Below are 72,089 nucleotides of genomic sequence, written 5' to 3'. Positions count from 1 at the left end.
TGGGAACATATTGCAAATGGCTTTTGGCATAATGCATCTTATCAATATTATTTATGTTTTATGTCGGCGAATGTATTAAAAAATGTGTCACTGACCAGTTTACAAATTTCAACCATTTATGGAATGATATGGCGTTCTTTGTTAGGGTGAAAATGGTGAAAGGGCATGCACAAAGGAGACATTTGACAAAAATCTTGGGATCTTGGGAAGATAAAAGTTTATGATTTCTGAATGCGATTATGAGGCATTGCAAAATCGTGCCTCGACTTGTCAAATTTAGCCCGCAAAACCCGAAATCGCGAACACGGAAATGTCAACTTTCAGCGTTTTAGCCACTGGGCTACCCCACACTATATTCAGTGTGACTGGGACCATATGTTAGTGCTCGTCTGTGTTTCAGAAACACATCAACACTGCACAGTTTTCAACATGCCATCGGAGGGAGCGGTCTGTATGTCGTTAAGCACAACGACTTACACAAATGGGATCACAAGAACACCTGAACAAAATACTCTACCACCCACCAGCATCAACACCATCGTCAACAACATCGATAGCAACAAAAGCAGAAGCATCACCACTTCAAGCATCAGAAACAGCACCAGCAGCAGTAGCGACAGCAGAAGCGGCAGCAACAAGAGCAGCGTCGCCGCTACCAGGACCAGCAGATGGGGGAGATGCAGGAAGTGTTCACAGCAAGATGCAACACTGGCGTTCTTGCCCTGTGGTCACGTGGTGTGTTGTTCCGAGTGTGGCCTGACGGTGACCGCTTGTGTGGTGTGTGGGAAGGGCATTCGAGGCTCCATAAGGACCGACCTTCACGAACATGTATAGTACTGAACGGGAACAATAGATTGCCGTAACGTTCATGACGTTAATTGTCGTCCTTAGTCATATATACATGATTGTAATCACCTGTGTGTTTTTTTTAAAACATGAAACTAGACATACAAATTTTTAAAGAAATGTTCTTTTTTGTTTCTTTGTGCATCTGGGAACGCACACACCACACCATAGCACACACGCACATAAACCACACCACATAATTCCACATAATACCACAGAACCACACACACTCTCTCTATATATATATATCACACACCACACCATAGCACACACGCAAATAAACCACACCACATAATTCCACATAATACCACAGAACCACACACACTAACAAACACACCGACATAAACCACTCTCTCTATATATATATATCACACACACACACACACACGCACACGCACACACACACAAAATATCACAAACGCATATACACAAGGCAAAAACATTTTCAAAGGAACGTGGAAAGGTTTTCATAATACAATTTCTACAGACAGACTGACGAACGGAAAAGCATACTGATCGCTACTAACTTATTATATACCGGGGACAATGTATATTAATTTAGATTAAGATATAATTTGAAAAGACATTTCGGAGACTTTCCAGATTTCATTTTGTTGATATAAGCCAGGTCTACACGAATACCCGAATGGGTGTATCACGAGTTGTCTCCCCTACACCGCACCGCTGTGTAAGGTTCATGGTTTGGCATGTGCTTCTTCATGATTCCTGCCGACTCATCTCAATCTCACACGACGTACGGTCATATAATACCCCCATCCTACCCAGTTTTTAAAAAAAACTAATAGCATTACTGAGCATGTGACGTATCTGTTATACCGTAAAAGTGGTTTATCAGTTGTCATAAAATATTTTATTGAAGTATAATATCTGTGCGATGTATATTGACCTGTGGTGTTTCCCCGTAACATTAAACTTCTGATACGAGAGCTTGTCAAAAAGTTCTAAGCCTAACAATCAAACCCAAAAATGTGAAAGTGTTTTTCATTTTATTTTCAACATAACCTCCCTGCTTACCAGTATACATCTCATATCGATAGGTAAGTTTTTTCAATTCCAGTCAGGAGGATGTTTTCCACCCTGATGTCATCGTTGACGTCAAAGCGTTTTCAACCAAGGTGTTCTTTTAGTTTAGGAAACAGGTGGAAATCACTTGCTGCCAGTATGTAGGGTGCCCACATTGTCGCACAGCAGCCTGTCCAGGTCGGCATGTGTGAGAAGAGGCATTGTCATCAAGTAGTAGAACTGCAGCAATCAGCATTCTTCGCCGCTTTTCTTTGAAATAATCCTTCAGGCGATGAAGCGAATCAGCATTGTAGGCACCGGTTATCTTCTTTTGACTTTCTCAGTAATCAACAAGGATCACACCCTTTGCATCCCAGAATACAGTGGCCATAAACTTCTTCACTGATCTTGAAGACTTGAATTTCTTTGGTGCCGGAGAAGTGGAATGGTGCCAATCCATGGATTGACGTTTTGACTCGGGTTCATTGTGGTAGGCCTATGTTTCATCACGTGTCATTAATCTCGTTTTGAATTTGACGGAATCCTCCTCATTTAGCTCTAAATTGTCTCTGGCAATGTCAGTTCTTTTTTTCCTTAAGATCGGAATTTAGAAACATTGGCACCCAACGAGTAGATACTTTATCTGTCTGTAAATGTTCATGAATAGAAGTTTCAATGGATCCATGGCTTACACCTGTATGTTCCTCAAGTTCAGCAATGGTAATACGACTATCTGGCAGTATAAGTGTTTCTATCTCCTCGACTGAATCTTCATTGACGGAAGTTGAGGGACGTCCAGACCTAGGGTCATCATCAAGGCTTCTTCTCCCAGCCTTAAACATAGCTGCTCAACGTTTAACAGTGGAATAGCTAGGGCTCTAATCTCCATGCAATTGTGACATGCGGTCATGAATTTCTTAGGGAGTACAAAACCTTGATGACTGCTTCCATTTCGGTGTCCATTTGGACCCCTATCACGTTCAGATGGCTATCAGTATACACAAACGGCCTCAACAGACAAAATGCCCTAGCAATGAACTATTTAAAAAATGTACTACATTGACAAGTTCAAATTGTTACGGCTAATAGTTGAAGTTAGTCGTGCTTAGAACTTTTTGACCAACCTTCGTAAGCTGTTACAGCATCATCGTTTGTGACGTCATGACATATTATGTCAAAAATGGTGTCTACATTACGTCACCGTTTTTTTGGTAAGAGCTTGAAATCATACATTACACACGCAAGAAAAACTATGGCGAATGCAACTGTTCTGGCAGATATTCAAGACTGATTTCTTTCTGGCGTTGCAGTTTTGAATTTATATCACGGTAGAGAGGAGGCCAGTATATGTAGCATGTGTACCTCATTAGAGCTACAATGGTATATCAATTTCACGCCCCTTGAAATTGTTGCAATTCGTGAGACAGTGTTTGTTTCGGTTTATTGCTATTTTATATTAAAAGTTCCGTGTATTACAATGGTATTCATGCTGATGTAATAGATGCTGGTAACCTCAACTGCAACCGACACCACGTTTATTGCATCGGCAAAGAGAAGTAGCATTATGTGTACATATTATGCATGTAAAAGGATATCCTTTGAAAGACATACACAAAAAGTAACAAATTATTTAAAAAGAACGGGAATACAAATAAAAGGGTAACAGAACACATCATTGACGGACAGCACATACATGTATGCCCTCTATGTCACACTCGCTGCAGGTGCACTGCTTGCTCTGCCACGTGACGTGTCTCCAATCGCACAACACGTGACGTAAAGAAATTTAAGAAGCCATAGGCGACATTAATGTACCACCTTTTAATTCTGACGTACCTGTTTAGCAATGACTTCAGTTGCAGGATATTGCTTTATGCGATATATTCAAGCTTCAGTTTGACTAATTTCACCAAAGAGGTAATATTTGAGAAAAATGCACTGTATTTGTTTTTCAATGAATGATCCTGCTGCTTGTAGATTTTACGTTGCTAAATACAAGTTGGAAGCTTCACCAATCGAAATTTGGACTACACGTTATTTCCAGTTTTCATAGGAACTTCAAGGTTTGGCTTTGAATTTTGAAATACATGTAAGAAATGGATAACAATCAACATACACAAAAAGATTACATACAACTACAAAGCTGAACTGGTGGTATGGGGACGTTATTATAATGAAAAACAAGTTTTACAATTAACTTAACATTCTAATGAAGTATTTGGTTTCGTTGGCTTCTTCATTACATTGTTATCTTTGTACGTTGTACACTAATCCCATCTTATTGGCTTTGTTAATATATTGTTATCTTTGTACATTCACCACACCGTCTTCGGTGTAAACATATCATTATATATAATGATTTGTTTCTTACTCCTTCATCAGGTGTGTGTGTGTATATATACATACATACATACATACATACATACATACATACATACATACATACATACATACATACATACATACATACATACATACATACATACATACATATATATATATATACACACCTGATGAAGGAGTAAGAAGTAGCTCTGAAACATCGTCACAAAGAATAAAAGAAGTTGTTATCCATAAAATGTGTCAAGTATTCATTAACATTCTAGGTTTTATAAACATACCTGCGTCCGGACGCCATGTCGCTAGCCACTGGCATGGGATTTCTAACTCATCGTTCATAGATTATAGATTATGATAATCAAATCCTGTTCGAGATTTGAAGGAGAGAGAATGTCATACATTCAGCAGGTTACAATGTGTTGCCTCGGAAAGGCAGGTTCTTGTCACGTTTGCTTTGTACGACAGATTTAATCGTTCAATTTTAACAAGTTCATTTTGTTAAGGAAAATGCGTTGTTACTTGCAGTTTCTATACGTCTAAAAGAATTTGCATCAGATTTGGTGCAGCAATAATCTTTGGACAATCGCCCATACTTAAAAGACAAAGAAATTCGAGCTTTACTCAAAAACTCAAATCTTTATTAAATAATGGTTAATTTATCAAGTGACTAATAATAATAAATATAATTACTTCGTACTGTGAAACATGATTTATCAATCAGTATGATTGTTGTATTACCCAATTGATGATGACATTTTACTGAATGAAATATGCGGTCAAGGTCTTGGTTGCTCCGATGATAAATATGTTAAACGTTTATTTTTTAAAATGTGGTTTATAGTATATGTAAAAATGTAAAATGTAAAAAAACATAGTGCCTACCAAAGATAGATCTTGGCAATAAGGTTTAATACCATCAAAATGCACCACTGATTAAGAAAAATTATGATGCAGTTTTTGCTCTAACTTTTGTGGCGGCCATCTCTCATCCGCTACCTTTGATATTATGACACATATGCATAATGCACAACTAATTAAAACTCTTTCTATACCCTTCAATTGATGCATAATACTCTTTTACATCTAATTCAAAAAGAAACTTTTCAGTCAAAGTTTCTCATATACATGACTGTACTCAATTGCACTTTCTGCCAATACCATAGAATACATATCATGATAAATACACCTATTTTGGAACGATTTGCTGCTTATGACGAAATATTAATCATCACATATTTCTGTCGGTTGAATTGCATATATTAATTTCAAAAGCGACACATATGATCAATCTATTAATACGCAAATTAATACCGCAAGACAGAATCACTGGACATAACTGTTCCAAGTATCTGCGGTCATTGTATGGAATTATTCTGAGAAGATCAACTTTTCTTCATCACCAGTTTGTCATACATGGGTTGTAACATAACTGTTTTCCTACAGTCAGTTGTACCCACAGTTATTGCTGAATCTCTCCCACATTCTGTCACAAGTTGCTAAGATCCTTCCCATTTTTTCTTGAAGCTTTAATTTCTTGCATTAGCCCATTACTAAACAGTTGCACAAAATATTTTTCGACAAAAGTATTTTTCCTCGAAGCTTTAGTAATTAAATAAGGAAAGAGAGGTAACACATTTAATTGTTACTCAAAACCGCACATTTCGCTTTATCAAATAAAAATCACAATACCGGCAATATATTTTAAGGAGAACTGTTCTCTAAATTAATGATACTTTATTTGATTAAAGCCACATTAAACATGATATGAAATGCCTTAGAATGTGTGAAGATATTGTTCTGAAGACATTTCTAGGCAGGATAAAGCCTACGGATAAACACTGTATCCATTTGGGTCATTTACAGATATATTTCAGAAATACAAAAGGTCAGGTAGGTGCTACCTTCAGTTTTTACAAGCATACATGGCGATCGAGACAGAATTGACAAGAATTGCACGATGAGGCCGTGTATTATTGTTCATGAGGAGGACGTCCGGTCCGATTGCACCAGCATTTGGTATCACGAACACATCCAAAATGTTATCCCTGTAGCGCACCCCTGTCATCGTGCCTCGCTGAGGGACATGGAGATCTGAGCAGAAACGTTAACGCCACTGGCGTTGCGCAGGGCATTTCTGAGTGTGGTGGCAGTCAGTGTTGTGTGGTGGAACGCTGTCGACCAACTGCATGTCGCTGGGTAGCTGTTCCAAACGTCTGGTACTGATTCCCTGCCCTGTTGATCACACTTTGGCACCAAAGACCTTTGCAACGTGACGTTTAAAGCATGCGTATGCATCTAACTATTCTTCGGTGGTCAAACGATGTCTTTGCGCTGAAGGGGCATAACTGCATTCAATTGTTGCTATCATCAGAAGCAAATGCTGTTGCTCTCTGATGATGCGCAACGGTTCTGTAACGATACATCCAATCACAGGTTTTCAGGCACCTCGTGCACATTGTACGCATTACTGCATGTAATTTGAGGTACTATAGGGGTTGCCCAATCATTGTGTACCGAGATATTTCAATCTATATTTGTTGGATGATTTTTAATATCATCAAAACTTGATCACTAGCAAACTTTGAGTAGAATACGACAACATTTTGCTCTGTTTCATTTTGTTCCTATGTGTGACATCTGACAATATTGTATGTTGTCATGTCCGGTTGTCTCATCACTGACCTTGTGACGTATATAAATGCGCACGATGGTCGCTCAAAAGCATGACATGTGTCCTATGTATCTTATCCGTGAAATGTTAGCAGAAATCAATTGATACACAAAAGTCAAACATATCTCAGTTTGTATTCAATTGCAGTTGCATGGATATCGCGATGTTTAGACTGACAGTTTTATTCAACAAATCAAGGGCGTTGCGATGGGTGTGAATGGGAAATTGTATGTGGACATCTGACGTCTCTCAAACCTTTTGGACTACATTTGAATCTGTTTCGATTGGCAACAAAATCATTAGAATAGGCACAATTCTTGCATAATTAGGATGTTGCTAATTGGGACGTCTCTCAAACTTTTTGGACTACATTTGAATCTGTTTTCGATTTGGCATCAACATCATTAGAATAGTCACAATTCTTGCATAATTGGGATAATAATGCTTTGTTTCTGTCTCTACATAAGTACAATATACAAGGTAACGTGTTATGTACATGTACTTATATCTGACTAGTAAACTGATGGAACTGCCCGTGACGTGTTGCTTCTGACGAGAGGCTTGCATCTGCATTAACTGCTTATAACAAGGGGGTGCATCTGCATGAACTGCTTCTAACAAGGTGGAGCATCTGCATGAACTGCTTCTGACAAGGTGGAGCATCTGCAGGAACTGCTTATAAGAAGTTGGGGTATCTATATGAACTGCTTCTACCAAGGTGGTTCATCTGCAGGAACTGCTTATAACAAGTTGGGGTATCTATATGAACTGCTTCTAACAAGGTGGAGCATCTGCAGGAACTGCTTATAACAAGTTGGGGTATCTATATGGACTGCTTCTAACAAGGTGGGACATCTGCATGAACTGCTTCTAACAAGGTGGGGCATCTGCATGAACTGCTTCTAACAAGGTGGGGCGATTGCAGGAACTGCTTCTAACAAGGTGGTTCATCTGCATGAAGTGCCTCCTAACAAGGTGGTTCATCTGCATGAACTGCATCTAACAAGGTGGTTCATCTGAATGATCTGCCTCTTAACAAGGTCGGGCATCTGCATGAACTGCCTCTTAACAAGGTGGGGCATGTGCATGAACTGCATCTAACAAGGTGGTTCATCTGCATGATCTGCCTCTTAACAAGGTGGGGCGACTGCATGAACTGCTTCTAACAAGGTGGTTCATCTACATGAACTGCCTCTTAACAAGGTGGGGCATCTGCATGGAATTATTATGGAACTAAGGATACAAATATTTCCTTCTTAAAATCTACAGTTTCGCCATTCGGAGCAAATAAAGGCAAACAGATGTCCGACAGACAGCTTCATGTTCGGCTGTGGACCCGATGATAGACAAAAGAAGAAACATTTCGGCACTGGCTACGGTTCATTGAGCAGGAGCTGGCTCACTTTCCAGACGTTGGTCGCTTGAGCCAAAAAACATTATGAATGCAATTTCGTTTTGTCATAGCATCTGATTTCAGGCATTATCTATGTCTAATAAGTCTCCAGTTTCATCACCTCTGTTCTAAAGACTCATTAAAGTTGCAATGACACTTTATATCACTGAAAACACGAATGTGACCAAACTCCATAGTTCCTTGTAGTTATATTTAAAACAACAGTTTTCAATTTTGTGAGCATTTTATTTACAGTGTAATTTCGTACTCAATATTGAATACTTACAAAGTTCCCTGACTTTGCAATAAGGCACCAGGTACAATCAGACTGAGCAGAAACGTACTTGCACCGACTTATTATGCCTCGATAAGGGCGTGCGGATGATAGAGGGGTCTTAAATGATACGTACTTTTTCTGTAACTGAATTTTCGCAAAACCATTAACAATCATTATTACTCAGATGAATGAAGATGACGGAGCGAGAGATAAGAGACTTGAAACTTCATTAAATCTACATAAACATCTTGCGTGGTCGTTTGTTTCATATTTAGGACAAATAGCATGCTTAAAACTTTCTATTATATGATCAAACTCTGTTCAGCTTTGTGCGACAATTCCCATCACAATATAAACTATCTTGGCTTTATATTTCGCCGTTTTAATACTGCTTTGAATTTGAACAAACGTAATGAACAACTTCGATTCACATTATGGCCCTACATATCGTTATATAAAGTAAGCATTCTCTGGACATTGTGGTCAAAGTTTGGTTTTTCAAGCCAATGAATGTTTTTTTATATTTTTTTCCCATGAACAAATCTGAGTGCCAAATGCATTAATACACATAAATAATATGTTTAAACTTCCTATAACTTATTGTTAGCATCTATTACAGGTGTTCTAGATTTTCATTCATCATTAATTTTATAAATACAACATGTATCATCAATGTTACATTTTACAACAAATTCCTCCTTTGCTCGTAATCTGATCCGAGTTTGGTCGCTCGGTGTTTACGTTGGAAATATGATTGTAATAACTATATAAAGATGTCTAGGTTTCATTAGCATGCCGTAACATGGCAATCCATGTGAACTGCTTCATATAAAGAACCATGATCAGAAATAACACAAATATTTTCTTTTTTCTTCAATATTTGACAAACTGTGTGTACTGTACATGCTATCTAACTGGATAGCTTCCCCAAGTTCACAGCTTTGATTAAGAATTGGCGCAAGTGGTCCAGAGACAGTTCCGTATTGATTGTACGTGTGTCTACTTCTCTCAGTAGAAGTAGAATCTGAATCTCTGTGAATCATTGAAGTATTTACGGACGTCGGCTGCACTACATTCAGAGTATTAGCTGTTTCCTAGATAAATTAATGAAGTGTCCAATAGAAACAAAAAGGGTGTAATTGTGCATTTCATATATACTTGGCGTATTTATCACGTGCCTAACACACTTTTCTATCGATGTTTGTAGGGACATCACACACCGGTTTAACAGTCTTGCATAAAAGTCTAATCAATACAATTTAATTTGCCTAAATATATGAACAGCATATGGATCAATCAGTCTCAAGAAAACATCGTATCTCACATACGTGAGTATGCTAATGTCTCAGCAAATAAGTGAGGTAAAATTGGGTTTCGCTTTCAAGGTTGTGTCACTCGTGGCTGGGTGTATATCGTGGCTGGGTGGCTGCTCGTACTAGTCGAGGCTCATGCCGGATTTATAGTAATACTCCGAGCCCGTCAGTTCTAATTTTATCCCCCTAATGCCGAACTCCAGGTAGGGAAACAGTAAGAACCCTGAGTAATGTGGATGAAAACAGACGTTCCATTTATGACCCCATGCAGTGCTATGACGTCAAGAAGCGAAGTTACAATGGAATAATTAGATAGATTAAAGAATATTGTGGCTCTACTCAAATTTACCTCTGCAGTAAGCAATGCACGATCTATCGCTAAATGTGAATTAATCACTTTCTGTTCGATATATAACGCCGTATCTTTGACGATGTTACTGACAGTTACTGATTCCTCGGTTGTAGCGGTTCATATTGCCGTCGAGGACACGACAGTTCGAGCTGGGTAGTTAACACAAAGTCACACAAGCATCTTCAATTCTTTAACATATACACTTACTATTTATTGCGAAAATGTATCACTATTTATACCAACTGTGATCCCTTATAGATAAAAGTGATTTGCTTATATGATCGTAAATTACAATAACTTATATCATCCGAAACTAAATGTGAGACCAGATTATATTAAACCAATATTCAGAAAGACGAAATAACACTGGCAATCTATTTCAGAGCCTGAAACCTACTAAACATATGAGAAAGTGTACTTTGTGATACTGCTTAACATATATACATGATCAACACACATTGAGAATTATACCCTATTTCTAGCTTATATAACTTGCTTATCAATTAGATACACTTTATCAAAAAGTAGATATATTTTAATCTTGTTATTCAAAGGATGTCCAACGAGTAAATGATTAAACTGATAGTCTGATATTTGATTATATCGGTCAGCTGTTTTTTGCTCAGTCTAATGTTAAATGGTTAAGTGTCTATCTGGTCGCACCTGCTAAGCAGCGTAACACCATCAGATGCATTAGAGTCATCCTACGACTTGGGATGAATGGGAGCCATGGCGCCAACGGTCCAGATTGATGGACCATAACAGAGTTCAAATTATATTATACTTGTGTGGCAATGTAAAATGTAATCTATAAAAATATGGCTAGAAAGGATACGGAAGTACGAGGTATTAAATCATAAGTGTCTTTGAAACGATGTGGGTTTTGTGAAAAGGGATGTTATAAATTAAGTCCGTTATCACACTATGGAAATCATTTTGATCATAATATATACTAGCAGCGTGTCCACCTCTAATGTGTCCATCCCTACGACTTTACAACATAGCATCTAAGCACAAATATATTAATACATTAATGTATAAGAAACTTCATTGAATTTTGAAGATGTGTAAATTAGAAACGCTCAATGATCGCAAGTAAAATTACAACAGCAGATTATTTTCAAACTAATTTTAGTTAGTTGCAACTTTGTGTGGATGTTGGGCACCATACGAATCGCTTTTTGTACAAACTGAATCTTATTCATGACATTTATAGTTTGGTGATAGTTTTAAAAGATCGGAATCCTCATTTTCAAAAGCCCAAAGGAATAAATCTTTAGTTTGAAGTATCTTTTACAAAATCATTACAAATTTGACACCTTGAGAAAATGAAATTTCGCTGAGTGTTCCAAGCCCATGGAACCTAAGCATCATGTGTAGGTACACAGGACGAGACTTTGTCCGTGGCATCACTATAAAAAGATGGTAAGACTGAGCTAAACATGTTGTGACACAAATACCAGATAAGTCACCGGTATCCACCGTGGGTAGGGTCCGTGATGTCCCAGCACAAAGATGTAGTTGTTCAGTTGTTCCCTGTGCTCAAGACACCATGACATACATATAAGATTATTATTTTCTTCAAAGTTACCTCGTCAATGACGTTAATGATCTACTAGGGAGAAAATGCGTTCTGTTGACGTGATACTAGTCTGTATGAGTTAATTACACTTAATGCATTATATGCTAAAACAGTGCGACAAACAAAACCCGACGATGTCAACCATTTGCACACAGGTACCTGGAAATCTTGCTGGAGACAATGGCAAACACAAAGTTCAGATCCAAATTTATGACACATGACGGTTGTAGTGAATGGAAAAAAATGCAAGAGGATTTCAAATCTGAATTCGCCAGTTTAACTGAAAGGCAGAGACACATTAGCACATTCTGATAACCTCACAAAGTTCATTCGTTCTTTACATGAGCGTTAAGTACCCGCTCTTAATTCACCGTCAGTAATAAAAGGTATAATATACTGAAACATTATCTGGATATACGGGTTGTAAACCATATTCTTGTCCATGTCATGGTGATCTGCCGCCACCGTTACGTAAAAGGCATGGCTGTTGTAACTAACTCTACTTGTAACTAGCTCTACAGCAGCGTCATGATCTTGGCCCTTAACTACTGGGTACGTAGTTCCTTGTAGAGGTAAATGTACAGCTCCAGAGAAGGGCATTTACTTTCCCAACAGTCCCTCTTTAACGGAAACGTCGTAACGCCAGTTCGCTTGGTCAAACGTTATACTTGATAAAATTGTTTTATGACAAACAAATGTTTTGCACGTGAAGTAGGCACCTTTCTGTTAATTACCCCCACACCGTGGACACCTGACCAGTCTGTGACAAGTGATCATCACGAATTCTTATTGAAAATATGGTTTGTATGTCTCAACTCACAATGGTTGAAGATTTATGTATATGAACAGTGTATGAATCTATCATCCTAAGATAAATTCTTGGTCTTGTTTGTTTTTAACGCCGCAATATTCCAGCTACATGACTGCGGTCCGTAAATTATCGAGTCTGGACCAGACAATCCAGTGATTGACATCATGGGTATGGCAAGCATGGGTTGTATTAGATAAAGAGTATTATATAGATGTTACATCTATGAGACTCAATTTCCGAATTTCCTCGTGACATGCTAAGTATATCTCCAGTTGTTCTGCTAAAGTTTACAGTTTCTGTTCAGTTTCATGTTACATTACACACAATGTTCAAGGCATATGGTGAATTAAAGGGTTAAGAAAGCAATTATTGTCTATGTGATTAATTTACACTTACGATTCCATATAATTTTGCAAATAGTTGATACTGAAGATGATGGCACCATTCCGACTGTTTGTAAATAGGTGCGACCTTTTGCATAAACGTTAGTCCATGACCCATGCTTGCAGTGCTTTGATGTCTTCCCTGGGTATTAGACGAGCATCTACATATTTAGGGAAGAAATCGAAGCACTGCAGATGGCTTTAGAACAAACGTAATGCTATGAAATGTTCCATGGAAATTGATCTCAAAATGAGTGAATTTCCTTCCTTCTCGCCACAGACCTGACCTCTCTGCAGAGTATGTACCATGAATGTCTTTTAAACTTATAAAACTATTAAACAGAACTGTGATACTGTACTTTAGTAAAATGTTGTTCCATGTTTAAAGTCAGCACCATTCTAATCGATACGAGGCCGGACACTGAATCTGAAATAAGAACATCTGTTTACTAAGGGAAAAAAGCATATTAAGTCATAAAATATATGAGAAGGCGATTGACTAGAATATAGTTAAAACCCAGCCAGTTGGTTGGTTGGCTTGTTGTTTAACACCGCACTCAGCAATATTCCAGCTCATTATATCACTCGCATGTCCACGGCGGACAAATCTCTTCCTTGGAGTTCTGGGACCCAATCTTCGAAGCTTTTGGTTTCATATTTATTGCATAAACAACGTTATAATTTCAATCTACGTGTCACTTGTTAGAATCGATATGTGATAGAATCCAGTCGAATGTTGTTTTTTTAAAGAAACTGGTGAGTGGTGAGTGGTGTATGTTTCTGTGATTCTGTATTTCTGTTGGTTATGAGGAAAAAACAACCTTCCTTTATGGAGAAATGTATGTTTTGTTCTTTACATTTTAATGCCTGAAGCGTCACATGATGTAAAACAAATAACTGTTCATAGAGGGTAGTGATGTAATTGGTTGTGTATCTATACTGCGATCTTCCCTGTGGAATTGATTCTTTGTTTCATGGCTTTAAAGATCTTCCACTGTATTTAGGATTATTTTGAAATAAATTGACTGATAATTTCTCCTGAGTGAAAGAGCATGTAGATAACATGTCCTGTTGGCGTGTGTCAGAAATGTGGTATGTGAAAAGTGTCTGGGTGTCCAATTGTCAGATTTGATGTTAAGATATTAAGCAGTCAACATAAGATTTTCGCTCGAGTCCGTCTCGCTCACTTTCAACACTTCACAATGCCCATTGCTACGCCGTTAAATCTTAATTTTTAGCTAAGATAAATGAGAAAATTACAACAGTTGACAAAAAGGTTCTCTTCAGCACTATTAAATTGAAATGAAGACAGGACTGACACGTGGATTTCAACAATTTCTAATTTTAGATACACTTAATGACACATCTAAATGTCACTTAAAGATCTTAAAAAGAAAGATTAGTTCATATTTTTGTAGAATTATAATCCAATTGTTTGCGTAAATAACAACTGAATGCCAAATTTTCGGGGGTTGTCGAAAAACATTATTAAGTAATATATTCCTACAGAAAGTCGTTCAAAAACATTAATTTGTTAAAGGATTTTATTCTCGGAAACATCAAGATTGACAGACCAGATACCTTGGTAGGAAATGTATTACTAGAAATTGACTCAGGTGCATTCATCAAAATGGTTCACTACAGTTTAGATGTTTTCCTGACGTATAATTGTAATAATTTTAAACATTATAGATAAACATACATATTTATAAAGCGCATCTTTATTCAGATAGTCCCTGCCCCAAATCGCTCATTCATATGGTCTTGTTCGATGGTCTTGAGGGTTGAAGCTACTGACACACCCTGGATCAGCTGCTAAAGGTTCTTTTTCAATACGATGTTATCACGGCTCGTGGCACCATCGTACTGTCCGTTTGGGTTGGTTAATTCCTGCAGGTACACTGGAGCCAGGCCACTGAGTTAGTTGTAGACAAATATCAGCAGCTTGACAATGATTCTCCGTCTGATCTGTTTCTTTATGTAATTGAATCAGAATTTCTTCTCTGATTGGCAAAATCAAAACAAGGGAAGATGGGCAATGTTTGTTTGTTTGTTTGTGTATTTGTTGTTTAACGCCGCACCCAGCAGTATTCCAGCTATTTGACGGCGGTCTGTAAAAATTCGAGTCTGGACCAGACAATCCATTGATTGATATCCTGAGCATCGATCCACGCAATTTGGATCGATGACATGCATCAACCAGGTCTGCGAACCTGACCACCCGATCCAGTTAGTCGCCTCTTACGACAAGCATAGTCGCCTTTTACGGCAAGCATGGGTTGCCGAAGACTTATTCTACCCTAGATCTTCACGGGACAGATGGGCAATGAGATGGGCCTTATGTTTTTGGCAGATATTCAGGACTGATAATTCTCTGGCGTTGACGTTTTGAAAGTAATATTAACCTTTTTGAAAACTATTCATCAATTTTAAGAAAATAAACGTGGGACTAATGAGCAAGATTTATGTATTAATCAATAACTCTGATGAATCTTGCGTTACTGAGTTATCCCTGCCAGGAACATTCACGTATTCTTTTTGCTACACATGTCAGTAAACATGTTGATAAATAACATGTTTGTATAACGAGTGTGTGTTTAATGAATTAAATAATCGAAATCAGTTTTACCTTTAGATTTCGAACAAGTAAGTTCGTAATACTATTTGACATGGTTTTACCGTTTTAAACATAATTATTTCATTTATTCAAATGACGTAGTCATATGCATTCGGAATGATTGTATCTGCACACTTAATTTCTACTCCCGTGACATAGACATTATGAGTTGTGATTCTGTGTTCGCATACTTGGGATGCATGATAAAATAAATATTAATATTGCAAATGAAAATGGTATTTGTCTAAACTTGATACAGACATGCAAATTTGAGTTTCTTCCCACTTTACGTACACGAAACAAAAAGGGTTTTTGTAGATATATATAAACATATGACAGGTGTGTCAACACGCTTGAGATTCTTGACCTTTAATGATAGAATTGTGGACGTTTTGTTTCTACCGACTTGACATACTCAAGTATATATGCACCGTATACATATGCATAATCATTTATGCACCGTGAATGCTGCGCTATACACATAGCAACAATAAAACTTTCAAAACGTTTTATGGTAGACACGGGGAGGACATTTCCAAATTTGACGTATTAGTGACAAACATGATGTCCTATGCAATTCCCCATTTTGACTTGTACCATATGTTATTTTCTTCAAGTTAACAATGGATTTGACTTTGCATGTGTTTGTGATGTTAGCCACCGTTTGAGCAGGATACGCTCACCTTTTAGCGAGCACCTGGTGTCATCACCAAATGATACTGGTTCACAAAAACATGTAGTCAGAATAGTACAATCGACTCTGCTTTTAGCAAAGATTTATGAATATGAAAATAGTTACGTCGTTTTTATTTACAACCATCAATATCGTTCGTCACAATGGGATATAATTTCGATATAATAACATGTTTACATATCTTTTCGCTAGTTTCAGGTGATTCATCAACACGAAACTGTCAACATAAGTACCAGTTTTCCATGTTCTAGTTTTAAATGTCGTATTGTTTTTTTCTGTTTAAATACCATCCAACACTAGACCAAGCAAGTCTGAAAGTGACATTGTGTAGAAGCTGCACATACGAGCATCACTGTGACTTATGACATGACTTATGACTTATACCTGGCTGTAGTTATAGGGATATTCCTGTCTTCTACAACCAGTACACAATCCTGTAGACCCACGTTTAGTACCAGTAATTAGAATATCCATACATCCAGTGATAGAAAAGTTTAAAACATGTTCTATTGCCTTTTTTTGTGGCGAGAAATTAATCCTACAGCAATCCAAGTAAAAGAAGCTTTCTTTAACATTAGGTGAAAAACGAAAAAGTGATACTTTCATTCTTGAAACATTCAGACATATTGACTGCGCTGAGTTATAGATTACCTTATTTCTCTACCTATAATAATCTATATTAATGTGTATATGCATCTTTGATAATGAATGAAGGCATAGTTAAACATATTTAGGTTTTTTTTGCATGCTTTAGAAAATTCAATTAGATCGCTGAATTTATCCACGCAACATTTCTCTTCTAATCAAATTTGAATACTTGATGACCATCTAATCTTGTTAATGTAAGCATGGAAGGATACTATTATTTTGTATTTAAAGAAATGCGTCAGCCTGTGCATATATGTATGAGTGTTGAATACAGTCAAAGCCGCACTCGAAGACCAGGTGCAAGCGTATGTTAATTACTTGCACTTGTTACTAATCCGCCGGTAGGGCTGAGGTGTGCTGTATCTCCCGGACCAGGTGCGAGCACAGTGCTTCATCCCACCACCACCACCACCTGTGTCCCATCTATCTTACTTATATTGACTCATCAATACCACCTAGAAGATTACTTCCAGTGGAGAAAGACGAAAAAACGTCCAAATCCACGAAACAAGGGTTGATGTAGCTGGGAGGTATTTCGTCGACTGTACGCTAAGTCAGGATTACCCCTTGCTGTGATAGCTTTCATTTGGTGCTTGTGCGCAGGTAAGCGTTAGGGGAGGGACCATCGCTAGCTGATAGCTTTAACTGGTCGCCATAGAAATACTCTTCTCTTATCTAAACTCCTTGCTCCAACAGTTGAGCGCCAGTAAACACTGAAACAAAACAGTTATCTTTTACTGTGGGCCTCTAAGCTCCTCACACCATCTCCAGCTTTGGGCGGAGCCGTGGCTGTGCGAGTCCATCTCAGTGATCGTGACACGGAGCTGTCACTCTTTGCAGCGTGGTATGTAACAGCAGGCGATTCCTCATTCCACGAGCACCTCGTGCTGCACGGACTGGGTGATTGCTTCGCCTGCCGCTTCCCCCTCTGCTCAGCGTACGACACCTGGCCTGTCAGCTCGGCAGCCATGTTTACCCGACAGCTCCATACACCAACATGGCGATCAAGCCGGAATGCTTCTGCAAACGCGCAGCGCCCTCTTCACACCTCGCCCGGAAGTTACCATTGATTTAGATAACACGTTTTATCACTTTAAATCCGCACAGAGCTTTTCCCGCTATTGCTGTTTTATTGGGATATAACTAAGAAATGTTCTCCGAGGTATTTTTCCATCCAGCAACCTCATGACCACCTGCAGCTGTGGACATTGATCAACATAACGGCCCAGCTTATCTGCCGGCTGGGAACTGCAAGACTAGGCCACTGCACATCTGCACATCGTTGCGCTACACCTCTTGCCAATCATTGCCTCCCCCAAATTCTGGCACCGCATTTTTGCTGTTGTCAAGGTAACTGTGTCAATGCGGGGAAACAGAAATGCACCTCCTGATTCGGTTCAAAGTAGGTCAACTATAGGACCTCCACAGATTTTTCTTACATTAATACGAGTCAGCTACAGGACCTCCACAGATTATTCTTACATTAATACGAGTCAGCTACAGGACCTCCACTGATTATTCTTACATTAATACGAGTCAACTAAAGGACCTCCACTGATTATTCTTACATTAATACGAGTCAACTAAAGGACCTCCACAGATTTTTCTTACATTAATACGAGTCAGCTACAGGACCTCCACAGATTTTTCTTACATTAATACGAGTAAACTACAGGACCTCCACTGATTATTCTTACATTAATACGAGTCAACTAAAGGACCTCCACTGATTATTCTTACATTAATACGAGTCAACTATAGGACCTCCACAGATTTTTCTTACATTAATACGAGTCAACTACAGGACCTCCACTGATTATTCTTACATTAATACGAGTCAACTAAAAGACCTCCACTGATTATTCTTACATTAATACGAGTCAGCTACAGGACCTCCACAGATTATTCTTACAATAATACGAGTCAACTACACATGATTCTGCATATATATATATATATATATGCGTTAATACGACCCTGTAGGGTGATATAGATATGTACTGCTGCCAGCTGCAAAGGGTATATATATATATATATATATATATATATATATATATATATATATTATGTAAGCTACATTCCTCTCAAAGCCGGTTTGCAGTGCGGGACAAGTCTTCCAATTAATAGGGGTAATATATCAACAAATAGAATGTGTATGCTTTGTGCTTTAAATCTACAAGATAGCACGGAACGTAATAATAACACAATTAACATATTTATGAAACTTCTTGACGATGATGCCAAAGTGCGCATCTCTCAGGAACTTGTGAACAAAAATAGTCACTAATTTCAACCTTTCCCCGTTCACATAAATGTTTGAAATGCTTTGACGTCAAAACGTCAGTTTTCGCCTTTTCCCAAAGAATTCCTCATTTCCGTTACAAAGTGCGTCGAGCGATTCCACCCATGCTGTAATTGGCTGCAGTAGGTGGCCGGTCGTGTTTGTCTTGCCACATAGGGATCACAGCCGCGTTCTCACCATGCCTAGCGCGTCACCGGGACACTGTCCTTCTGTCCCAAACCCACGCAACAGTGGTCAACCAATGTCTGTCTCGCTGAACGTATGGTCACCATAGGAAAACAGGAACAGTCACAGCGGAACAGGAAAGTCTTTTGGATCAGCACGAATGAACAAATATACGAAAATGCTCTGTGTGTTAGGAAGCATGAATTAATTCATGAACTGATCAGAAATATAATTAGGCCGAGTCACACTGGGGTTATCAGTCATGAAATGCTTAATGTTGTCCCTCAATGTATTCGACAAAGGGGCATTTTAAACCAAAAGGGTTAACCGCCGTAACGGCTTTGCTTACATGTAGGTAACTAGCTCCTCACTCACCCACATAGGTGTAAATATTCAGTTAATCAAAATCACAATTAATGGTTGGGACAAATGTAAATGTTTTATGAACAACGATATGCATTAATTCTGTGCGCTCTGTTAAAATCGGCATTCCCAGATACACGTCTTGTAGTTGTCGAGCGTCTAACGTCGGCAGATGTCGGAGACAAAAGGGGTCATGCCGTTCGTACAGTAAAACATGAAACCTTGATAAAACAAATCAAAATACCAAACGCTACACCATTAAATACATACGGTTAGTAACACCAATGAGTCGCTGGGACAATGTCATTTCCAGCAGATGTGAATTTAACAGCAAATGAATGTTCGCGTTTTCGTAATTCACTTTAGATAACTTAACAGGAACGGCAAATTTGCACTATTCATTTTATACAATAGTTTTGTTAATTGTTTTTGTCGACAGACGAATGATCTTTTTGTCATATGTTATTCTTTAATATTCGTTTGAAACATGTTACGATAAATCCAGGCTTGTAATTTAATTCAACAGTTGTGAATGTACTTTCAAAAAACAGTAACATATTTTAATTTCATATATGTTGAAATGCCTTATTTGAATTCGGGAAGTATTATGGTCCATGCTTACCGCAGTAAATGTCCTTCCAGATGTTGTTTAATACAGGCTGGTATTTAAATTTGGTCATTGGACTCCAGTTTCCCATGAAGTTGCAATCCCATGTCAACTTAGTTTGTTGCTGACGTAAGATAATAAACATTAATTGAGAACTTATTGTGGTGAAACTTAATATTTCCCCAACATTGATCAAATGCTAGCATGCGACAGCTACACAACGGACAATACTAAATTATTCCATTCAAGCTTTTGGTACCATTGCGTGATATTGAGTACTATAGTTAATATGAACAAACAACAAAGAAAGAATCATTTTAATTCTTCTTTAGAATATGTGCAGTGGATAGTCTTTTTAATGCAAAATTATTAAATTATTGGAAATTACATGGGAGAAACAATAATTGTATAAAATATTATTAAATTTAGTACAGATAAGATTAAGTATGCAGAGTATGTATTAGTGTATAAACCAATATTTGATGACATGCAGTGCCTCTATTGTAAGTGTAATATATAGTCGGTTTATAATAAAACTTGCTGTGATGGTAATGGATTATCTGATTAATATTTATGTTATTTGGATTTACATGTCTTATCGAGATTTTCGTTCAGTGATGATTATCTTACACCGATGTTCCATAAACCTATTTCACGGTATTCCAGGAATAAAGTTGAATTTCATCTGAAATATGAATATATAGATAAATAAATAGTGATATCAGATGCCTACCTACCACGCATAAGCGTCATAGCGAAGGTTTTAGCAAAATGGAAATTGATGAAAAACTTGATAAATATAATGTTTTAGTTTTATGTAAAACATGATCCATCAACGGAATAGAAACCGTTCTACCAGGAGGACAATGTCGCACGTATAGAAACAGGTCTACAGAACAGTTTTGTACGTCGTTTAATAATTATCTGGTTAAATACAACTAATATCGCAACTATTGCGCTAAAGGAAAATAAACGTGAAACCGTTTTAAAAAGAAGACAGTTTTGACTCATTACATTAGAACGGTATATTTTTATTTGTTTCCTGTTGAAAGCAGGTTTATGTATGCCATGAATATTTTCTTGACATTCGTTTAATTTTGTCGATAATTTGGCCCAGCGTGTGGACGGGTACTTTAATGATCAACAAGAAACATTTTAAGAAACAAATAGAATTCATTTAACAATTTCACCTCAACCAATCGTACAACTTTAACTTGACACGCATCATGCAGAGGTGTAGGTTTTTCACGAATTGAGTTGATTTATCACATGTTAAAAGTTGTGACGCAAAGTGGGAAAATGTGGTACTGCGGGTTTCTCCTGATAATCAACTCCGGATAGAGTCTTAATGTCGCATTACATCACTACACTGTGGTGTGTCACAGGTCCACATGCACACCTATCAGAATATATGGTGTTCACGATTATCAAATAACAACATATATGTCACATTGTAAAAATCTATTTTACTGATGGAATTTTACAAATTCTTAAAGACGATTAATTTACCAATTGTTTTATTTTTTTATTGCTGCATCTTATATGTTCTACATATGCACACTGGGAGATGATGAACATTAAATCACCTCATGATTAATTTACTTCCATGGTTTATGTCATCACGTTACAACACTATAGAAAGCTGAAAATTCCAGGAGTGTTCGACAACGCGAAGGTATCGGGCTTATATGTCAGTTCGACTCAGGTTGTTAAATCCCAGTCGTGTCGTGAGAATCTTGGACCAAGATAACAAATGAGCCAGATGATGCTTCTTTATCGTACGACGATATAGTTTTAGACTTGAAACGCTAGAATTTTAAACACCAACGGAAAATATATGCCCCACTTTCCTATACCTAAAAACCTAAATATGTTTAAATTTAATTTCTTTTTAATTTTAAAACATAAGTGTTGTAATAAAACTCGGTACATCCTGTAATATCATTATGAAAACTGTAAAATCTTCCATGTAAACCATCCCGCCATTGTAATTAAGTATATACTGTTTGTAAATTTGTACTTAATGTGCCGCGTATCCTGGTCTGAGAGTACATAAAGTTCTATTCTGTTTTGTCGTTGAGACTGGCTAATTACATGGACATTGCGATAATTTGGGTGGTACATTTTAGAATAGTTATATCATTCTGAATTAGATACAAGGCCATAGCTTTTTAATTCAGCGTTAAACTGTGTCGATTGCACACACGCACGGCATGCCACTTTGTAAGATTTATTTAGATATACGATACAATACCCAAGTAACGAACCCTACCTTTAGAAAACTAATAACACGTCCCCGTTAGTTAACGCTATACACTAACGTAAGCTAGTGTTTACACGTATTAAACATATAAGCAGCCGTTGTACATAACGATGTAATGTTACAGCCAAGAGCGTTGTTCCACAAAGCGGTCTCCCTCCTCCCATGCTTTAACACAGCCATACGACTGCTTCGTGTAAGTGGTCTTCGTTCTTTAACGCTGTACATTATTATACAAGAATTGATGTTTCGAAGTACCACGGATCTGATGTGTTAACAATATGACTGTTGTAACTCAAGTTTCACTACTGTGGTTCAACCTGCCTGGTTTGATGAAGGATGGACATGTAAAATCCCTGCGTCAATGCAATGAACATGTATCAAACTTGCACAAACACCACCACGAAAGGTAAAGGTGTCGGTCCAAGTGTGTTGACAGAGATTGGACTGGATACAGAGTCAGACTCTGTCGTATGTCGTGCCGCGGTCAGGGAACATACTTGCGGGTACACAGATGTCGAGTGTTTGCTGCTATGGTCGGACACATGTTTACAAACAGTTATTTTGGAATTGAAAGTGTACACGGACATGTCGTTGCGTGTTTGACGTCGTAGGCGACGCCGTAGCGAGATGTTGTGTAGCAGTAGGGCGAGAAACAGTGACCAAAGTCCGGTGGCCGAAGTGGGTTTGCCCACTTCTCTGGACATGACGGGCTCAGATCGGGGGGAGTTAGGGGGAAGATGCGAAAAACAAAATTGACATTCCGAGTTAAACGATAAAGTTGAGTAAACACAAAAGTAATTTGCATCTGTCTGTGTGTCCTACTTCCGGTCAACTGTGGAATCCTGGGTACGTAACTGCGCATTGATGGCGTTTGCGTGAAAGGTCAGCGCGTGATAACATGGGTCATTTGACTGACCTTTGAAGAAACGGATTGCAGGCAAACATTGTAAAGGTTCCTTTCACACTGCCATCAATTACAGGAGTCAAGTCGTTTGAGGAACGGGAAATCAGGTCCTCGGATACCACTGACCTAGAAGCAAACAACCGCAGTTTACCTTCCATCTTACCTCTCAAGTCAAGCTTCAACACAAGCCTAGTATCAGCGATGGCGTGTGTACTCTCTGCCACTCGTCAGGCGCTTGTCGAATCATCCATTTGTACTGTTAAAGCACTGACCTTAATCTTAAATAACGCAGGGATTAGATCGTAAGGTTTGATAAGAGACAGGGGGAGTCAGAAGACTTATGAAATAGTGGCGGGTAGCGTACATGTGTTATGTAATTACGCCGAGGGCATTAAAATTGTCTCCGTCAAGAAGAGAGCAGGTTGTGTAGAGATCTTCGTCAAATATGGAAGATAGTGGATAGTGTACAGGCCTCCGTCATTTATGAAAGATGGCGGTTAATGTACAGGCTTCCTTCATTTATGCAAGATAGTAGGAAGTGTACAGGCATATGTCACATATAGCAGATAGTGCATAGTGTACAGGTCTCCGTCATATATAGAAGATAGTGTACAGACATCCGTTATATATAGCAGGTAGTGGATAGTGTACAGGCCTCCGTCATATATAGAAGGTAGTGGATAGTGTATAGGCCCCCGTCATATATAGCAGATAGTGGATAGTGTACAGGTTTCCGTCATATATAGAAGATAGTGTGCAGGCATCCGTCATATATAGCAGATAGTGGGTAGTGTGCAGGCATCCGTCATATATAGCAGATAGTGGGTAGTGTGCAGGCATCCGTCATATATAGCAGATAGTGGGTAGTGTACAGGTATCCGTCATATATAGCAGATAGTGGATAGTGTACACACCTCCGTCATATATAGCAGGTAGTAGATAGTGTACAGACATCCGTCATATATAGCAGATAGTGGATAGTGTACAGGCCTCCGTCATATATAGAAGGTAGTGGATAGTGTATAGGCCCCCGTCAAATATAGCAGATAGTGGATAGTGTACAGGTTTCCGTCATATATAGAAGATAGTGTGCAGGCATCCGTCATATATAGCAGATAGTGGGTAGTGTGCAGGCATCCGTCATATATAGCAAATAGTGGGTAGTGTACAGGCCTCCGTCATATATAGCAGATAGTGTACAGACCTCCGTCATATATACAAGGTAGTAGATAGTGTACCGGAATCCGTCATATGTAGAGGATAGCGGGGAGTGATCATGCATCTGGCCTCTATAGAATAAGGAAGGCACTGCACAGGCCACTGACCTATATAGAAGATAGCGAGTAGTGTTCATGCATCCGTCATTTATAAAAGATATCGGATAGTGTAGAGGCCTCCATAAATATAGAAGATAGGGGGCTGTGTACAGGCGTCTGACCTATATAAAAGATAGTGAGTTGTGTATAGGCCTCCATAAGTACAGAAGATAACGAGTAGTGTACAAAACTCTGACCTATATAGAAGATCGCGGATCGTGTTCTTGCCTCCGTCACATACAGAAGCTAACGGATAGTGTGCAGATCTCAGACATATATAGCAGATAGCGGGTAGTGTACAGGCCTCCGTCATATTTGTAGATAGCGGGTAGTGTACAGACCTCCGTCATATATAAAAGATAGCAGGTAGTGTACAGGCCTCCGTCATATTTGTAGATAGCGGGTAGTGTACAGGCCTCCGTCATATATAAAAGATAGCGGGTAGTGTACAGGCCTCCGTCATATATAAAAGATAGCGGGTAGTGTACAGGCCTCCGTCATATATAAAAGATAGCGGGTAGTGTACAGGCCTCCGTCATATTTGTAGATAGCGGGTAGTGTACAGGCCTCTGTCAGATATAAAAGATAGCGGGTAGTGTACAGACCTCCATATTAATCTAAAAATAACGGTTAATCTACGCACCTTCGTCATATAATTACAATAGTGGGCAGTGCAAACGTCAACGTCATATATCGAAGATGGAGGTAGTGCAATGACGTACATCCTGCACAGAATATGTGTCGGGTTGTTTTCTTGCGAACGTCATTAAAACAATGAATAGTGTAAAGGCCAACGTCATATTTTTTAGATAACGGGTGTAGGTGCTGAGTATATATACTCGTACCCCTTCAAAGCAGCCTTCCGGTGGAACCATATTACATGTTTAAATGACGACTTTATACAGGATTCAGTGACTTCTCTATATCTGTACACGGTTGGTCGATACGGACTTCCCCCATTGCCTTGCTGTATTTGTTGTGAGAAACATCCCCTGACCTGCCAGCAACAGTGTTGCGGAGGGCGGACATATAATTACCCAACAGAGCCTAACAAAGATGAGACCCAGAAGAATACAGCTTCAGTCGTAATCTTCCGACATTTGACCATCAAACAGAGCGTGTTTAATTATGCATGTTGACATCCGTACGCAATATGAACATACAGTGTCTCAGGACGGTCTGGCGCAGGCTGCACGCTTCAGTGAAATGTATCATAGTGCGGGGGATAGACTTGGAGCGTCCCCTGTAACGGGGGTCCTGGTAGGGGGGTGTTTACTGTTCATGCCTTCTGCCCGACCTGGACATCAGTATAGCTGGAGAACAAACCACGCTGAAAGGAACCTTTCCGTCACAGCCAAAAACAATTGTCTCAGGCTAGCTCACACTTCGGCTCCAAGTTGAGGCGGATCATAAAAAGAGTGCCGCTAAAAGCTGGAAATAACCCCTCGTTTTGTCTAGCCGTGCAAATTCTCCACGGCGTAGGAAAAGAAATTATATCACATCCGTGTGAAATTCATTGTAGAAAGACATAGAGGGAAGATTGCAGTTTAAGATTTAAACGTAGGCTTTATCACTGTACGTTATAAGTCTAGCGTAGAAGGGGTTGTTGATTCCAGCCTATGGATAACCCTTAAGACAGGTAATACTTTTACTCTGTTCTTCAATAATTCTATCTCTGTTTGTATTTTATTAGAGTTGTGTTTGGGGTAGATAAGGATGAAGTTCTCACCCTATTTGACTTACAAAGAAGTTACATCCTTCCTTTAATGCTAAAGAGATAGCTAGTGCTGGATACAGTCTCCATTTCAATCTGTGACTCTTCGGGTAGCTGGATAGGAAGGGTGTGAGCCACGAGGGTACAGGATGATTGCGTAAGGCGGATGTGTGTTTGGGGTTGTGTGCCGAGGGTGGGCGGCAGCCTGGGTGTGGCTGGGGAGAGAGGGGTGAGAACAAGACCCCTCTGTTTTGGGAGTCGGCTGACATGTGTTCGTGATCGGGTTCCATGCAGTCAATATCTCAGTGTAAACCATATTGCTGACATTTTACAACGATGTCATCAAAGTGCTCGCTTTCTGTATCTGACATGTGAAACATAATTTAACCACATCTTTCAAAATAAATCAAATTCAACAATTTGAAGTAAAATATGACCATTCCAAGTCTTTTCATCCACACATTAAATGCTAACTGCGTGCGTTATGTACAGCAGTAGTATGCCTTTAATCTTTAACACTCGGGTGGACGGATGTCAAAGAAACAGCGGCTAGGATGTGCTAGTCGTCGGTGTGAGTACCGATTTAGCCGTGATTCTAATCCTAGGTCCGTCAGCACCATACCATACCTGTAGGTTTAACTAAAGTGGTAAACGTCTATAACCTACCTAAACAAAAGCAATAAAAGTATTTCTACATCATAAGAAATCGTATCTCTTCCAAAAGCAGAGTACATTGTATGATTCCAGCATATGTTTATGAATCACTATCAAATAGTGATGACACCAGGTCTTCGCGAAAATGGCAGCGTATCCTGCCCCGTATCCTACGTAAAGCTGACAAGCCGTGAAATGAACAAAATATTTCTTAAAGTAGCCTTTATTCAAAACTCAACTCGTCCAATCGTAGTCCTCGCAAGTGCTTTCTTAAGCCTTATGAAATAGCTTAAATGGAGGCATATGATTATGATCTATCATTGTTCAAACATTTTAAACAAAGCGTCTGTTTTTCAGGAAGGACCTTGTCCAATATTTCGGTCTTAGCACTACGACTGTGAAACATTTGTAGCTCGTATTCTCAAACAGACTTACGACATTGGTAGCTCTACGATCGCCTTGGACACAGTGAGTTCATGACCACCATATGAGTTTCTTTGACATACCTTAAACGCGAATAGAGATCCAAATGCTATTGTGTGATATTCCCTTCCTGTTTGAGCAGTTTCACCATGCAAGGTACTACCATTGTACCTACAGTACCATACAAACCCCACGCCAACGTCAGGTAATCCAGTCATGTGGAAGTTGTGACGGGTGCCACCGTTGTGTCAGGAGACGCTCACATGGCCGCGAACACCTGGTATCAACACTAGCTGATAGTGAGTCACAAACACATGCTTACGATATAGTGGGAATCGTAGAATGGACTCTGCTTTCAGCAGCGATTTCATATGGTTATTGAAAGGGGTTTGTCGCTTTTATTCTTTTAGATACAGTACACATGTACATGAGTTCAATATCTACTCGAAACCTAGACCGACTTGACAAAATGTTTTCATAACGTAGATCAACGTTTTTTTTAAAAAACACTCCAGTTCCGTCATATGCACATTCGTATCACTTTAACAAACACAAATAGTTAGCCAAATCATAGAACATTAAAGACAAAAGGAACTGCGGAAAGAGAGCTCATGCACGCGTTAGAACGTTCTCTAAAATACTTATTGCCGCTACAACTAAATATTATCTTTCTTTTTTCTCCTTATTTCTTTCTTCGTATGTTTCTCTTGTATGCTTTGTCTATATATTGGGAGCACAAAGCAGTATTCTTCCCGTATACTCTGACTAAATTTAATTTACGATTGAAGTGCAAATGTAAATGTATTGGAAAAAAATGTTTGACATTACCTTTTCGCGATGGTTTGTGAAAATCTGTGCACAGAAAAAAATCCTCGTAAATGTTAGTGATAGCCAACATACAGTAAATGAACTAGTTGTATGTCAACATCGACTGAAAATTCAGTGAAGGACCTTGCAAAGTCTGGTGCCTATGTGGACTGTAAAGGAAGGACGAGTATAGATTATGGTGCTGTTCTTTAACTGAACATAAGTTTTAAATCCGTGCGTGTGTGTTTGCATGTGTATGTGTGGTTTCCTGTACTAGTCCGGGTTTACATGGGTTAATAGTGCTAGTCCACTGAGATGCCATGCCACAGTTTAACACGAATATCTCATTCAGACACGTTATACAGAATCTTAGCATGGTAACAAACTTGAAATAAATTTCCCTCAGACCGCAGGACAGGGTTTTTGAGAGTGTTACCAGTCAAAAGTTGCCAGTCTCAAATTTAATGGAATCAAAACGTGATGATGCATCTATTTTTGTGGAGTCCATTATTTCAAACTTAAATAAGTAGAAGTTATGAAAAGCAACAAATGATATACCTTCTAGTTCAGTGGTTTAATAATACTGATGTTGCCCAGCAATACAATGAATGAGTCAACTGCTTATCATTGATACCAGATCTCCACATAACTGGCCAGAAACAAGTTTCAATGAAAAGAAAACACAACATCACTGTCCTTGCAGCTAGATCATGTCACACTATCTGTTCAAATGGAGGCATGTATCACTAAGGCCCCCAAATATATATGCAGTGGTGCCGATTAAATGCATTCTAAACATTAGGGTAGATAGGTAGGGATTTATTTTATTTTTTTAATGTAAAAGTTTATTTTCCAATAAGACAGCAAACATTTAAAATTGAATGTTATGCTCTGTGTCACCCTAAAATCAAGCGATGTATCATGATATGTACTGTAACTTCTAGAGAATTAAAATTTATTTAAAAAACAAAAAATATCATTTAGAGAGTGACTGGTAGATGTCTTCATTTGTTTTGGGTCTTAAAACTTCCAGTGACAGATCAACCCTTTTAATGCAATAATATATCCTTTCTAAAAGTACCAGGTGATTTGAAAAACATTTAGAAGTGATACACATAAGGAAGAGAATATATGGATGTCAACTTCTTTATTGATTTAAACATATTTTATTACGGAAAACCAAATGGATTAGGCACAAGTGACACACTTACGAGGCCTTCTCCTATATACATATCATTACATTGTGGTATGTGAATTCTGTGCTGCAGAATAAATGTACGGTGCATAGCAATTACAAGTAATAGGAAAATATAATAACACACACATATTCATATATATACAGTATTACACACACAAAAATATACCTACATACACTCACACATGCATCTACATATATACATATGATGAATTTACATTTTTGGTATACAATGGTACATGATATATCTATAAAATAACACAGTAGTTAATAAACTACATGTTACAGACATTTTAAATTTAACTTCTATATTATGAGGAACACAACGTTTCGGAGTATATGCTTACTCCTTCATCAAGTGAATGCATGCCATGAGGCAGAGAACATATATATGTACATATAAGGACAACAATAATTAATAAGATAACAACAGGTGGAAAATAACAAATGGTAGAAACTAACAAGAGAAGCCAACAGATGATTGGCGCTGATAGGTGATTAGCAATAGACAAAGGAAGCCAACACTACAGTAGTTAGCGCTGATGGTATGGTATTCACCTGATGAAGGAGTAAGCATATACTCCGAAACGTTGTGTTCCTCATAATAAAGAAGTTGACATCCATATATGTTCTTCCTTTCTAAAAGTAGTTATAATGTTTGTTTCATTTTGTACATACAAAATTTCAAAATTCTCACCCTTTTCTTTGTAAATTGTCAGGCCTCAGAGATTATTTTGGGACCAAGTAGTTACACGGCTATTCATACTTTTTTCCGATTAGCCTTGGGGTCGGTGAAAAGAATTGTGTTCAGTGATCGGGGAAAACTGTGTCTGAAACTATTTTTTTACTATTTATAATTCTATGTAGTCACACCAATATGTTTGAATCCATATACACACATCACTATGTATAACCCTCCATACACACATACGCATCACTAGGTATGATTCGACCCTTGAAGATCCGGGTTAGGAATAGGTCTTCAGCAACCCATGCTTGCCGTGAGAGGCGACTGTGCTTGTCGTAAGAGGCGACTAACGGGACCGGGTGGTCCGGCTCGCAAACGTGGCTATCCCAATTATGTAGATCGATGCTCATGGTGTCAATCACTGGGTTTTCTGTCCAGACTCGATCACTTACAGACCGTCGTCATGTAGCTGGAAACTTGTTGGGTGCAACCTTAAACAACAAACAAACAAAAGATATCTCTCCATACGTATACACCACCAGGAATGACAAGTCATACATTCACACACACACAAATAACCCTTTATACAAACATACACATAACTAGGTCGCGACACATATACTTCACTAGGTATAACATTTCACACTCACATAAACACAGCACTGTTCATAACTTTCTACATACGCCTATACATAGGGTTTGCATCAATTAGGGGGCACGGGTTGCCCAGTCTTCTAATGATATGATGTTTGTATTTGAAATTTAAAAATCTGGAAAACAAAACTTGGTCTCGTCTGTTAAAACGCTGATCAATGAGTTTGGTACACATGGCAAAACCAAAATGTAGATTGTCCTGAAATGTTTGGTAATATCAAGACTCAAAGATACACCAAAGAGGACATTATATTATTTTATTTTATTTGAAACAGTGTTTAGAACTTAAGAATATTTTTTGAATAAACAATAAAAGTGGCAAAACTCGTTCCATAATTATAAGAAGGTTGTCAAGAAAGAGTCCATTGTACGATTCCGTACATAAATATGTGTTTATGGATCCCCATCAAATAGTGATGTGCCAGGTGTAAAAGTATATATTTACATGAGCTGTGCCAACATTGTCAGGTCACCAAAGAGAAGGTATATGTTATTTTAGATAACACGCCAAATGTTCTATTAATGATGCAGTTTCGCACTGTCACTGAGGTAAATATTGTTTCAGATAAAATTCATTTTTCATCACTAAAACAGCAAGACATGCCATTCAAGCATATTCTTCCACTAGGTAATCTATTACAGTATGGATATAAAGCACCGTTTGGCATATTTTCTACCCTCCTACTCTGCCTCCTTCCGGTGAGGCCACTAGGTCTTTTCTTGTGATGTGAAAATATTTATCCTTTTGAATTAAGCTGTTTAAGCATTAAATGTCATTTAGTTTACCTTCTTTGAGATCCAACTGTTAAGGGAGAAACAGTGCCATTCCTTCCCGCAAAACGTCCCCATGGTGTAAATCTAGAGGCAAAACCTCTCGTGCATCAATATCAGACACAACCTTACATTAGACTTAGTCTCCAGACAAACCGTTCTCTGATCTGTCTTTACAAAAGACCTTTTGAATGCCTGCCTTCTCATTCTGACAATAATCAAGCGAGGCATAATACAATATTGTCAGAAAATATTGACAAATTGAGATAATCACGTGTGGATATTGGCCAAATCGAAAACAATTTCAAGTTTAAAACTTTCGTTTTTTCAACAATTTACACAACCATCTCTCATTTAAGGAACCATAGGATTTTTCTTTTAAAGAAAGGCGTTTGGAAATGTTATCACAATTTGTTAAATCTGAAAGAACCCAAATATGTGAATTGCTGGATTTCCTGATTGACAATGTGTTTGACAAATTTAGGGATAGAACACAAAGTAGGCAGGTACCAAGTGTGTCCCTCTCCTAGTTGATCCATTTTTTGTATTACATGAGAATCTGTATTTGTACTGTGGTGTTGTTAACTCAAAGAAAAGACACGTTCAAAAGTTACAACCCAGTTTCAGATTTATAACGACATCACTTCTTTCAACAATGCCAACTTGAGATAAATTACCACATCTATTCCCAAGGGTTTGAAATCAAAGAAACTGAAAAACCACATTCGATGTCTTATCTGGATCTACGCATTGGAATATAGTATGCTGGCAACTTGTGTACTGTGCTGTACGACACGAGGTATTCTCCAAGATTAAATTTCCTTTTCATATGAAGCAATATATCATTAGCAATAGCTAATGGCGTCTACATTTCATTTACTTTGGTACAAGGTGTTTCGCCACGAAAAGCCTGCTTACGTCCAGGAAGACATATTATGGTAGAAATCTACCAAATATGACATGTCATTTGCCAACGGGATGCTATGCCATACTATTCGCTTTACTTACATGTCGATTTCACCTCCTTACAAGCATATTTTAATTGATCGGGTTGTCAGGCTTGGTGATTTGTTTGATTTCAGCTTACCCCGACTGCGAGGCTTGTAGCTCATGATATCAGTCACTGGACTGCCTTGTCCAAACTCGATTGTTTACAGTCATTTGACAGGAATGTTGCTGAGAGTGGTGATAGGCAAACAAACAAACACTTACCTTTTGTAATTGTGTGAGTGTCGGGTGTCACCGATAACGCAGTACACGCTGAACGGACCTGTGAAGATTCGGGGTATAATAGGTCTTCAGTAACTCATGCTTGCTGTAAAAGACGACTATGCTTCACGTAAGAGGCGACTAACGGGATCGGGTGGTCAGGCTCGCTGACTTGGTTGATGCATGTCATGGTATACCAATTGCTTGGATCGATACTCATGATGTCAAATACTGTATTGTGTGGTCCAGACTCGACCATTTACTAACCTCTGTCATATTGCTGGAATATTGCTGAGTGGAGCGTTAACAACAAACAAACAAACATGCTTAACATTATCTCGGACACCTGGTGTCCAGTGTGGACCTGAGTGAGGGGATTGCCCTCTTCTACGACTAATCAGTTGTTTGCGGTTGAAATATAAGTACAGGTTGTATAATGACCAACACGAAGGTTTGAAGTCTGTTGTCAGACAGAAGTTCATCATTAGCTACTCACAAAGATACACAACACTCTGCCGTAACCACAAGACAAATTAGTGAGCGAGAATGATTTTACACCGCTTTTTTTTTCAATATTTCAGCAATATCACGGCGGGGGACATTGGAATATGGGCTTATTACATTGTACCAATGTGGGGAATCGAACCCAGGTCGTTGATGTGACGAGCAAAGCTTTAACCTCTAGGCTACCCAACCGCCCCTTCACACATTAGTTTTTCACACGGGCGTACTGCTGGTAGGACAGGCCGTTGTTAAAATATGCATTCAGGAGCACAAGAGGCGGAACGACTGGCCTGACGAGATGCGGAGATTGCCAACTAGAGATCGTTTCAATAGATTTCTACGCTGTACGATTCTGTCTGGCTTCACCGTTATCGTTGATTTATTCCACGGGTAAATTGTGATGACAGTTATGGTTCATGGATCGTTTGTGCAGTCAGAGCAAGAGTGTGCTCGTTGAAGCTGTCGATGAAGAGATTAGGTTAGAATGCTTATTCCCATCAGACTTGCTCTTTAGTTCCCTTGACAATATACGGACCTAGTTAGACACGGATCCATCACTGTAGCAGTGACAATATACGGACTTATATAGACACAGGCCACTGACTGTAGCAGTGACAATATACGGACCTCTATAGACACAGGTTCCCGACTGTAGCAGTGACAATATAAGGACCTATATAGACACAGGCCACTGACTGTAGCAGTGGCAATATAAGGACCTATATAAACACAGGCTCCCGACTGTAGTAGTGACAATATACGGACCTATAGATATGCGTCCATGACTGTAGCAGTATCAATACACGGAACTATATAGACACAGGCCACTGACTGTAGCAGCGACAATATACGGACCTATATAGACACAGGCTCCCGACTGTAGCAGTGACAATACACGGACCTACATAGACACGGGCTCCCGACTGTAGCAGCGACAATATACGGACCTATATAGACACAAGCGCCCGACTGTAGCAGCGACAATATACGGACCTATAGATATGCGTCCATGACTGAAGCAGTATCAATACACGGACCTATATAGAGACAGGCCACTGACTGTAGCAGCGACAATATACGGACCTATATAGACACAGGCCACTGACTGTAGCAGTGGCAATATAAGGACCTATATAAACACAGGCTCCCGACTGTAGCAGTGACAATATACGGACCTATAGATATGCGTCCATGACTGTAGCAGTATCAATACACGGAACTATATAGACACAGGCCACTGACTGTAGCAGCGACAATATACGGACCTATATAGACACAGGCTCCCGACTGTAGCAGTGACAATACACGGACCTACATAGACACAGGCTCCCGACTGTAGCAGCGACAATATACGGACCTATATAGACACAAGCGCCCGACTGTAGCAGCGACAATATACGGACCTATAGATATGCGTCCATGACTGAAGCAGTATCAATACACGGACCTATATAGAGACAGGCCACTGACTGTAGCAGCGACAATATACGGACCTATATAGACACAGGCTCCCGACTGTAGCAGTGACAATATACGGACCTTTTTTTAACACGGGTCACTGACTGTAGCAGAGGCAATGCACAGGTTCCTGGGGCGCATCACCATACCTGCCATATCTAGGTCTAGAATCAAGCATCAGATACTTACAAATCACCAAGAGTCTTTGTACAGTGAATACAGACTATGGGTAGGTCAAAAGTAAATGTAACTAAGCTATCAGTAAACATACCAGAAAATATTGTTCAACTGATTACTTTTCGCCGCTGAGCGATAGAGCTAACATTATATTATGTAGTTCTGAAAACATTAATGAACTCAAGGCTTTGAAAGGCATTTAGAAGTGATACACATATGGAAGAGAATTTATGAATGTCAACTTCTTTATTATGAGGAACGCAACGTTTCGGAGTATATACTGGTACTTACGCCTTCATCACCTGATGAAAGTGTAAGTATATACACCGACACATTGTGCTCCTCATTATATAAAGTTAACATCCATAAAATCCCTTCTTTACTGAAGAATTTGCCTTAAATATAGGGTTAACCTCCAAAGTCATTTAATTACCAACCAAAGCTGCCGACCAAATTATTTTGGTGTTTTTCTGTTCTCTTTTTCGTATTCTTTGAGAATTGTTTGAAATGATAACAGATCTGGAATATGTTAAGTTCACGGCTTTAAACAATTCAGGGTTTTTACTCTCTCCAGATTATTTTCAAACCACTCTGCCACCGTACACCCTGATGCAATCCCACCCTATCCAATCCTCCTCTACTCTGCCCTAACAATGAGGTATATGCATTGTATGTATGTACATAGATAACACCCGAGGGTTTTATAGGTAAACCATATAACGTTCAAAACTGACGGATGATATAAAGCTTAAAGTAAAGGGAACTTAGAGAATTCGTACACCTCCGTCTTCAGGTGTTTATTCAGGGATGTTTAAGAATATTCATCATGTACATACGTTCAACATCAGGAGTATTTTTACAAACATCAGTATATTCAATTTCATATAAACTGCCGCACAAAAGAAAGAATACACTTTAAAACTGGATTTGACCAAAAAATCACAAACGATACTGTCACCGAAATACTGCAAACTTAATGTCCAAAATACAACTATGATACCTGTCCGCAAAGACATCAACAGCCTGGAACGATGCTGGTAATGAAGGATGTGGATGAGGATGAGGATGTCCTCGAAGAATGTACAAATGGTAAATGAAATACCCACTGATAGAATGATAACCACTGATTTGAATTTGGTACTCTCTGTAATGTGTACCTACTAACGCAGGTTCAAACAATATTAATCGTATTTGATCATGTAAATAAAAGAAGAGGTGTCTATATCACCGCCGTAAAATTAAGATATTGTTACCAGAAGCTTTCTTAGATACAATGTTGACATCAGAACGAAGGCGAGTTTAGATTGAACAAGTACACTTTTGCGGTACTTCCTAAAATAAATTTTGGGAATATATTTTCTTTGATGAACATTTTTGGAAATCAGTTCTTCCAAGAGGAATCCCAAATGGTATTGTGAAGCAGGATTGATTTCGTAGTGATTGTCATCAAACGACGTCTACAAGTACATCAGTTAGCGAACTTCACATATATATATAATTATATATATATACTCCTCTGAATGGTATAGTTTAGTTTTTAGATTACCAAGCATACACGTGGAATCTCCTAGGCTTATTCTTTTCAATGTCCAGTGCATATCAGCGATAGTTTCTATTTTTGTCTATGATGTGGTACTAGTATATGTTGAGTCGCAAAAACAGATAACCTGATTATGCAACATACATCGCGATATGGTTTAAGTGAACGCTGTAATAACGGGTAAACGCTGGTTAAGTTCACTGGTTCTCTCCAGTAGTTAATGGTGTCCAGAGAAGGCCAACACATTCAAAGGGCGCATTCGGAAATGGTGTTAATTGAAAACTGTGCTGTTTAACAAGCTTCCTGATCTCCCTGTTATTGAGTAAAGGGGATTACTTGCAGCAATTTTCTCCTTCAAAGATTTGAGTCTTTATTACAATCTCAGTACACAACCATTGTACGGGGATTCCAGGCTAACCCATGACCTTATTGAAACTACCTCCCCAAACATTTACGACGTTCCTATTTACCTAATCTATTTGTTGTTGTTTGTGAGTTGTAAAGTGCATGTAATTGCGACTTTGATGCTCGATCTCACCTACACCGTGCGAGGTGTGCCCCCCACCATGACAGCCTGCTGGCTAAAAGCCCGTGTTTTTAACAGTTGTCATAATATTGTCAAGCTAAAATATTGGACACCATTCGCTTTTATCCATAACTTCGTATTTATGACGCACTTGTGTGTGTATACATATAAACTAGTTCTCGTCGCCACATGACTGAAATAATGCCGATGCGACGTTAACCTTTAACTCATTCACTGATAGATTGCCTGAAGTAGGGACATGAAGACAGTCTACCTAGATTTTAACAATTACGACATGTCCGCGATCAACAAAACTACCCGAAACAGATTACGGTTTTCCATATCATTAAAAATATTAGAAAAATGTATTAACATTATCCTCTGCTCGGAAGACTTTTTGAGACGGATAATAGTTCCTCTGCACGTGCAGGCCATGGGTCACGCCCCCCTAGGAATATCTGTGTGAACATCAAAGAGCTGTTCCCTCTTCCTATTGTTCTGAGGGGGCTATTGCGCTTTGCCAGGGGTGAGTCACACCTCCTTAGTCTCGGTAACGCCGGCCACCATCCCCCGAACACGTACCGTGGCGATGTAGCGAGCGCGCGTTCTCCAGTAATCAGCCTTAGCTGTTACCTGCACTCTTTGAAGTTTTCCGACTGCTCGCCGTACCTGTGAGGCAGTCATTTGTACCTGCGTCGTTTCATCTCCAGTTACCTGTCGCCCGTGCTTTATTAAACTCGCATTTAACTGCCCGTCCCTGTGTGGCCGGATAGACAGTCGCAGTGAGATAAACAGCTTAATGAGTTCACCCACACAAAGTTAACCAGAGATTCTATTTGTTATACGTTTTAAGGGAAATACTATATTCCTTCCTTGAAGATTGTATATTGGCAAAGGACGTATTGCCTTACGAGACGATACAGGGAGTGCGACTTTGTTCTAGTTACAAAGAAAGAATTTTCATTTGGCATTGTTGACATAAAATGCATTTCATTTTGACTTGAAAGCATCAGATAGCTCTCCTTATTTAGATAACTGATGTAAAAACGTCTTTGAAAGTTTCGCACTTAAATCAATAAAAAATCGTCTTTATTTTCCACGTGCTCCGGGGAGAGTTCTAAAGACATAGTGGTTTGCTTAAAAATAATAATTATATTTGGTATTTTGTTCACTGTAATGCTATGATCGTTATACTATTACATATCAGATGATCTTCGCTATATTCTTACATATCCCTATATTGATATGATTTGTGTCATGAGCGGAGAATCGCACATTTATTTCCTCACACAAACTTTGGAAAAGGTTCCAATATGACCCAGAGTGCAAGGTGATGTTTACAGCGGCTGATCTGGCAGTGGTGTACATGGATGTACGTCATAACAGAAATGGCGTATGGAGTAACACACTGTCAGATCATAGGCAGCAGCGGGACAGCAACTTTACTGTTATTGACATTGCTGATTAGTTACTTGACATCGCTGATTGTTTCATGGCGTCGTTGTTAGTTACATGGTATAGTTCATTGGGAAATGTTACAGGGACACACGCGGAAACAGAGTTTAGTCATTATGACTTTGAATGGTATTGCATGTTGTTGTTTTTTTCTTTGTTTGTTGTTTAACGCCGCGCTCAGCAATATCCCAGCTATATGATAGCGGTCTGTAAATAATCGAGTCCGGACCAGACAATACTGTGATTGACATCATGAGCATCGAACCACGCAATTGGCATACGATGGCATGCATCAACCAAGTCAGCGGGCCTAACCACCTGTTGGTCGTCTCTAACGACAAGCATTGTCGCTTCTTACCGCAAGCATGAGTAGCTGAAGACCTATTCTTACTCGGATCTTCACGGGTGGTTTGGCATGTACACTTTAAATACGAAAGAAACAGGGTAAATGCGATTGTAAATGCGATTGACTCTTTTTATTTATGTATATACAAAATACTTTCGTTCCAACATACTTCAGGGGCGGTCGGGTAGCCTAGTGGTTAAAGCGTTCGCTCGTCATGCTGAAGACCCGGGTTCCATTCCCGACATGGATACAATGTGTGACGCCCATTTTTGGTGTCCCCCGCCGTGATATTGCTGGAATATTGCTGAAAGCGGCGTAAAACCAAACTCACTCACTCCATCAGACTTCTTGCATATATATTTCTTTCATGGTGTTTCTTTTGTTTCATTTAGTGACGTTAATGATGCAATTGATTGTTACCTGACGTCGTTGATTGTTTAATGACGCCCGAGTTTGTTAACGTTACTTGACGTTTGTTTTGTTGATTTTTGGTGATATGACGTTGCAGATTGTTATATGATGCTATTTGATAATACATGACTTTGTTTATTATTACATGACCTTTTGAATATTGCATGACATCGGTGATTGTTATATAATCGCGTTGCTTGTTACATGACGTCGGTGAGTGTTATGTAATTGCGTTGATTGTTACATGACGTCGGTGATTGTAATCTGACGCTATTGGTACAATATTACAAACGGGTACCCTATGTGTTCCACGATGCCACTTTAGAAGCCTGATTAGTTCTTCAACGATATCAAATCTACTTTAGTTCATGATATATTGTAAGAAACTATATGAAAACACTTATTTTACTCATATCAATTAACGTTGGGAAAGGACGTGCTGTGGTTCAGATTAATTAAGTAAATGTGACAGTGTATCTAAGACAGATATCCCTACGACCATCGACTAAAAGAGTGCATTGTAAAATTAAGTTGCATTTCAGAGCGGATTGTGAAGTCATATCTGCTACGTCACAATATCTATGGAACATTATGACGTCATATTAGTAGTATGTAGTGTACTTTAGAGATAAACGTCATTGTTCTCGAGGCAGGTCCGATTTAACAATACCTACACGGTATCAGCGCTTGGTGATTTAATGCCTGGTATTGACCTGTATCATGGTAAAGAGTTTCTTTTGACTATTGCCTAATATTAAAATCGATCGTAATTTATCCCTGGATTATTTTTAAAAAGTCAATAAAATAGACACAACCAATGCCGACCCACTCGTTACTTGCACGAAGTTCACGGCTTTATTTTTTTGTCATGTGTGTTTTCTGTACAGTTGTGTATATTAAGAGTATTTCCTGTTCATACAGTATATAAATAATATAATTACGTTCAATGTGAAAACTGTTCACTTTCCGGCTTCATTGTTTGATATTTTATCATTCCCTGAATGCCGTTGCACAAGATAGGATAATCTACCAGTAGTTTTCTTCTGATTGAAACCAACACTCAAGTTAATAAATTGAAACAACTGTTTAGGTAAAATATGTTCTTTAATATATGCCCTTTCAGGTGCACATGGCATTGCGTAAACTCTACCCAAAAAATAATAATTGTATACAATCTACGTGTGCTTGATATTTGAGAAGAATCGTTTTATTGAGTAAAATACAATTTAGAAATGTAGGACTTGAATGACGCAAGAGGTATTTTACTTCCTCAGGCGGACAAAAATATAACACGTAACTATTATCACGAATTATCTTTACGATAATGTTCATACAAAAAAATGAACGGGTGAAGGGGGGAAATAATTTGATCATTTATCTAAAGAATCATTTATTTGTTTTCACTTTTTGCAAACTGTACGATATTCTGAACCAATTTAGAGATAGATTTAGGCGTCCATTTTTTATATATTTATCTGTCCATTTATTCAATTATACATATGCTGTTACATGCATGCACTCAGATTCTAAAAACATTTTCTCGATTTCTATTTTATGAATCAATTGTTCATCCATATATTAATTAATGCTAACCTTTACTTCATTAATAAATAATAAAAATGTTTATTTATTTGTGTTTAATTAGTTAAGGAAAGAGTTTCAATACACTCTGCAGGCTATAACTGTCCCGGCTCTACACTTTGTTCTACATCTCTTCTGCACCAAATAATATACTTACTCCTTTATCAAGTGAATATATGCTATGTAACTTAGAACACATACATGTATCTGTACGAGCAACAAAAGTAACAAGATGATGGAAACTTAAATAAGTATAAACTCCGAATCGTTGTGTTCCTCATAACAAAGAAGTTGACATTCATAAATTCACTTATAAATACCATTCAAAAACTCATATAATACTACTTCCACGAATCTAGATTAATTGATCATTTGACATTATAACGCTTTACACCTCTTACATTCAGTCACTAAACTTGTAGACGTATACCAAAAATATAACAAAACGTATTTGTATTAATGACTATTACAAGACAACATAAAATGATAAAGTTCATTGCAAGGAGCAAAGAACGTGACAACTGATAAACGAAAACAAGAGATAACACAGTTCTAGAATGACCACAAACGGATATATGTATGCGACAATACCAAAGCGATAACAAACAATAATATTTCTGGAATATTATCATATTGTACGCAGATGTAATACACAATTAAAATGCATTTTAAACACTTTACAAAAACATCGCAATTAGTGTTATTTCGAACTTCGGACGGACCAATACTCTTACAGAAATGTATTTAATATAATTGCAGAATAAATTCTCTTTACAGCAATATCTTCAATCCGTTTACTCGTGTACATAATCATACAACGTTTCAAGTTCTGGTTGTAGCAATAGTATAGCAACAAGTCTCGGGTCCTGATTGTAGTTTATGTGACGTACACCGACATTTGTCGTCCTAGTTATATAATCTTTCAACAGTGTCTTTATGTCCAAGTTTTCCTTAAAGTATGGCAATCCTCTATAAATGTTGTCAAACACCTTTGTCATCGGGAAAGTAATTGTTCAGTTAATCCTTTATTTCTCTACCTGTATTTGTTATTAAGGAAACTGCTGTTCACTATACTATATAACACAGAGAAGTATGGAACATATTCATATTTATAAGAACATTTTCTACGAACTGCGCATGTTCTTGCTAATTTATGTGTGAACATTATTTTATTTTTTAAACTGTACAAAACCTCAACAAATTAATCTTCGTGACACTGTATACAATAGTCATTCAGGTGCATACCATATCCGTGAAACTGAAACAACGCATTACTATCCTATATATTACATTCTAAGTATACACCGATGTCAAATCCCATTGTCTTTTTGAACAATAAAATATTTTTAAACGATTCAAAATTACTGCGAACAACTTCACAAAAATACATTTCCACATTCAGAAAAGCTTTATAATATAATAAATAAAGCTATACAAGGAACTAAGTAGAACAACGTTTAACATGGTCATGCAACAATTTTGTGACGTAAAATATTTTTGGTAAACTTATTTTCAATGACATAATTTCATTTAGTTTTGCATCAAATCGTAAAATTATGAAAATAATTACATAATTCAATAAAACACTTACATATTGTAGAAAAAAACACTTCGATTTGATAACGTACCAATTAGTTCAGTAAAACAGTTACATAGGTCAGTGAAAGTTAGTAAATGAATACAAATGTCACCCTTTGTACGTAAGGTGCCGTAACAATCCAAATGACATTTGCTCACACAGAATGTAATCAATATATTTGGCCAAATTGCAGTAATAAAGAACATATGCCTTTTCCGTTTAGCATGGACACCAATATTTGCTGGATGAAGAGGGTGTAAAGTAAGTGTGATTTTGCTGTATGAAGGTACGATCTGTGTAAAGTGGCTATGCAGCGCATGTATAAACCGTTAGTTCTGCGGGAAGGAGCTCGCATACCAGCCTGACTTGCCATTGAGCCTGAATATTTAGATTAGGTACAAATAAGGCAAACAAACTTGAAATACTCTCTCTTCAAAATTGTTTACACTTTTCTTAAAAAATCCTCTAGAAAAACGTTCAAATTCCCAGGTGCACATAACAAACTAAGAGGTGCGCATGCGCGACGTTGATTGAAATCAACAGGTCTGTTTTTCAGCGCGAGGACTTAGTCTGGTACCCAAACACAGCGGGAGGGAGCTCGCGCTATGTCCAAACAAACCAATGTGGGTAATCCCCCAACTCCAACGCGCTCCCCCCGGCGACCCTCCCCCCGGACTGTGGGAGCTGGATAGCTACAGGAGCAGGGACGCTGGGAGCCCTTGGTTCTCAGTGGATGTTTGAGATCTCAGCGAAGGGTATGCGCGCCATCCGTGGACGTGATCTAAAGCCCATTCTAACGCTGGGGGAACACCTGGAAAGACGAGGGAAACTCGCACGTGTAGAGAGCGAGCAGTGCAGCGAGAGCCCGTCCCAGGTCTTAGCATGGGAATCCATGATACATTGCCTTCATACAACTGTATTTACCAAACGTGGCCACCGAATACTCCCCGAGAAGCCATTTAATCCACCATGTAACAAGGGCTCTCCAGGCGATTTGCCAGCCCTGAGAATCTTCGCCCGGTGTTAGCAGTAATTATTTCTCTATTGTGAGAGTGTTAACTGGGTGTAGGTCGAGTATTGTTATCCGAGTACGTTGAGATAAGCTGTGGTTCTGTAAAGGTGGACGTAGCGTGAGGTGTGAAGCTGTCACATGCACACTCCACAGCTGGTCTGCCACCGTAGGTAGATCAATGCCAGGAAAAGATGATTCTACTTACTTACCGCTACACCAATCTTATCCCCATTACCATACACTACTAATTATATACACATGTATGTATATACATATATACACCCCAGTTAGCCAGTATGTTACCATACACAACTACTTATATAAATATGTAAGCCACAGTTATTTCAGTCACTATAAAATACTACGTATATACACATATGCACCACAATTAGCCCCGTCACTATACACTACTAAGTATATATATATATATATATGTGTACAGTTGACCCTGATACTACTCATGTATATATTTACAACCGTTAGCCCCATCACTAAACACTATTACTTTTGTAATAATAATTACATTACATTACAGTTAGCCCCGTCACTTTATACTTTTGCTTATATACATATATACCACATCTGCCCTTGTTACCTTACACATAACTACATATATACACAATTATATGTTACAGTCAATGAGTAAAATCAGTCAATGTGTCATTGTGATTCACTTCGGCGTTTACAAAACGCCTCAATAATATAGTGATTTTACAAATTGACGGAAAAATCTGTCCATTTATTTGACAGAATGATTAAATAATATTAAGAAGTCCAAAGGTCTTAGAAAATCAAAAGAGACTAATTATGCTAGGATAAAAAGCCCCCAAAAATGTATGCATCGACTATTTTTAATCCTCTCATTTTCAGTCACTGTGTCATGAAATTAGACAAAAAAATGTTTGGAATTCATTTTCATAATAAAATAAATGAACAGGATTTTCAGTCAGTTTGTAAAAGAAAACCTGAAATGTTGAGGCGTTTTGTGACAATTTCATTTAACATATTGACTGTACCCTCTACACCACTACTGCTAAAATGCTTATGTATACAACACAGTAACTATACATAACTTCTTATATACATATTTACACCACAACTGGCCCTGCCACCAAACTCCTATTTGTGACATTAAGAAGATGCGTAAATCGGCTTTATACGCAAAGAAGCATTGGTTTAAAGATATTTTTATTTCAAAAGAAATCTGGATCGGTAAACAAGCAAAACTTGCTTATGTAAATAACTCTCCAGGTAATAACTTTACAACAGCTGGTTATATATAGATTATATGTAACATAGTGCTAAACATAAACGTACTAAATGCACAAATGAAATATATGAAGCCAATACAAGTGGTGTCTGTGAAATAAGATAATGTAGTTATCCATGACTACATGCATAAAACTAGGCTACTCGAATCTTTTGTTTTTGACAATGAAATCGTGAACTGATTTAAGAATAGTCATGTTTGTAGAACTGCTAACTAAACTACTGCCATGTAATATCGTTTTTAAATCATACCCATGTGTGTAGAAATACATAATGTTTCTGATATTATCGTATTTTTGACAGGTATAAAAAAAGAAAGAAGCATTCAATTATATACCGTCAATACGAATTTATTAATAGCGAGAGGTTTAAAACTTTATCTATCGTGTTGTCCTTTCACTATTTTGTCTATATTAATATTTTATCTTGTTAAATATTTATTTGATTGAGTTCAACTGGTTATAAACACATTCATAACAACGCTTGAAGGGGTGACCGTGAGTTTAGCCGCATATGTGAAACATAAATATCTTGTATGCGGCGGTCAGTTAGTGCATTCGCTATACTGAATTTACTTTAAGAATAGTCAGATTACTGTACCGATATAGGTTGATTGATATATATTTTCTAATAGGAATTTGGTGTTAGAAGAAAGCTATGACAAATCTTAAACGGCAATGCTGTAATTGCACTATTCATACTCTATTTCAAGTGGCATGAGAATGTAGGCGACAATAATATATTACATGTAGACGGTTATTTGTAAATTGGTAGGTATATCTCGGCGAGCTTCATTAGTATAACATAATTAATCACGAATACATGAACAGTTCCTGGAAAACAACATGTATTTTCTGTAAAGATGATATAGACGAAATAAATAATGATATATCTTGACCACTGATCTGATGTATGACTGTCTTATTACTCGTTGATTTATCCACAGGCAGCACATGTTAACACAGTATTGGATTAAATTAATAGATAACGATGTGTGTAATTGGTGTACATTGTAACATGGTATAGAACTCATGCATAAGACGTCAAGCAAACGCAGCTGGATATATTCACAATTACATCACCAACGTGATATTCACAAATATCGTAACACCACATTACATTCTAGATTTACTGTGTTAGTAGTTGATACACGTAGTGTATTAAGGTGTGGATACTTCTGGGCCTTGTTCATTTAGTAACATGGAACATGGACAAAACCAAAACCAGGAACCGAAGGTACAACGAAACAATCCATTCAAAGCCTTTGCATAAACCATTTTCTATTAAACTGCCGGACAACAGAAAGTATACACCTATGTTTGATGGTGGCTACAAATGAAACAAACAAAAATGATTATTCGATGCTGATTTATTTGATACTGGTATCATGGTAGCGTTTTGACGACGTTTGTAACATTTGGCCGAGTCCAATTTACTAGGATACAGTTTGTTTTGCCCGTTAGTTCAGTAGCGCATGTTACGTATATATTGCATTTCAGGAGATTGAGAAGTTGAAAACATAAGAAAATCTGTAAAGTTGCTCAGATAACATCTACAGGTCACCTAACGACTATCCGCATAACATTACGCACTACAGACAAAACGCTGTGTAAACTGGATAAGAAATTGGTTGATAGCCATTGTATTACCTATGTATATGTACTAGTTATTGTTATAGTTGTGCAGTTCACTTTGTATTGATAAAGACGAGGAAAGATTATATATTTCATGCAACAATACCAAATAAAAACAAAAGTCCAGACACAGAGACAGATCGGATCATGTTTGCATGAAGACACAGTAAAGATTGTACGTAGAGGTAACATTTAAACTGATAACGAGTGAAGACACAGAATACATCTTATGTACAGGTTACAATTTAACTTGTAACAAGTGAAAATATTCAAAACGTTTATAAATTGTGAAACCTACCTGAAACTCATGCCGTCAGTTAAACTAAAAAACGAATCTTCCCGGATTCGGATTAAGTTGCCATGATCTAGAAATTAAACGGGGGCGGCATAGAAATATTCCACAAAAACTACGTAAATGTAAGTTATCCAACTTATATTGTGTTGAAACTGAATACCATTTTACCCGTCTTAAGACAGACTTATATGAAAACCAAGTCTTATCGCCATCGAAACTATTACAAATTCAACCTTCTTTTGTCATCGCAAGCTCTTAAAACTGTAGTTAATTTAGCTAAATCCATTTGTAATGCTCATGCTGAAAGAAACGGATTATCCACTGTTTAACAACCTGTCTGATTTATTATATCCTCAACACAAAGGCATGTGGTCTGTACGTATTGAATAAACAAAACTAAACCTCGAAGTGAAGACATAGAATAGACTGCATCTAGGATTACATTCTAACTGGAAACAAGTGAAGTTGCAGAACAGACCGTATGTAGAGGTAGCACTTAACAGGTTAAGACACAGAGTAGATCATGTGTAGAGACAACATTTAAACTGGTAAGAAGGGAAGACACGGAACAGGCCTCATGTAGGGATACCAATCTAACTGGTAACACGTGAAGACACAGAATAGATTGTATGTAGAGGCAACATTTAAACTGGTAACAAGTTAAGACACAGAACAGACCGAATGTAGAGGTAGCACGTAAACTGGTAACAAGTGAAGACACAGAACAGACTGTATGTAGAGGTAACACTTAAACTGGTAACAATTTAAGACACAGAACAGACCGAATGTAGAGGTAGCACGTAAACTGGTAACAAATGAAGACACAGAACAGAATGTATGTAGAAGAAACACTTAAACTGGTAACGCGTGAAGACACATAACAGACTGTATGTAGAGGTAACACTTAAACTGGTAACCAGTTAAGACATATAACAGACTGTATGTAGAGGTAACACTTAAACTGGTAACAAGTTAAGACACAGAATAGATTGTATGTAGAGACAGCATTTAACAAGTAATGACACAGAATAGATCATATTTAGAGACAACATTTAAACTGGTAACAAGTGAAGACACATAACAGACTGTATGTAGAGGTAACACATAAACTGGTAACAAGTTAAGACACAGAACAGACCGTAAGTAGAGGTAACACTTAAACTGGTAACAAGTTAAGACACAGAATAGATTGTATGTAGAGACAGCACTTAACAAGTAAAGACACAGAATAGATCATATTTAGAGACAAAATTTAAACTGGTAATAAGTAAAGACACTGAACAGACCGTATGTAGAAGAAACACTTAAACTGGTAACAAGTTAAGACATATAACAGACTGTTTGTAGAGGTAACACTTAAACTGGTAACAAGTTAAGACACAGAATAGATTGTATGTAGAGACAGCACTTAACAAGTAAAGACACAGAATAGATCATATTTAGAGACAACACTTAAACTGGTAGCAAATTAAGACACATAACAGACCGTATGTAGAGGTAACACTTAAACTGGTAACAAGTGAAGACACATAACAGACTGTATGTAGAGGTAACACTTAAACTGGTAACAAGTTAAGACACAGAATAGATTGTATGTAGAGACAGCATTTAACAAGTAATGACACAGAATAGATCATATTTAGAGACAACATTTAAACTGGTAACAAGTGAAGACACATAACAGACTGTATGTAGAGGTAACACATAAACTGGTAACAAGTTAAGACACAGAACAGACCGTAAGTAGAGGTAACACTTAAACTGGTAACAAGTTAAGACACAGAATAGATTGTATGTAGAGACAGCACTTAACAAGTAAAGACACAGAATAGATCATATTTAGAGACAACATTTAAACTGGTAACAAGTGAAGACACATAACAGACTGTATGTAGAGGTAACACATAAACTGGTAACAAGTTAAGACACGGAATAGACCTTATGTAGAGACAGCACTTAACAAGTAATGACACAGAATAGAGAATATGTGGAGGCAGCATTTAAACTGGTAACAAGTGAAGACACAGAAAAGAACACATTGCTCAATGGGAGGACAAGTGACGTATGACGTAATCATAGTTCCGGTACAAGTGAGAACGATATACATGCTTACCCTTTTTTAAAAAACTGTTGTCATCACTGATTTTAAGGGATCCATTCATATAGTTTTCATTACTATCTCGCCTTTTACTCCCCACTGAATCCGTTTCGGCAGATATTGACGCTGGCTGTTCTCAGGAGATGACGTTTTAATTTTTTCGCCTGACAGATATTTTGAGGAAATATATTATAGACAAAATGCAAAAAGATATCACTTGATATAAAAATAAATTGCATGTTTACTTTTAACTTTATAGCACAATTCTGATAAGTTTATTTGTTCCAAAATGTATGCTTTCGCTAATATGTTCGACTGTTTTACGGAATCACTCTAAGGGTTATGTGGATGTCACTGATGTTACACATTGCAAGGATATGCAGTAATGCAGTACGTTTCTTTCAATAGTTCCTTTTAACATAGAATTAAAGGATGTATTTAGCCTGATGATAGTAAAAGATATATCGAAAACAAATAGAATGCTCTACTCAGGTCATTACAGATGTTGCTGTTTAATGTATGCTGACATATACGCAAACATCACACATGTACCATATTTGCAATTAGTATACAGGATAGAAAATAGTCAGTTCCCAGTTCACATATCAATGTCATTAATGAGCATACAAATGGCGAATGGGCCTATATATATCACAGTGCATGTGTGCCTTTGTACACACTATAACCCGTCAACTGCAAACATTTGTACACACAATATAACCCATCAACTATTATCATTTGCTAAGACTATATATCCCGCCAGATTTAAGCATCTTTACACAGAATGTATCCCGCCAAGCATAAGCATCTTCACACACAATATATCCCAACAAGAATAAACTTCCGTGTACACGATGTATCCCGCCATGTATAAGCATCTTTAAAACATTATTTGACGACAAATATAACAGTTTGTAACCATATAACCCGTTAAATATCATCATTTGTACCAACCATATAACCCGTCAAGTATATACATCTATACAAAATGTATATAGAACAATAAACATGTGTGCACACAATATAACCCGTCAACTGCAAACATATGTACACACAATATAACCCGTCAACTACAAACATCTGTACACACAATATAACCCGTCAACTGAAAACATTTGTACACACAATATAACCCGTCAACTACAAACATCTGTACACACAATATAACCCGTCAACTGCAGACATTTGTAAACACAACATAACCCGTCAACTGCAAACATCTGTACACACAATATAATCCGTCAACTATCATCATTTGCTCAGACTATATATCCCACCAGATGTGAGCATCTTCACTCACAATATATCCCGCCAAGAATGGAATATGTACACTAAATATGTCCCACCAAGAATAAGCTTCTGTACACATAATACATACCTCAAAGTGTAAGCATCTTCACACACAATATATCCCGCTAAGCATAACCCGTCAACTACAAACATTTGTACACACAATATAACCCGTCAACTACAAACATTTGTACACACAATATAACCCGTCAACTACAAACATTTGTACACACAATATAAGCTGTCAACTGCAAACATGTGTACACACAATATAACCTGTCAACTGCAAACATCTATACATAAAATATAACCCGTCAGCTGCAACCATCTGTACACACAATTTAACCTGTCAACTATATACATATGTACACACAATATAACCCGTATTCCTTGACATGTGTACACATCAGTAGTATATAACCCTGGCATCTGATATTTCCTGAAGTTGATAGTTTGGCAATAGATTATAAACACCATTTGCAAAAGTAAGATGTAAAAGATTTAAATTGTATCTGTTTTATTAACTTGAGTTCAACATGAGAACTGAATGATACTGGAATCCTCTGACGTCAATCAGCAGGGGAACTAAGATAAAAAAAATAGTGAACATACTTAAACATAAGTGTCCATTACATGTGAAAATAACACAACGAAATTTTAACCTTGTTCGAGCTCAAGGTCATAGGGCGTATGGTCCAGTAAAGGAACTTAAGTCGTTTAAATTCAGGATATATTTCTCCGACAGTTACTTTGAGGATGACATATCCAGAGTCTCAAATAAAACATAGGTATCCTAATACACTTATATACTTTAATTAACATCTGTATATACCAACTATATATCCTTATATTAGTTCACATGCATCACTTTTACACGTTGAACATGTTGGTCCAAACTAAGGCAGTTGATTGAATGTTTAAAATCCATCGGTAGGGGGGAATTATTTTCTCTGTATGGTGATTTTACAGCTAGATAAAGTCTGTCGGGTAATACTTAAGCTAGAAAATGTTATTCTTCCTTATCACAAAATTATCACATTTGAATCAAACGAAACCAGAAAAAGTCATTCTTTCAAAGGCATAATAAATGTGTTCAAGTTTGTCTTGTCAGGTATAACCATTCTGTTGTTCACGGAAGCAATGTTAATGGACAGATTTTAAGCGTTCGAGTCTTGCATCATACATTGGTTGGAGGAACGCATTTCTCTGTGAGGTAAATAGATATACAGTTAGATAATACGTCCACAACTTGCCAGCAACATTTACATGAAACCAAACAATAAACTTGTTGTGGTCTACGAAACATACACACTTATAATCCCTCTGATCTCCCCTCCATGCATCCACCCAGTAAATACTCTCTACCATCTGCTTAGTTGCTTTGTTTGTCAGACAGAACTACATTGTCATTTACTTGGTCAACTGGTAACATGCTACCATTTATCCACATTTGTACGTCACAAACAGCCATTAATAGTTTGGACAGTGATGACTTTCCTAATGGATTTATTACAAGTGTCAGGACGTTTATCGTGGAGGAACCTCTAGCGGTACACCCTATCACAATGCACCGTACACTGTGTTATCTATATTAAAATCATGCAATGATATAACAATACCTTGGAAACGGGAGACTCTCAACCTCAGCTTCTGACACATTTTCCCGGATGGGTGGTAGATTTTAACAATGGAATAAATACCTGGCAATGAAAGGCCATATGGGGCTATTTCACATGGCAACATTCTGTTATTGTATCTTTTGAATAGGTGTGTAAATGTATATGATCAAACGCCTCTTGAAACATAGCTCGAAGGAACTATATCTTTGCATTTTTATACACGTTCACCGACAATGATTTTAATGTTTATCGTTATTGTTAAATTTCAAAACATAAATTCTTTATTTTCTTTTGAAGATTAAATATAAATCGCCATTGTGTCTAGTTCTGTAACATCTGGATGAGTGGACTCGGCTTTGTCAGCAATGGCGCTGATTCACCCTTGTAGAAAGATAACATCACTTGCTAATGTGAATTATTGTTGAAGAGCTTTAAATTCGGAAATAATATTTGAAAGGTTCTTTAACTCAATTTGAATACACATATAAAATGTGTCTCTTGGCAGAAACTCTGCAATAGAAATCACATCATATTTAGGAAACACTATCTGTATCTAAGTGGGTGTTTATAGCTTACACGTCGTTCATGGCACTTGAACTATGTGTCGGCGGAACATTGCAGACGACCAAACACGGGCAGCTAGCAGCAGCATGGGAACAATACAGGTATTTATTGAGTCAGATGACTTTAAATTCCTAGTTATGTATCTGACCACCATTACTGATAAAGCATAAGGGAATAGTGACTGATGGACAATGCTCCGTTGTTTTGGATATGCTGTAAAGTAAATAACAGTGTTCATTACATGTGAAGATAATACAACGAATATAGGCCTTGTTCAACAATTTTGGGTGAACATTTTCATTAAGAGTACGACACACAGTAAACTAATTTTCACAAGCATTACTCTGCAAATTGGACAAAAATCTTTAACCTTGCACCTATTAATTCGACATTAATGGGTATATTATCGTATTGATCATCAAGCTTATAGCACGGGTGCACAATACTGTATGCTGAATTGATGCCTTGAATATTTCTGAAGTATTATCAAAGTACAAAATATTACACGTGTGAGTACCTTTTGTCAGCATCGTACAAACAGGCAGACTGGCATCTCCGTAAATAACAAACCATCAATTATAGACACGATGAGCTTCGAAAATCATCAATCAAACTGACTGACATTGTTCTTTAGCACCATCAACATGGACAGGCCTGTTACAGTCAAAATGAGACGAGTTGTTTATATGACTAATTCTTACATTGTGAATTACCTTATACATGTAAACATGACACTCCTGTCTCGCATTACCTGCTTCTCCCAATATTTAACTGTGTAATGTATATAAAGAAATATCTTTCCATTGACACAATTAAATATATATAATAAACACATTGTAGTTTTTTAATTATAAAATAATAATCTTGCAATAACCTAGCTATATGATTTAGTTTTAAGACATGATTTTACATGATTACATGTTATTTCTTTTTACAATAAGAAGAATATGCCTATGAATTTAGTGTTGGAAAAAGTGGGAAAAAATTATACTTTATAAGCATTGTGAAATATATAAATCTTGACGCGCTAGACAGTAGTAAAGTGAATGATGCGTGTCCACCCTTGGGTACTGATGTGAGGATGCAGGTGTACAAGACCTCGTTTAAATGCATGTCAGGGTAAAACCCCTAATTCATATAAATTAGAGAATTTATTCCAACCTTCATATTTTATTCAAAGCACATAGGTTTGTCGTCAACCATGTTGTGCTATGCCCGTGTGCATCTGTAATCCCGTGCATCGTGATAGGTAACGTTAGACGCAGGGCGTCACCTCATCCGTCCCAACACTCCAACACGTAACACTGTAGATACTTTAGTCCAGGTGGCAACTTTTTCTCCGTGTAGGGTCGCTCATTGTGTTGATATATACCCATGTAGAATATGCCTGCCAACTAATTCCCCCCCTATGTTCTTGACCCTCCTAATTGTGTCATCACAATTATTTAGTTTAACGTTTGCTTTGTGTCAGGGCACATGTGCAACACTGCGATACACTATGAAGATCCACGCAGCCAAGTTGACGTTTTTTCGCCATGTTGAACTGTTAGCCGGATACAACTGCTGAGGGAAAATAAAGTTGTTTACAAACGGAATAATTATTGAATCAGCTGCAAACTGAAAATAGACCACCCCCATGGTCATGTGACTGGATGTGACGTCAGATTGCTATTAATAGAAGTAGGGCGTGACGTGGTTTGACAGGAGCACATGGGATTTAATTGCAGGCGTACTAGAGTTATAGCTGAGCGTGAACTTTGTGAAATCCTCTGAAGATACTATACAGGCATAAGTTCATTCATGTATCAGCCAGTCAGTTAGATACCGAAATAAGCAGATTATCAAGCGGATATTCCTGCCGGAAAATTATAAACAGCCCCGCCTGTCTTTTCGAGAAATACACAGATTACCAGCTGCGACACTTAGCCACACATACCTCCATCATTCATGTGACCTGTTGCTATATGGAGGACAGCAGCGGATAGGACATTCACATAAAGATACATCAAATTATTTAAGACTTACACTCATATAGAATCATTCAGTTTCAACTGTTTATTTTACCATTCTGAGGCTAGTTCGTATGTTCAACTATTTGATAACTTTGAAGAAGGGTGGGCTTAATTGAAATTCATTTGGCCGAATGCTATGGCATTCGTTAAATGTATGTACTGTTCAAATAGGGAAGATGTTATTAATTTATGAAGTAAATGCTGAGGAGGAAGATTTGACGTAAGAGTCGTAGGTAGACTTGAGCACGTCAAAACATTTATGTGGAAACTTTTACGCTTTGATAACAGTATTAATTACCATTGTATGCACTTTTCTTAGGGATACTATATTGTAAATGGTATAGTCCAAAACTGTTTTAAATTGCCCAACGATTAATTTCATTAGAATTTCGAACATAACACGTAATTGAATAAGTTAATATATTTTAAATAATAATTATAAATTTAATATTTAAATAATTTGTTATTATAATGTTTAATATCCTTATTATTGCAATTGTCAATGCTTTTATTGTTAGCGTTGTGTATGAGTACATGTGATTTCGCATCTGAAATACACATATAATTGCATATACATCAATTTATCTTGCACTATGCAATTACATGTTTGTGTGGGTTGTCTAGTGTACATTGTAATAGCAAGTTTACCCAGCTGATACCCAGGTGGAGCATGTACTTCGTTAGATGTCAATCACTCAGTATATGGGTGTGTCTAAATCGAGTATTTCAGTAACTGTTCATATGCTGTAACAGAATGGTATTGTAGTATACTGTAACGTGAACGCAAGAGAAAAATCAGTCTCGATAAAAATGTCTCATTCTGTGTCACTCACACACAATATCAGTGTATGAAACAGAAACCAAATGAACTTTCTAAGCGTCATAATAAGACTGAAACGCGTGTTCATACATATATGTGTCGAGGTATTGCTGATAATTGTATATAAGGAACCAAAACAGAATACTTATATAAACTCTTTGATATATCAAACAGAGAATGTGTGATGAAATGTGTCTTTCATTATTATCAATATAAGAAATATTGCGGGTATTTGGGGTTGTGTGCTTTCACACGCGATAGGTTGTGCGAAGCAAGGGAGATAAATCTAACTGGGCTAGCTTCAGATATATTGTGTACGTTTCTATCTACTCCGCGCCAGAGTCGGTCCGCATACAAACAAAAGGTGAGCGAACTGTACCGCTGACAATGATACTGGGTGTAAAATATATACATACTAAATGTTCTTGAAACGTTGTGAATATCTGTCGACTGTCCAAAGCTCACTTCCAAATCAACAAAGACACTTATAAGACCATGTCTACATGTTTGAGCAACCAGAAGTTAACATTTGAATGGACATGAAGTCATAGAAAAGTAAATATCACATCTATGAAGAAAACGTAGTTATAACGTTATTCAAGTGTCACGATTTTCGACGAGGTAGAGAGATATATTTTCAAATAGATCATGTTCATTCTAACTATATTGCAAGGTGAATGAAAATTACGAGGTTGGAGATGTTGGCACCGGTGCTGCGCTTGTTCAGTCGCGAACTCACAAGTAGAGCCATTCTAATATAGACAATAATACTGAACGTATAGTTATACATGATGACACGTTGTGAATATATATCGACTCACTCTCTTATCTCCAGTAAAGTTTTTAATTGATTTTTTCAGCACTGTTTTAAATTCAAATATATGTCTATTAGATTATACTAGATTTGCTTAAACGACAACTATTGCTATTTATTACATACTTAACCTTAATGTCAGTTCATCTTGTCTGTCTTGTCAGAGATAAAAAGAATATGGAAGCGAAAAGAATTAAACAGTCACCGTAATCAATTCATCTATTGTAGGACAATAGTAACAGTATTATGAAGTGTCTACAACTAGAAATAAAACAGTTGTATTTTGTGTGGAACCATGCAGTTGATCTGATACAGGCAGTACTGCATGAAGTATTAGATAATACAACAGGACAACAGTCACATTAATGTTTTAGATAGTAAATAAATAAGTTTATGTTGTGATAAAACTAATTTTTATATTATACAGTTTATTTATGTTCATATAAAAAATGAAAGCATAATGCAATGGTCTTCACACATGTTGCCTTTGAAAACAAAAACAATGGTTATATTTGTGTCAATGAGACTGAGGTGATGTTATCTCCAGTATACAATACACAATGCAACAACTAGATCCTCGTTAAAAGTAGCAACTGCGAACTGTGATTCTTGAAAATGACAAACTGTAAAAATCGAAAGTTAATTTAGTGCTAGGATTCTGTATTAAAGAAAGATTATGCATGATTGTATAGTACTACCATATCGTTCTGTATTATTTAATTGTGTATTTATTCCTTAATTGAACGATGTTATTTGAACTGCACCAATAACTAATATATGCATATAGAAATTGTGAAATAATCAAATAAACAAAAACAAATTATCTTATTTGAAGGATATCAGATAATTAATAAACAAACGATTTAGCTTGTGTGATTATGTCTAAGATTGTTGTCATTGTATGTTATATGTGCATAGCCTGTCTGGGTTGCATGTTATGGTTATTAAATTTACATTATTTGCGCTTTCACATCAGTTTTAAAACACTAATTCTTTTCCCCAACGTGTTATTTATTGCCATGAAAACACCTGATTTTCAACATAGTAATGTTTAGAACACTGTCAACACTTAACACACGTTCAACAACATATAAATTTTCTCATTCTGTTCTGTTTATATACAGCCTATTACCTTAGTTGACAGACGGGAAAATTTATTGCAGACAAATTTTCAAAAGCAATTAACATGAGAGATTAACGTTCTTTGAAGCAAGCTGTAATAAATATCGCTGGTTGTGAGAAGGAAAGTGTGGCTTGGGCGTTCAGTGCAGGATAAATGCAACACATGTGGTGCTAATCACTTTGTACAATAAGAAAGCACTATGCATGTACTTGCACAAGGTTATACAAGACAGTGTTGCCATTATATTAAATATTATTATTTTAGCGTAGACAATACAGTCCTGAACAAAACAACATATTTTGAAGGAATTTAAGTGTGAGATATGGATGAATATTTTTCTCACTGTTCCATTTGTGATGTATTAGAATTAATTCATTCCTAATACTATGTTATCTTTTTCACGTGTAAATGGAATAATAATTATATAGAAAAATATATCATTATATTTCTTAACAATTATAGAATTCTTGTAAATTAATTATTTCGTAATTGATACAAGTTTAAACGAGAATATAACGACTTTAGTGTGCATTAAAAGTTTATTTCGAATTAACGTGTGAGATTCGTGTTGCTAATTGAAACAATTGTGAAACATTTTTATCTTTTAACTTAACTATCTCATGAATTATTCTGCAAAATTTGTGTGATATCTGAACAGAATAAAGTCGAATTAATCATTACTTCCAATGTTACGGCTTACAAACACATCATACTAAAATGTAAGTTTATCACATATATTTTTATTTGTACCAATAATATATTATTGCCTCTTAATATTTACGTAAATCGAGTATTATCTAATGAAATAATTTACATACTTTTCGAAATTATCCAAGATTTGTACCCAACGCGCATACATTTCTCTCCACACATAATACGTGAACAAAATCGTTTTAGAAAATATTACAAAAACATCATGGCCTAAAGTTTGAAAAAGTGTAATCACTAACATTTGTTCAGATAATTTCGAGTTCAATTAAAAAAACCACATTTAACACCAGGAGGGTGCAATTGATTTTTTATACGATCCATAACATGACATATTGTAAACAGTTACCCAAAATATATAGTCCATTATTTCACACTTCTAAAAAATAATCTACAATCATATTAACCCTACTTGACCTCGAAAAAAATATATTTGTGTAATCGAACAGCCCCAAGTCCCAGTTGTGTCACTACAGTCGACATGGAGATCAACAGACGTGATAAATAGAAAAAACTGTGAATCAAAATCTAATAATAGTTGTATGTGATTTGCTTATTTTTTGCACGACGTCTTGAAATTACAGTTTGTCAACATACACACACTCAACAAAATTTAGCAAAACTGTTGGTAAATGTTTCCATTAAAAAGTTATATAAAATCAATTAAAATGTTTACTTAATGCATGATTTGAATAAGATCGTATTATGTTACCATGGCAACTCGATCTCAGGGAAAGTAAAACCTCTGTCCTGATTTATCAGTCTGGCCGTGGCGTAGCGTTGTATGCATCTTATCGGGCAGGCATCGACAATCTTATTAAAGCACATATTATAAGTTGCCCTTACTTAATTCAACACCGGTACTCTCGGCAGCCACGTTGAAGGGACCACCCAGGACTTTATAGCGGCAAGCTTATCTGTAATATCGAAATAATGTATATAAGTAGAGAGGCCACCGGGTGACGGGAGATGGAGCAGAACCTCACACAATCTTTGTGGCCACTTTTATCCCGGCTCGAGTTGCTGACGCGATGCTATCTGTGTGTCGTGAGGCAGGGATGGAGAGCAGCGAGACTGTCGTCATCTACTCCGGGTATAGCCTCCATCTCCACACTACCCGGCATGGGATAACACCTCGTTCAATTTGTCAAGTTGCCCGCTCCATAAATCATTGCCAACAACCCTGCCTCAGCCTGTGTTGTGATGCCGCTTCCTGTGTCGGTCTCCGTTTGGGGTCTCGACTTCAGCATCCCCTACAACATTGTCAGCCACAAAGTGTACTTCATTGTCTCTACATTACATGATGCCACGCCATTATTCCCCAGGAAACACCACGAAACTGGCCTCCAGTCTGTGCGGCGTACACGCCGTCCACGAGAACCATGGCGTGTAGGCTGTCACCATCATTGTTCCTCACTCAGCACTTTACTCTCCTTTTTCTGGTTATAGCTGTTTATCATACTTCTAAGTGTACTCATTGAACGGACAGGTAGATGAACGAGTGTTGATTGTATATATGTGTTCTATTAAGCAGTGTGTATTCCCACTTCTACTCATGTCCTATCATGGAAATAGCTCTACCCACATAATTGTATTGATAGACTTCTACCCACATAATTGTATTGATAGACTTCTACCCACATAATTATATTGATAGACTTGTACTCATGCCCTATCATGGAAATATCTCAACCAATGTCCTGTAGTGGACATACTCCTTCCCACATAATTATATTGATATACTTCTACCCACATAATTATATTGATATACTTGTTCTCATGCCCTATCATGGAAATATCTCAACCAATGTCCTGAGTGGACATATTCCTTCCCACGTGATTATATTGATATACTTCTACCCACATAATTATATTGATAGACTTGTTTTCATGCCCTATCACAGAACTATCTCAACCAATGTCCTGTAGTGGACATATTCCTTCCCATATAATTATATTTATATACTTCTACTCACTACCTATCATGGAAATATCTCAACCAATGTCCTGTAGTGGACATATTCATTCCCATATAATTATATTGATGTACTTCTACTCACATCCTATCATGGAACTATTTCTACCAATGTCCTTTAGTGGACATTTTCCTCCTAATATCATATTTCAATGTACTTCTATTCATATCCTATCATGGAAATATCTCAACCGATGTCCTGTAGTGGACAAATTCCTTCCCATATAATTATATTTATATACTTCTATTCATGCCCTATCATTTAAATACCTCTGCCTATGTCTTGTACTGGACATATTTCTACCCATATAATTATATTTATATACTTCTATTCATGCCCTATCATTTAAATACCTCTGCCCATGTCCTGTACTGGACATATTTCTACCCATATAATTATATTTATATACTTCTATTCATGCCCTATCATTTAAATACCTCTGCCTATGTCTTGTACTGGACATATTTCTACCCATATAATTATATTTATATACTTCTATTCATGCCCTATCATTTAAATACCTCTGCCCATGTCCTGTACTGGACATATTTCTACTCATATAGTTATATTGATAGACTTGTACTCATGCCCTATGATGGAAATATCCCTACCCATGTCATGTGGTGGATATACGTCTACCCATATCAGGGGGCACGGGTGGCCCAGTCGTCTCAGGCGCCGCGATTCGCTGACCAGAGTTGCGTCCCGTGGGCACGCAAGAAACCCGGTTTCTAGGTTTGTCAGCATCATACCCGTGCTCGTGGGTTTCACCGAAGTAGTAAACGGCCTGCATCACTTCGGGCTTTACTCCCACATTAATTTGACACGCCGTGATATATGCCGGAATACTGTTTAAAGCCACGTTAAACCAAACTCACTCACCCACTCTATCCATAACATACTTATATTAATATACACTATTTATGCCCTATCATAGACATATCTCAACCCATGTCTTGTAGTGGACATATTTCTACCCATATAATTATATTGATATACTTCTATTTATGTCCTATCATGGAAATATCTCTGCCCAATGTCCTATATTTTGTAAACCCATAACCATGTACAATGTTGGATATACCCCCGATATTCCGCTACCCATGTCACTCAATCAATCTTTATTCATGGTACTAGTGACGCCAAACGCCTAATAGTTCGTTGTCTGGGGCGTGTTAAAAATTCATACATTTCTTAGTTTCACAGCATGATAAATGAAATAATTTACAAAATGTGTTACCATTGGGATTGTGGTAGAAATAGTTTATTAAGATATTTTGCTCTTAAATCATTATACACTAGTCATACACATAAAAAGTGATATTCATTTTCAGTACAGTTAGTTTTTAAAATCCCACAAAGTAGGAATACCTACATATCTGCCTGTTTCAATAAATCGTGAAAGAGCTCTGCTAAACATATGTAGAGTTACACTTAATAGGTAAGGTTCTAGTATTACAGTATTCTAAAATGTAATGAAGTATTTTGCTTTTCTACCCATGTCTTATAATGGGTATACTCTTTCCTCTGTCATCTAACATATTTACATATAGGCGCCAAAGCCTATCAGATCCTAAGCTCTAATCTGTGACCTATACTACCAAATTATCACCTTAGAAGGGGCCCTACACTGCCCCTTCCTCATCTGTATTGACCCCACTTTTCCCCATCCTGGCCCTACTCTGTCCCACCATCACCTATACCGGCCCTACTCTACCCCACCATCACTTATACTGGCCCTACCCTGTCCCACCATCACCTATACTGGCCCTACTCTACCCCACCATCACTTATACAGGCCCTACTCTGTCCCACCATCACCTATACCGGCCCTACTCTACCCCACCATCACTTATACTGGCCCTACCCTGTCCCACCATCACCTATACTGGCCCTACTCTACCCCACCATCACTTATACAGGCCCTACTCTGTCCCACCATCACCTATACCGGCCCTACTCTACCCCACCATCACTTATACTGGCCCTACCCTGTCCCACCATCACTTATACTGGCCCTACTCTGTCCCACCATCACCTATACTGGCCCTACTCTGTCCCACCATCACCTATACTGGCCCTACTCTGTCCCACCATCACCTATACTGGCCCTACTCTGTCCAACCATCACTTATACTGGCCCTACTCTGTCCCACCATCACCTATACTGGCCCTACTCTGTCCCACCATCACCTATACTGGCCCTACCCTGTCCCACCATCACCTATACTGGCCCTACTCTGTCCCACCATCACTTATACTGGCCCTACTCTGGCCAACCATCACCTATACTGGCCCTACTCTGTCCCACCATCACCTATACCGGCCCTACTCTGTCCCACCATCACTTATACAGGCCCTACCCTGTCCCACCATCACCTATACTGGCCCTACTCTGTCCCACCATCACCTATACTGGCCCTACTCTGTTCCACCATCACTTATACCGGCCCTACTCTGTCCCACCATCACCCATCCTGGCCCTACTCTGTCCCACCATCACCTATACTGGCCCTACTCTGTCCCACCATCACTTATACTGGCCCTACTCTGTCCCACCATCACTTATACTGGCCCTACTCTGTCCCACCATCACCTATACCGGCCCTACTCTGTCCCACCATCACTTATACAGGCCCTACCCTGTCCCACCATCACCTATACTGGCCCTACTCTGTCCCACCATCACCTATACCGGCCCTACTCTGTCCCACCATCACTTATACAGGCCCTACCCTGTCCCACCATCACCTATACTGGCCCTACTCTGTCCCACCATCACCTATACTGGCCCTACTCTGTTCCACCATCACTTATACAGGCCCTACTCTACCCCACCATCACCCATCCTCGCCCTACTCTGTCCCACCATCATCCATCCTGGCCCTACTCTGCCCCACATCAGCTACACTCGCCCTACTCTGGCCCACCATCACCTATACTGGCCGTACTCTGTCCCATCATCATCTATACTAGTCCTTCTCTACCCCACCATCACCAATACTGGCCCTACTCTGCCCCACATCAGCTACACTCGCCCTACTCTGGCCAACCATCACCTATACTGGCCCTACTCTGTCCCACCATCACCTATACTGGCCCTACTCTGTCCCACCATCACCAATACTGGCCCTACTCTGTCCCATCATCACCAATACTGGCCCTAGTCTGTCCCACCATCACCCATCCCCGGCCTTACTCTGTCCAACCAATCACCTATATTGGCCCTACTTTGCCCAACCATCATCTATACTGGCCCTACTCTGTCCCATCATCACTAATTCTGTCCCTAGTCTGTCCCACCATCACTAATCCTGGCCCTGCTCTGTCCGGCCATCACCCATCCTGGCCCTACTCTGTCCCACCATCACCCATCCTGGCCCTACTCTGTCCAACCATCATCCATCCTGGCCCTACTCTGTCCGGCCAACACCTATACCGGCCCTACTCTGTCCCACCATCACCCATCCTGGCCCTACTCTGTCCCACCATCACCCATCCTGGCACTACTCTGTCCCACCATCACCCATCCTGGCACTACTCTGTCCCACCATCACCCATCCTGGCCCTACTCTGTCCCACCATCTGCCATCCTGGCCCTACTCTGTCCCACCGTCACCCATCCTGGCACTACTCTGGCCCACCATCACCTATACTGACGCTTCTCTTCCCTCTGTCACCTACACTGACCCTCCTCTTCTCTCTATCACTTACACTGACCCTCCGCTTCTCTCTATCACCTACACTGACCCTCCTCTTCTCTCTATCACCTACACCGACCTTACTCTTCACTCTATCACCTACACCGACCTTACTCTTCCCACCATCACCTCTACTGACCCTTCTCTTCCCTCTATCACCCACACTGACCCTTCTCTTCCCACCATCACCTCCACTGACCCTTCTCTTCCCTCCACCCCATACACTGACCCTTCTCTTCCCACCATCACCTCTACTGGCCCTTCTCTTCCCACCATCACCTCTACTGACCCTTCTCTTCCCTCTATCACCCACACTGACCCTTCTCTTCCCACCATCACCTCCACTGACCCTTCTCTTCCCTCCACCCAATACACTGACCCTTCTCTTCCCACCATCACCTCCACTGACCCTACTCTTCCCTCCACCCCATACACTGACCCTTCTCTTCCCACCATCACCTCTACTGGCCCTTCTCTTCCAACCATCACCTACACTGACCCTACTCTTCCCTCCACCCCATACACTGACCCTTCTCTTCCCACCATCACCTCCACTGACCCTCCTCTTCCCTCCACCCCATACACTGACCCTTCTCTTCCCACCATCACCTCTACTGACCCTTCTCTTCCCTCTATCACCCACACCGACCTTACTCTTCCCACCATCACCTACACCGACCTTACTCTTCCCTCCACCCCATACACTGACCCTTCTCTTCCCACCATCACCTACACTGACCCTACTCTTCCCTTTGTCACCTATACTGGCACTACTTTTCCTTACTATCACCTATAATGACCCTTCTCTGCCCTCCATCCTCCATTCTGGACCCGACTCCTCCCCTCCAACCCCTATATCAGCTTTACTCTGCTCCGTCATTCCCTGTGCTAGTCTGCCCTTCGAACTGGTAGTGTGACGTGACGGGCAAGGGGATGTGACAATGTTCAGTGACGGTCACACCGAGCTGTCAGCTACCTGTTGTCGTCGCCGCCGCTTGTCTCAAGTAGTTAGTGTTGGAGAGCTCTGTGGCAATATCTGTATGGCTGAAGGTTGACAGCCCGTCTACACTCCCCTCCCGTCGCCCCATCAGATGATGTTTCAAGTTTCAATAGAAATATATTTAAATGTAATCCCGTGTCTCAGTAATTTATATCCCCGTTGTTCTGCTACTTTGAGGAAGAGAATACAAGTAATGTAGAATAAAACGACGAGGACACAACGTTTTGTATGCTGAATGCTGGATAAGATATAGTTTACTGGAATGTTAATATTCTTAAGTAAGTCCATTCATAAGGAATGGTGAAATATCAATTGATGATTTTCGAATTTTAGATTAATATAGGTTTCTACAGGATATGTCATGAAAATGGTTCTCGTTATAAACTACATCTTATCTCAAGATACACACATGAAATAGCGTTAAACGTTTCGGATATTTATGGAATATTACTCATCCACTATTGTGAATTAGTCAACTCTTATGTATAATATTGTGTATTATTATTATTGTGTCAGTGAAACAAATCCTCACCTTAAAAAATATAATTGCTTTTTAAGAAATGACTTATAGAAAACATATTCATCATTCCACATTTCACAAAAAGCAAATTGGTATTCTTTGAAGAAAATATTAAACATACTGGTAATTTACGACACAATATACGAACAAATGGAAAACTTGCATTCAGAGTCTTAAGTCATTGTATCTATCATGTAAATAAGCCTACACATATATTGTGTCCCCAGATATTGTCAATAACTACAGATTAATAATCATGATAGTGGATTAAGTACCCAATGTGAATATAATATGGGTTTACATTTCTAAGAAGAGAGAAGAAAAATGTATATACACATCACAGTTTCTCTTATATTTTCACTGTGTTTCAATCAATTTGTTACAGTAAAATAATATGTTGCCTAGTATGGTTATGTGTGAAATAAATATATTATCGTGTTATTGTTGATGTAAAAATTATCCGTAAGTCACAATTGTTTGTTGACAAAAGTGAGATACATACCACCGTGACCGCGACACAAACCTGTGACTTTCTGACTGTCTCTGACAGATGGAAATCCAAGGGTATGACGTCACTGACAGATCTGACAAGCAAGGCTAGACTCCCTGTGGGACACTGGTGTCTAATTGTAAATATATATGAATACATGTGAGTATATTCGATCATTTTCTCCCAGGTTGAGTGGAGACAGATACGGAGCTTATCATCTTATTATCAAATTATTGATCATATTTATGGTCATAATAAATTGACTTTTTCTCTCGAGAATATCAAAATAGATATTAATGCAAATAATCTACTAATCATTCTCATAGGCTATCGAGACGTTTTGGGGTCAGGACATGCTTACCCTGTATGAACACATGGTGTTATCACTGATTTCAATTGATCTTCTCATAATATCATCACCACCTTTTACGTCCAATGACGTAATGAGCTGTTCTGCATAAGCAGAATTAACTATGTTGTGTAATAGCAGAATGAACTGTGGAGAATTAGCAGATAAATGGTTGTCTATCAGCAGAATGAACTGGTGTATATTAGCAGATTGAACTGGTGTCTATTAACAGAATGAACTGGTGTCTATTAACAGAATGAACTGGTGTCTATTAACAGAATGAACTGGTGTCTATTAGCAGAATGAACAGTTCTGTAATAGCAGAATGAACTGTGGAGAATTAGCAGATGAACTGAGGTGTATTAGCAGAATGAACGGTTGACTGCCAGCAGAATGAACTGGTGACTATTAACAGAATGAACTGGTGTCTGTTAGCAGAATGAACAGTTGTGTAATAGCAGAATGAACTGTGGAGAATTAGCAGATGAACTGAGGTATATTAGCAGAATGAACGGTTGACTGCCAGCAGAATAACTGGTGACTATTAACAGAATGAACTGGTGTCTGTTAGCAGAATGATCTGGTGTCTATTAGTAGAATAAATTGGTGTCTGTTAGCAGAATTAACTGGTGTCTATTAACAGAATAAACTGGTGTCTGTTAGCAGAATGATCTGGTGTCTATTAGTAGAATAAATTGGTGTCTATTAGTAGAATAAATTGGTGTCTATTAACAGAATGAACTGGTGTCTATTAGCAGAATAAACTGGTGTCTGTTAGCAGAATGATCTGGTGTCTATTAGTAGAATAAATTGGTGTCTTTTAGCAGAATAAATTGGTGTCTATTAGCAGAATAAACTGGTGTCAATTAGCAGAATGATCTGGTGTCTATTAGCAGAATAAATTGGTGTCTATTAGCAGACTAATTTGGTGTCTATTAGCAGAATACACTGGTGTCTATTAGCAGAATGATCTGGTGTCCATTAACAGAATGACCTGGTGTCTATTAACAGAATAAACTGGTGTCTGTTAGCAGAATACACTGGTGTCTATTAGCAGAATGATCTGGTGTCTATTAACAGAATGATCTGGTGTTTTTTAGCAGAAGAATAAACTGGTGTCTGTTAGCAGAATGATCTGGTGTCTATTAGTAGAATAAATTGGTGTCTGTTAGCAGAATAAATTGGTGTCTATTAGCAGAATAAACTGGTGTCTATTAGCAAAATGATCTGGTGTCTATTAGCAGAATGAACGGGTGTGTATTAACAGAATGAACTGGCGTCTGTTAGCAGAATAAACTGTGGTGTATTGCAGATGAACACCGCAGTGTATTCTACTACTGTGGTGTAATTGTAGAATACACTGCGGTATATTAGCAGAATCAGCTGTGGTGTAATTGTAGAATACACTGCGGTGTATTAGCAGAATGAGCTGTGGTGTAATTGTAGAATACAATGCGGTGTATTAGCAGAATGAACTGTGGTGTGGTAGCACATTGATTTGTTGTTGACGAATGAAATTTTGTGTATTGAGACAGAGTGAAATATGGTGTATTAGCAGAATAAACTTTTGTGTGTCGGTAGAATGATTTGTTATCTATTAGCAGAATAAACTGTTATGTATTAGCAGAATGAGCTCTTGTCTATTTGCACTGTGAGTTGTCGTTATATTCTGTGCTTGTTCGTTTCTTCGCTTTACTGCTCCAGGTATTCCTTAAACACTCCTCTCCCCACAGCAAGATGTCCTCCCTCCCTAAACGCGGTCAGATGTACCCCTCCCTGTAGCCAGATCTCTTCCCTCCTAACAGTCAGATGCGTCCCCTCCCTGTAGCAAGACCTCTCCCCTCCCAACCGTCAGAGGTGTCCCCACCATGTAGCCAGATCTCTCCCCTCCGAACAGTCAGATGCGTCCCCTCTCTGTAGCAAGATCTCTCCCACCCTAACCGTCAGTGGTGTTCCCACCATGTAGCCAGATCTCTCCACCCCTACCCCCCAATAGGCAGATGTGTCCCCTCCCTGTAGCAAGACCTCTCCCCTCCCAACCGTCAGGTGTGTCCCCTCCCTGTATCCAGAACTCTCCCCTCCGAACAGTCAGATGTGTCCCTTCTCTGTAGCAAGATCTCTCCCTCCTTACCGTCAGATGTGCCTCATCCCTGTAGCCAGATCTCTTCCATTCTAACAGTCAGGGGCGCCCTCCCCGACGCCAGATCCCACCCCACATAGCTGTGTCTTTCTTGATTGAAAACGCTGCAAAGTCGTACACAGATAGCAAACATTATTTTGTCTAAAACCAATTTGAGAATTGATGTTCCCCGTCATTGAGTAATTAATAGGGCTTGATTGTTGCTAAACTCGCTGCTCGAGAAGTGTCGGACCTTGCACAATGTCCAGCGTTTCATCTGGGTGTTTGTCCGAGCATGCTGTTGTACCCGGGGTGTTTGTCTACGGGTGTCGGGTGTCCGGGGCGGGGATGGTGGTCGCTCTAGAGTATCTAAGTATTGCCTCGTTAGCAGCGCAAGTTAGGGAGTTGTCGCTACCTGGAGCCGGCCGAGGGAGGAGGACTAATTACCCTGTATTGACTGTTCGTGTCAAGGTGTAGCGACGCCGCTAGTTAGAGTTTCTGCTTCTTCAATGCAAGCCCAGCAAAATGTTACAGTGTGTTTAATGGCGGAGCCAGTCGCTGCCCTGGAGGACTAAACGATCTTCTCTGCTGTGTGTCTGTCTAAATGATTCGCTCTCTCTAGCCTCCAGTGTTTGTTTTAGCGGTCCGCATTCTCCCCGCTATTGTCACAAGTGTGAAGAAGAGCCACCGACCACAAAGATCGGGCAATAAGTACCAGCGACTTTCAGACACTCGCCAGACGACACGACTACCAAAATATTGTAATTTACCCCTAATGATATTGACAATTTGGAGAAAAACCGCGAGAAACTCGTGGGTGATAGGGGCCGAGTAGATGGAGGTATTGTAACCTACATTTACTACATACAGGGGAACTGTGGACGGAGAGAGTGTCAGTGGAAGGGGTAACAATATAGGGGTACAGGGTCGGGGGAGGGGGAGGGGGAGGGGGTGGAGGGGTATCAGCTAGCAGGGTGGTCCTTAAATGTAGCAAGTTAAAATATGTTAGCTTGTCGAAAACAATCTGTAATATCGCAACCAGAGTACAAAAAGACAGATATGAGTCAATATTGTGATAGGCGGGGCACTGTCCCCGGCTTCAAGTGACCATCTGCAGCCGACAACCCTCCGTCGCTGTCAGGGGTAACCTCATGCGCAGGAAGTCAGCGCGTGATGTAATCAATGGCGCCATCTTGCAGTCATGGTCTCCATGCTCGAACTGACACGTCCAAACTGTGTATGTGTGACGGTAATAATGACATGTCGTATAATTAAGAGTTAAAGCAGTCATTTGAATGATCTTTCCTACCTACTATACCAGGCAGATGATGTGTGCCTAGGCGGCGTTGGGAGGCGGTGTACTCGGTGCCTGGCATCCAAGGCTCAGGACACTTCGCCATTGTGTCTCCACAATCTGCACGCTCGCATCATGCTCCTGGAAAATGGCTCGGATCAACGGGGCACACATTTGACATGATTTATTTTTTTACCGAATAATGTTGACATTTTCCTGAACTAAGAACCAAGCAAAATGTTTGTTCGTATCATCGGGACACGTGTGTCTCATATGTAACACTTGCAACGCCAACTCGCCATGACACGAGACGGCGGCCTCCATGGTGAGATAGTTTATACAGATGTGGTGAATATATTTAGGTTCGTGTCAGGGTGGACGTGTTGGTTATACACAGTTGTGTAGTACGTCAGGTTTCAAATAGACGCAAATGCCGCTGTAAAACCAATCAACACAAATAGAAAGATGCAGATGTCAATGTCGTTCAGATATCCAAGATGTCATGTCTCCCTCCCACGTAAAATATAAAACGTCTCTCTTCCTGCTTAACACTTCTGACGTTGTGATGGTAATTCCCTTTTAAAAGACTTAAGGGATTAGTGAGAGTTTTACCGCAGAAGAAGCACCTTAAGTGATACAGTAAGATGGTGGTTGAAGCAAACGTCCACATTAATTACCCACTAAATGTAGGTTCCGAGCGCTCAGCCTATATACGGATATATACGGTATTGCCAACGTCCAATCTTTAGTCTTCATCACAAGGGGATACAACTTGGACATCGCATACAGGATGCTCGAGTTGAGCCCCATTAAGAACTGAGATTGCATGATGCAAATACTTAGTCAGCTATGACATGATGTGTTCCATACCTCATCGCTATTGCCATAGTTACCAGATGCTGCTGTTTCGCCTAATAAATCACATGCCATCCATTACAAAAACCTTTTGAAGTTAACTCGATTAATCTTTGACGGATTGATTAATCGACAGTTACAAGGCTTTGACACAACAATCAGTTTGTGAAATATAACATGTACCTTTACCTGTATAACCTTCGTTGTATACTTAATCATTTCTGCGGAGAATTGGGAAGTCCAGTTGTTCATGCGTTATCGTTCAACGCCGATTTACTTGGTTCGATTCCCTATATATGAATAACATGGAGAGCTTGATAAATACTGCCAGAAGCGTCTCGCTCAATTACGCCACGTCTAGACAGAGGCAGTATTTCTTCAGTATATACCTATTTACTGCAAAACGCAGAGTCAATCATAACATTGTTGACTCTAGTACATTAAACCATATGCTAAATAGAGATTTTAATGCCCATATCGTTCAACATCGAATCCCTCGTAGTGGGTGTGCATAAAATGTGACTAAGGAAATAGCTCATGGATGTCAATGAACATATGAACATACCAAATAGCCTCTGCATATGTATCACGCCAATATTAAAGTAAAATGCATCTGATTCCTGGCAAGTCGGACCACGGGCACCATCGGTCAAACATCATCCATGTTTCCAGTAAAAGTGACCAGTTCAACGTATACATGGAGACAATAGATCAAGAAATGCATTTGTTCTCCATATATTTATAACGGTGTGCGTCATTTTATCACGCATTCATTGACAGTTGCCTTGCAATGGCAATATATGTTGTGCACATTTGCCATACATTGGCACAGTTGCTATGCATTCTTTACACAGTTGCTGCTCAGTTGATATAAAGGTGATCTGCAGCTGGGGTGCAGTTAATAAAACGTGTATATATTGTAGACGTACACTTTATATAATGTCATATGATAGATGTTCAGATCTTTTTTGATTAAATAGTTATACAGCTGTTTTACAGTTTTGTCTGTAAAACTCCGTGTGAGCAGTCACGGTACAACTTTTTTGCTCTGTTGGTGCCAATGAAATGTATATATGTGTTGCTCTGTTGGTGCCAGTGAAAGGTATATACATGTATGTGTTGCTCTGTTGGTGCCAGTGAAATGTATATATGTGTTGCTCTGTTGGTGCCAGTGAAAGGTATATACATGTATGTGTAAATCTGTTGGGGCCACTGAAATGTATATATGTGTTCCTCTGGGTGCCGTTGTACAAAACAACCTTAGCGCTACGACTGTCGTAAGTCTGTGTTACGGTATGAGAGTTACGATCACCTTAGAACTAAGATCGCTTTGTACAACGGCACCCTGTTGGTGCTAGTGAAAGGTATATACACGTATGTGTAAATCTGTTGGGGCCAGTGAAATGTATATATGTGTTGCTCTGTTGGTGCTTGTGAAAAATATATACATGTATGTGTTGCTCTGTTGGTGCCAGTGAAATGTATATTTGTGTTGCTCTGTTGGTGCTTGTGAAAAGTATATAGATGTATGTGTAAATCTGTTGGGGCCAGTGAAATGTATACATGTGTTGCTCTGTTGGTGCTAATGAAAGGTATATTCATGTATGTGTAAATCTGTTGGGGCCAGTGAAATGTATATATGTGTTGCTCTGGGTGCCGTTGTGCAAAACAACCTTAGCGCTACGACTGTCGTAAGTCTATGTTACGGTATGAGAGTTACGATCACCTTAGAACTAAGATCGCTTTGTACAACGACACCCTGTTGGTGCTAGTGAACGGTATATGCATGTATTTGTAAATCTGTTGGAGCCAGTGAAATGTATATATGTGTTCCTCTGGGTGCCGTTGTGCAAAACAACCTTAGCGGTACGGTATGAGAGTTACGATCACCTTAGAACTAAGATCGCTTTGTACAACGGCACCCTGTTGGTGCTAGTGAAAAGTATATACATGTACATGTATGTG

At 38.6% G+C, this 72,089-nt stretch overlaps 2 protein-coding genes across 2 annotated transcripts; both read left to right on the top strand.

The window, feature by feature from the left end:
- The first annotated feature begins 429 nt into the window (after nucleotides 1-429).
- On the top strand, nucleotides 430-834 carry LOC139475464 (baculoviral IAP repeat-containing protein 7-A-like). The gene has a single exon (XM_071258670.1). The coding sequence runs from the start codon at nucleotides 430-432 to the stop codon at nucleotides 832-834; it is 405 nt and encodes a 134-aa protein (XP_071114771.1).
- Nucleotides 835-36,155: 35,321 nt separating this feature from the next.
- Nucleotides 36,156-64,414, top strand: LOC139475462 (adhesive plaque matrix protein-like). The gene is made up of 2 exons (XM_071258669.1): nucleotides 36,156-36,213; nucleotides 61,719-64,414. Exons 1-2 carry the CDS (start codon nucleotides 36,156-36,158, stop codon nucleotides 64,412-64,414), a joined length of 2,754 nt encoding a protein of 917 aa, XP_071114770.1.
- The last annotated feature ends 7,675 nt before the right edge of the window (nucleotides 64,415-72,089 follow it).

This window comes from Haliotis cracherodii, unplaced genomic scaffold, assembly GCF_022045235.1.
Source record: "Haliotis cracherodii isolate W230 unplaced genomic scaffold, xgHalCrac1.p SCAF_3, whole genome shotgun sequence".
In the NCBI taxonomy this organism is placed as follows: domain Eukaryota; kingdom Metazoa; phylum Mollusca; class Gastropoda; order Lepetellida; family Haliotidae; genus Haliotis; species Haliotis cracherodii.
The sequence above is the reverse complement of the archived record's forward strand: the minus strand, read 5'-3'. Positions and strand labels throughout refer to the sequence as shown.

Coding starts and splice junctions, on each gene's coding strand:
- LOC139475464 (XM_071258670.1), top strand. CDS start 430: ATGCCATCGGAGGGAGCGGTCTGTATGTCGTTAAGCACAACGACTTAC.
- LOC139475462 (XM_071258669.1), top strand. CDS start 36,156: ATGCTGGTAATGAAGGATGTGGATGAGGATGAGGATGTCCTCGAAGAA. Junction 36,214..61,718: donor CCTCGAAGAATGTACAAATG/GTAAATGAAATA, acceptor TCACTTATACAG/GCCCTACTCTGTCCCACCAT.